We start from the raw sequence: 72,089 nt of genomic DNA, 5'->3' as shown, positions 1-72,089 counted from the left end.
GGGGGGAGACTCTGCCATCAATCACCCTGCAGAAGGCTGGCTGAGGGACCCTACCCGTGAACAAATCTGTGCACTGGGCCTCTAGTATATACATGTAATAGGAATCCCAGAAAGAGGAGAGAGGGGGCCCCAAGAAAAATGTTTGAAGGAATCATTGCAAATAGTTTTTCAGAATTTGATGTAAACTATAAAGAGATCTAAGAACACCAAAGTACTGCAAGAAGAAATGAAAATAAACAACATTAAGTCATGGCACATTGAAGTCAAACTGGTGAAAAAGATAAAATGCCTAAGGGCAGCAAAGAAAAAAACCACACCTGAGTCAAGAAACAAGATTAATAGTAACATCAAAGGTCACATGAAAAACTACCAAAACCAGAAGACAATGCAGTGACAACTCAAAGAGCTGAAGGAACGTTAAAGGAACATCAACATAGAATTCTAAACTAATAGAATATCTATTTCAAAACTGGATGAAATAAAATTACAAAATATCAATTTTGTTTGATGCAGCTAGAGCAGTGCTTGGAGGGAAATGGACAGCATTAAATGCTTATGTTAGAAAAGAATGAAGATCTTTAAAGCGATCATCTAAGCCAGTGGTTGGCAAACTCATTAATCAACAGAGCCAAATATCAACAGTACAACGATTGAAATTTCTTTTGAGAGCCAAAAACTGACTTCTGCGCATGGGCCACGAAGTTTCAATCGCACTGTACGTGCGTGCCTGCACGTGGTATTTTGTGGAAGAGCCACACTCAAGGGGCCAAAGAGCCGCATGTGGCTCTCGAGCCACAGTTTGCCAAACACTGATCTAAGCCTCCACTTTAAAAAATTGGAAAAGGGTGAGAACCAATTTGGAGGCAGAGGTAAATGCATGTTCCCGCTGCCTCCCACAACCACATGAAATGCACAACTAAGATAGAGAACAACCATCTTTCGGGACTAGGGAGGTAAAGAAGAAAGCACACCGAGACTGGTAGGAAGGGTGGAGGTGGGAGCAGGCTGGTCCGACACCCACATGTGGCATGTTTTCAATTGGCAGAGATATCTCAGCTCTGGGGGCCTCCTGTGAGAAGCAAAGTGTCCCAGCACCACACCAGACTCCCAACCCAGGGATCCAGAGCTGGGAAGGGAGGTCCTCAGAACTTCAGGATGTAAAAACCAGCAATGATTGTCGCTGAGGGAAATGGAGGCAGCTGGAGATCCAAGCTGTTCCTCTTAAAGGGCCAGCACAGAAACTGACAGGGTCCCGCCTCCTCTGAGCTCCAAGGAGAAGATGGTGGAATTGGAGGATCCAGGGACATATGGGGAAGACCTGGGTATTCCAGCATTAGGGCAGGAAGGTGGGGTGGCTTTCTCCCAGACAGGGCTGCTCCCAGGGTTCTTTGATTCTGTGCTGGGACCTCCCCCATCGCATAGCTGCCTTGAAGCCATATCTGAGGTTCCATCAGTGTGGCTTCCACAGTTTGCTCTGCCCTGCTGATTCCCTGAGAACCCACCCCATCCAAATTGCAGCCCCACCCAAGGTGTTTGCAGCAGCCTTTCCATGTGATTGGCTTGTCCTGGCTCAGGCTTCAGACGCCCCTAAAATCTCTCAAACAAGCAGCAGCTGGCATCAGCGTGCCCCAAACCTATCAATAAGAGACCCAAGATTGGCACTAGCACCAGCCTGCCTTGCTTCACAACTTGTCCTCGCCTGGGCACTTACATGCCCAATACAAGTAGCAGCCATCTGCAGATCCCCCTGTAGGTCCTGCTTGGTGGTGTTGTGGAGCGAATGCGAGTGAATGACCACTGGAGTTCAGACCAAATTAAAATTTAGGGAGCCTTTATTAGCCGGCCAGCTGGCCGGCCAGTCAGCCAGTGACTGCTCTGCCTTTCTCCACGCAGGGAGCCCAGAGAGCAGCCCCTACCCTTTGTGCAGGACCACTTTTAAGCACATTAACCACATCCTGTTTTTGCAGAGCAAGTAACCCAAGACAAAACATTTTTTCCTAAGCAATGTCAGGATCATGCCATTGACGACCATGTTATTCACAGGGTCATCCTGTTCTTCAGAAAGCTGACAGTGTTCTATGACAGAAGGCCTACGTGATGGGAAGGGGCCATGAGACCGTATCTCAAGGCCTGGCCTGGTGTCAGCGCTGACAACTCTATCTGGGGCATAGTCCACGGCCTCTCTGGAATGGTAGTAGTAAGCATGCTCAAAAATTCCCACTCTCCAACAGGTGGCCCCAGGCAGTGGCTGACTTTGCATCTTCCAGGAGGACCTAGAGCCAGTGCACCCAGTGGACAGTTTCAGACCACACCAGATTACAACTCCACACATTCAGGAAAAGGAGGAGAAGGAGAAAGAAGAGGGGGGAAAGGAGGAGGAAGACGAAGAGGAGGAGGAGGAGGAGGAGAAGGAGGTGGAGCAGGAGGATCAGGAAAAGGAAGAAAGAGGAAGAAGAAGAAAGAGGAGGAGGACGACGAGGAGAAGAAGAAGAAGGAAGAGGAGAAGGAGGAGGAGAAGGAGGAGGAGGAGGAGGAGGGGGAGAAGGAGGAGGAGGAAGAAGAGGAGGAGGAGGAGATATGACAGAGGATTAGCCAGTTTGGGTCAGTGGATAGAACATTGGCCTGGTGACCGTAGGGTTCCAGGTTTGAATCTGGTCAGGGGCACATGCCAGGATTTCGGGCTTGCAGAAGGTGGCTGATCAGTGATTCTCTGTCATCATTGATGTTTCTCCCTCTCTCTCTCTCTCTCTCTCTCTCCCCCCTCCCTCTTTCTCTCTCTCTCTCTTTCCCTTCCTCTCTGAAATCAATAAAAATATAAAAATAAATAAAAATAAAATATGTGAACAAAATAATGGCAATTATTACATATGTATAAACAATTAAATCTAAGAACCAAAATAAACAAATAAAGTATCTAATTAACTTATAAATAAAATAGAACCTGGTGCATGGAAACATGGAACAGAATGACCAAACTCAGAGGTAAGAGGTAGGGGAGAGTGGAAAGGGATGAAACAAAGAACTCATATGCATATGCATGACCTACGGACACAGACAGGAGGGTGGTGAAGGCAGGGGTGGGGCACGAATGGGGTGTAAGGTTGATATGGGGGTAAAAAGGGGGACATCAGTAATACTCTCAACAGCAAAATTTTTTTAAAGAAAGAAATTAGAAAAGAACGATCAAAATCACCTAAAATCAAGCAGAAGGAAGGGAAAATAAAAGTGAACAGAGATTAATGAAATCAACAGACAAAAATGATAAAAAACCAATGATGCCAACAGCTGAATCTTTGAAAAGATCAATAAAACTAACTCAATGCTAACAAGACTGACAAAGACACAAATGACCAATGTCAGAAATTTATTAGGAGATATGAACACGTTCTCCATGCATTCTTATGAGACCGGCATTCTTTGTGCAGTCAGTACAGAGAAAGAGTAAACTACAGACCGAAATCTCTTGTTAACATATTTACTAAAATCCTCATCAGAAGATGAGCCAATCATACCAGCAATATAATAAAATTATACTACACCATGACCAAGCAGGAATTATCCCAACAATTCAAAGCTGATTCGACATTTTTACATCAACCAATGTAATCCACCAGGTCAACTGGGTAGAGAAGAGAAGTCACATGGTCATTAAAATCGACACAGAAAAGTGTGTGACAAAGCATAGCACTCATTCATGATAACACGCTTAGGGCACGGGGGATAAAGGCCCTTCCTCACTCTGATCCTGGGACTCCTGTAGCTACTATCATACTTGATTGTGGGGAGTTAAATGATCCCCTCAGATGGGGACAAGGTCAGAAAGGTCCACTCTCACCACCTCTATTCACATGGTACTTGACGCTTTAACAAGAGCAAGAAGACGAGAAAAGTGCATGGAGACATTCCGATGTGAACCAACATACAAGGCGTCCCTCCTTGCAGGGCACATGTTCATCTGTGAAGAGAAACCAGAAGAATCTGCTTCAGCATCACGGGTGAGTGTACAGAAACGGGGCTATTTGAGACGTATCCTCATGGCAGTGGTGCTGCCCCTGTGGGGCTGGCAAAGCAGCAGATAAGGGGACGGACTGAGTTCTTGCGGGAAACCATCCCCAGAAACACAGCTTCTCCCAGAGGTGCAGCCTCCAGGAGGAACTGGGCAGCACACTGGTCCCCAGAGTTCACCCCAAATCCCCTGCTGACTGGAAGGGCCACGAGTGTTTGCTCATTGAGCTGAGCCCACGGAACAGGACATCTCCGGCCTCTTTAGGAAAGGAAGTAGGTTTGCACTGGGAGCCAGGAGCCCCCTGAAGCCTGGCTGCCCCCTTCCTCCCACAGAAGCGGGGAGAGGGGTGCCCCTAGAGGTCACACTTCAGAGTGGGTTCCCAGGTGCCCAGAAAGCACACTGGGAGTGAAGCTGGGGAAGCGCTCAGTGAACTTCTAACTGACATTGCACCCCACATGCGTGTTGAAGGGAAGGGGGGAAGGAAGTCCCTGTCTCCTCCTGGCACCTGGGAAAACGGACTTTTCTTCATTTAGGTTTAAATTTCTTCAGCCTCATGGAGCCCTGACCAGCTGGGTCGGGCAGGTCCCCCACAGCGAGGCCCAGCATCCGCCTGCAGGAGAGGGGGTCCGGGTGGTTCTTCTCTTTAAGTCTCTGGAGAGAGGTTCTGGCCAGCTCCCCATGCACCCCTGTATCCAGGCCCCTGGGGCTGCCCTTCTGGGGGCCTCTGGTTCCGCAAAACAGACAACCCCCAGGTCTTCTGTTCCCCCCGCAGGACCCTGGCTGCCTGCATGCAGGGCGGGGCCTCCCAAGTGTTAACTAGACATGGGGGGAGGGGGCCTACCCATGTGGCTCAGTGGATAGAGCCTCAGCCTGCGGAATGAGGAGTCTCGGGTTTGATTCCTGTCAAGGGCACGGACCTCCATTGCAAGCTCCATCCCTGCCTGCAAGAGGCACCTACTCACTGTGTCTCTATGGGCTCCCCCTCTCCCCTCCCTTCCACTTTCCCTAAAAATAAGAGGGAAATATCCTTGGGTGAGGATGAACACAACAAACTGAATAAAGGAATCTTATTTTTTAAATAGAAAGAAGGAAAGAAATGATAAGAGGTCACCCCAGAGCTCAGCGGGCTTTGCTCATTGGTTGAGCTTCGATCTATGAACCTAGAGGTCAGGGTTGGAGTCCAGGTCAGGGCACTTGCCTGGGCTGCTGCCTGGACCCCCAGTGGGGGGCGTGCAGGAGGCAATGGATCATTGATTCTCTCTCATCACTGATGTTTCTATCTCCCTCCCCTCCTTTCCTCTCTGAAATCAATAAAAATATATTTTAAAATAGGAATAAAAAATGGAAAGGAAGAGAGAAGGAAGGCTTCATGGTGTCTGACCTGCCCATGCCTCCCCCTCCCAGCGTGATCGCACTTTCCAAGTGGTGGTGGCCGCCTTCCCAGAGGAACAAGGGACCACAGTCCCAGATTGCAGAGTCCGTCTGTCCTCACCCGGGGCTGTGGGAGGATGGACACAGGTGGCCGCTCTCCTCTGAGAAGGGAGGTGCTCACCTGCCCCCAAGGACGACGTGGTGCCTCAACTCTCTCCCCAGCGTTTTGCTTCCAAGAGCCAACATATTCCTTTTTTATCTTTTTTCATCCTCACCCAAGGATATTGTTCCATTGCTTTTCAGAGAGAGAGAGGAAGGGAGGGAAAGGGAAGAGAGAAACATTGATGTGAGAGAAACACATCAATTGGGTGCCTCCTGCACATGCCCTCACCAGGGCCAGGGCCAGGGAGGAGCCTGCAACCCAGGAACGTGCCCTTGACCAGAATCAAACCTGAGACCCTTTGGTTCCCAAGGGTATACAGTATCCACTGAGCGAAACTGGCCAGCGCAAAGACTCAATTTTATTTATTTATTTATTTATTTATTTATTTATTTATTTATATTTAATAATTTTTTTGTTGAAAGTGTGACATATGTCCACTTTTTCCCACCATTGACTCCAGCCAGCCAGCCCCCACCACCTGCCAGGGCTCCATGTGTAAATGATGGAAACTCTCCCCTGTGAGAGGCTGGGAACAGGGCTTGTGCACACGCACAGCAGGGAAGTTGAGGGAAATGTGTGCTTTGGGGAGGAAGCTGTGTGCTTGTGAGAGTGGCAGCAGGTTAGAGACGGAGGCTGCGGCCACAGCGTCCAGCCCAGCCTCTCCTGCCTCCTCACAGGCACATGTTAGAGTTTGTGGATGATCTGATTGTGGAAAACACATGGAGAATCTTTCAGTCTCAAAATAAAAGCATCATTCAATGCAAATTCTTATTCCCAAACCCCAGAAAGCAACATGGCCCACGGCGGGTGAAGGGGAGCAGAGGAAGTCCCATCCACGCGCCTCTGGGGGAGCACCCCTGGGTCATCATCAAAACCCCGAGGAAGGAGGACTCTCAATCCTGGAAACTGCCCCCAAAGGAATGGGGTCAGGGTGACGGGTCTCAGAAAAGGAGGGAGGGAGGGCGGGTCAGGACGGGACCCCCTGTGGCCAGCATCCTTGAGTCCTTTCCCATCTGGGGTCACCCCTAGGATAACAAGGTCAGGCATGCTGCCCAGGGTCACAGCTGCACCTTATATGCAGACTCCATGCAAATGGGACTCTCCTCCTGCTCATAAAAGGGGGCCCTTGCCCGGCATGTTGGGGAGACACCCAGAACCCAAGCGCCTGAGACAGGACCCCAGCGGCTCCGCCATGGACTTGGTGCCAAGCTGCCTTTTCCTCCTGATCATTTCTCAAGGTCATTCTCAGGAGTGGGGAGCGCTGAGACCTGTGCCTGTGCCTGTGTGTGCTTCCATGTGACTCTAAGTCCCCCTGTGTCTCTGTGTTTGCAGGTGTCCAGTGTGAGGTGCAGCTGGAGGAGTCTGGGGGAGGCCTGGTGCAGCCTGGGGGGTCTCTGGGACTCTCCTGTGCAGCCTCTGGATTCACCTTCAGTAGCTACTACATGCACTGGGTCCGCCAGGCTCCAGGGAAGGGGCTGGAGTGGGTTGCATACCAGTACATTAGTAGTGATGGTAGAAGTTACATAAACTACGCCGACTCTGTGAAGGGCCGCTTCACCATCTCCAGAGACAACGCCAAGAACATGCTGTACCTGCAAATGAGCAGCCTAAGAACCGAGGACACAGCCCTGTATTACTGTGCAAGAGACACAGTGAGGGGAAGTCAGTGTGAGCCCAGACACTAACCTCCCTGAGTAGAAAGCAGGGCTGGGCTGCAGGAGGATCTGTGACCACCAGGGGTCGCGGAGGGTCTTTGAACACAAGGACCATCCCAGCAGCAGGTGCAGTTGGAGGTCTGGGCTGGTTCCTGTGTGGTTTCCTCCTCATGTCAGTTTCCCTCAGGGAACCTCTGGGTCCTGATTCTGCACTTACCTCTGACGTCTGAGGGAGAAAGTCTGTTATAAACAGAAACAACTTCCTCACATGGACAAACCGCATTGTCTTAGCAGGCAATCCTGTGCCAAGTACCAGGTAATGATCAAATCTTCTGACTCAGGTCACCTAGATCCAACGAGACGCTCTTCTGACTCCACAGGGCAGCTCAGCCCCACACAGCTCAGGGCCCAGCCAGCCAGCTGGACAGGAGCGTGGTGGACAGCGGGCACTGTGAATGTCGCATCCATTAGCGGCTAGGGTTCAAGGTCTAGAGAAGGGGCTGACTCATAAATGAATACACTAGATAAGAAATATAAATTTAGAAAGCCTGGGGGAGCCATGGGGAGACCTTACTCTATAGCGGAGAGGCTCCCTGAAACCCCGGACCCATCACCTTTTATTTACTTGTACACACATTTGCCCTTTAGGAGTGCACACAGGCATATCCATGGTAAAGTTTGGTAAACAGTAAAGGATTATCAGGTTAGGGGATTGCCTTCAGCCATTCGGCCCAAAGCAGGGCAATATTATGCTGATTTTCAGCCCTTACTATATATCACAGTCCATTAGCTTTCTAGTGGACTTCTTGTATAATTATGCTAAGTACTTGGTGGTCTTCGCCTCCAGCAGGGCACCCGTCATGTGACCCCCAAAACTAGAGAAGAAGGACCCCAGGTGTTCAAGATCATTGACTTGTCATCATACTCACAGCACTGAGAGTAGCTGACACCAGGCAGAGGCAGCTGACCCCCAGCAGCTCGGTCCAGATGTCCAGGACGACCACCAATACCCACACCAAGGGCCATGGGATGTGTATTATGCACGTAGCTGAGCTCTCTGGAAGCACAGGAGAGGCCCTTCAGGAAGGCAGAGCTGCTTTGATGGAGCCAGGAAAGGAGACTCCCTCAGGGATTTTATTTGTTGAGGGGATTGGGGAAGGGGGATTCTGCTTCCAGGGGTTGTGTGGCTTCAACCTCTTAGTGACCAATGAAGAGGAGACCAATATTTCGGGTCAGATTCCCGTGGGGGGGGGGCAGATGGAGAAGAGGCAGGAATGAGCTATACGTTGTCAGCAGTCAAATGTAAATAATATAATGTCTGGCTACCTATTTTCCTCAACAATGTTAATAAATGACCAAATATGAAGTAAAGGGTCAGTACTGTGTGCCACAACCATGTCTACAGAAAATGGGTGGAGAACTATTATACGTAAGACGATGTTGTGGATGAGGATGATCATGGTGGTGATGATGACGATGACCATGGACTGAGACAGGGGTCCTGATCCAATGGAATAAAGGTTCCTCATACAGACACACCGTCACCTTGGCTCCTGCAGTGAGGGGTGTCCAACTTTCCCTGTAGGTGTTGTGAGATTGCATAAATGGGACCCCAAAGAATGAGGCAGCTTGGGTGATTCAGGTGAGGCCATGTGAATAATGACCCCACAGGTGTCTGAGTGCTAATCCTATTGGCCTGGGAAGTGTCACCTTCTAGAACAGAGACACTGTGAGAATGTGCCTGTAGGAAACAGGGGTCCCCTTCCCACCAGTGTGCAGTGACAGGTTCCTTATTTCCCTTGATCCCTGCCTGCATGACCTTTAACGCTTCTACTTCAATCAACTCCTGCTCATCATTATTCAGGTATTTCCTACGATGATACGAGCTGTCTCTATGATGCCCTGCACTTCCTTCTGGGCCTTCACTGGAGAAGACTTTAAACCCACATGTCCAGTAGCTCTTTGTCCATGAACATCAAGCACAGTTCTGTCATGTGACTCAAATCAAGTCCAGCGTCCTCCCCTCACCCAGGACCATAGCCACGTCCAGATTTATGGGTATTTTCCCAGCAGCGCTCCCCTCTGCTACCAGAACCTGCTCCAGTCCCTGTGGCTGCTGTAGCCAATCCACATGGACAGTGGAAGCCCAGCATTTTCTAGGGAGTTCTTTGTAAAATCACCCAAAACAGGCCCCATCAAAGAAAATAGTGATGAATGGAACATTCATAAAATAAACACATTTTCCCCACCAAATATTCCATCAAGTACATTTAATGACAAGCTTAGCAAGAGAATATCTCTCAAATCCTGTGCCTGATGGGGAATGTGTGCATTGCACATTAAGGGTGTGGTATGTTGTGGGGAGAGCCCGGCACCCTCTGACCACAGTGAGCATCCTCAGGGACAGGGCAGAGGGAGGCTGGGATGAGGGATTCCTGACAGGGTTGAAGTGTCCTTTCCTGTGAGAAAATGGATGCTAGGAATTCAACAACTCCCCTCCCTCTGAACCCCAACATCACTGATAACACTAGACTGAGAAATCAGGTCACTTAACAGGCTGCCATATCATTTAAAATATAAGAGATTCTCAATGGTGCACATGCATAATCATTGCTTTTATTTCTAATCTTTTCTCCAGGTTAAATCATGATTATCTCTGCTGTGATTAGCTCTGCTGTGATTAGCTCTGCTGTGCAATATGCAATGGGCTTGCATAAGGGAAGAGATTCACAGTGAGTTATAACACAATAAAAAGGTTCCAACATCAAGAATCAAGGGTCACCCTTTGCCTTCTGCTTTGGTAGTAGTTACTCAGATCAAAGTGAATACCGACCTCAGATCCTCTACTTATAAGGGAAAGGCTGCCCCACATGCAAATTTCCATTCAAGCTCCAGGGTACATCCTCCCCTGGGCTGTGCAGACTCACAGCTCTCTCCTCACTCAGGGCTGAGGTCTCTGGAAGGCAGAGCTGTGGTCTAGAAGAAGATGAGACTGCTGGGTCTTCTCCTGTGCCTGCTGACAGCCCCACAAGGTGAGGGTCTCAGGGGTCAGGCAGGGGTCATGGGGTGGCTGTGACTGCAGGTGACTGACAGGACTTATGCTCCTTGTCCCCAGGTGTCCTGTCCCAGGTGCAGCTGCAGGAGTCGGGCCCAGGACTGGTGAAGCCCTCACAGACGCTCTCTCTCACCTGCACTGTGTCTGGATTCTCTCTGACAAGCTATCATGTACACTGGATCCGCCAGGCTCCAGGAAAGGGGCTGGAGTGGGTCGGGGTTATAGGGAGTAGTGGAGGTACAGCCTATAACCCAACACTAAAATCCCGCCTCAGCATCACCAGGGACACGTCCAAGAGCCAAGTTTACTTAACGCTGAACAGCCTGAGAACCGAGGACACCGCCATGTATTACTGTGCAAGAGACACAGTGAGGGGAAGTCAGTGTGAGCCCAGACACTAACCTCCCTGAGGAGACAGCAGGGCTGGGCTGCAGGGGGCGCTCAGGACACCAGGGGGCGCTCAGGACCCACCGCACAGAGAGCAGCCCCAGCAGCAGGGGCAGAGGAAGGTGGGAGGGAAGGGCCTTCCTGTTGGGCACAGGGATTTCCTCTCAAGCTCTCAGCTGCCTCCAGGGAGGGCTCCTGCTCTTTCTCTGAGGCTCTAATTTCCTGCTTTCTCACTGCAGACCCCAGAGGAGGAGGTGACACTGCTGCTGGCAGATGACATATGGGCGGTGATGGGGAGTCTCCTCACAACATGATACCGTACATAGAAAACCTGAAAGACTCGACCAAAAAACTACTGGATTTGAGAAACCAATTCGGTAATGTAGCAGGATAGGAAATTAACAGCCCAAAATCTATGGAACTTTTTACAACAATAACGAATTCTCAGAAAGGGGAACCAGACCAACAATCCCATTTACCATTGCATCAAAAACATTATGATACTTAAGAATAAACTTAGCCAAGCAGGTAAAAGACTTGTACTCAGAAAAACACTGGAGGTTGAATAAATAGATAGAGGAAGACATAAACAAGTGAAAAAGTATACTGTGATCATGGATTGGTAGGATTAACATCATTAAAACGTCCATATTACCCAAAGCACTCTACAGATTCAATGTAATCCCTATTAAAATAGCAACAGCATATTTCACAGATCTACAACAAATACTCCAAAAATTTATATGGAAACAAAAAAGATCCCACGTAGCCACAGCCATCTTTAGAAAGAAGAATAATGGTGGAGGGATCACAATACCAGATATCGAATTATACTCCAAAGCCATAGTAATCAAAACAGCCTGGCACTGGCACTAGAACAGGCATATACATCCATGGAAGAGAACAGAGAACCCAGAAATCTCCCCAAGCCATTACACTCAATTAATATTTGACAAAGGAGGCAAGAGCATACAATGGAGTCAAAACAGTCCTTCAATAAATACTGTTGGGAAAATTGGACAGATAAATGAGCAAGAAAATGAAACAATACACTAACATACACCATACACAGGAGTAAACTCAAAATGGTTAAAAGACTTCAATGTAAGTAGGGAAACCATAAAAATCCTAGAAGAAACCATAGGCAGCAATAACTCAGACATCTCTCATAGCAATGTGTTTGCAGATACATCTCCCAGGACAAAGGAAACTAAGGAGAAAATAAACAAATGGGGATACATCAGAATAAAAAGTGTCTGCACATTAAAGAAACCATCCACAAAATGGAAAGGGAGCCCACAGTATGGGAGAACATATTTGGCAAGGACACATGTGATAAAGGGCTAATATCCAAAATGTATAAGAAACCCATACAACTTAACCAAAGGAAGACAAACAATCCAATTTAAAAATGGGCAAAGGACCTAAATACATACTTCTCCAATGGGAACATACAGATGGCCAAGAGACATAGGAAAAATGCTCAGAGTCAGTGACCATCAGAGAGATGCAAATTAAAGGACAGTGAGGTATCAGCTCACACCTGTCAGAATGGCGACCATCAACAAATCAACAAATAACAAGTGCTGGTGAGGGTGTGGAGCAAAGGGAACCCTCCTACTCTGCTGGTGGGAAGGCAGGCAGGTGCAGCCACTATGAACACAGGATGGAGTTTCCTCAAAAAATTAAAGATGGAACTGCCATTTGACTTAGTGATCCCACTTTTAGGAATATATGCTAAGGAACCCCTAACACCAATCAGAAACAATGTATGCACCCCTGTGTTCATAGCAGCACAATTTGCAATCACTAAGATCTGGAAATAGCCCAAGTGCCCACTCGTAGCTGAGTGGATGAAAAGCTGTGGTACATTTATGCCACGGAATACTATGCAGCAGTAAAAGAGAAGGATCTCTCCCTTTGGGACTGCATGGAGGGACCTGGAGAGTATCATGCTAAGCGAAATAAGCCAGTTCCAGAAAGACAAGTATCACATGATCTCACCCATATGTGGAACCTAATGAACAAAATAAACTGATGAAGAGAATGGATCCAGAGACCTGGAAGCATGGAACAGACTGGGGAATCTCAGAGGGAAGTCGTGGTAGGGTGGGTGGGTGGGAAGAGGTCAACCACCAAACTCGAAAGCATAGAGGCTTAATCCAGGGACACAGACAAGAGGATGGTGAAGACCTGGGGCACCCAGGGGTGGGGTACAAGATGTCAATGGGGGAAATAAGGGAACATGAGTAATACCTTCAACAATAAAGGTACAATTTCAGGAAAAAAGAATTAGGACTTGGACCCTAAGGCTCCCACTGAACATGGTCCCTGTGTCACCATCTTCCCTCAGGTGTGGTCAAGACCTCAGCTATGAAATACTCTGCCTCATGAATATGCAAAAGAGAGGAGGCAGAGGAGGTTAAATATGGGTAAGTCTGTGCCCTGAGGGCATCACCCACAGCCACACCCTCCCCTACAGAAGTGCTCCCAGCACAGCCCTCACCATGCACTGGAGCTGGAGAACCCTCCTCCTGGTGGCCATGGCGACAGGTAAGGGGTTCCCATCCTGGTTAAGGAGGGTCCAGGGGGATTCCACTCACTCTTGTCTCCTCCCCACAGGTGTCCACTCCCAGGTGCAGCTGGTGCAGTCTGGGGCTGAGGTGAGGAAGCCTGGGGCCTCCGTGAAGGTCTCCTGCAAGGCTTCTGGATACACCTTCACCAGCTACTGGATGCACTGGGTGCGACAGGCCCCAGGACAGGGGCTTGAGTGGGTAGGCATGGTTTACCCTGGTGATGGAGACACAAACTACGGGCAGAAATTCCAAGGCAGAGTCTCCATAACCGGAGACAAGTCCACTAGCACAACCTACATGGAGCTCAGCAGCCTGAGATCCGAGGACACGGCCCTGTATTAATGTTGGAGACATAGTGAGGGGAAGTCAGTGTGAGCCCAGACACTAACCTCCCTGAGGAGGCAACAGGGCTGAGCTGCAGGGAGCATCCAGGACCAGCAGGTGGCGATCAGCACCAGCACAGGGCCCTGACCAGGAGCAGGTGGAGATTTGAGCAAAGATACCATTTCCTGCTCAGTCTTAAAATAGTTTTAATCTGAGGCTCAGCCACAGAGCTCACAGGAAGCCCTGTCCTAGGTCTAGTTTTAGGGATTGTGTTTGTGAACAAAAAGGGGGCTCTGTCCTAAATCTGACAGAACTCAGTGACCGACAGGACCCTCACAGGAGGCTCTGATCACACATTCCTACCTGGGCAGCCCTGGGGGTGGGCACAGCCAGGCCTATGACTTCTTTACTAAAAGGCTCCTCTTTGCCTGAAGCACCCCGTCCATGGTTCCTGTGCATCTGGGTTAACACACCTGTGACATCAGCATGACCACCCTCAGGAGAGCACCTCCTGTTCACTATCCTGTCACCCAGTCCCCGCCTTGCTCTCTCCCACCTCCTTGCTCTCTCCTCACCTTCCTTAACTTCAAATGCACAAACTCCGCTGCAAACGGTTATTCTCCGGAGCATTGGAGATCTTGCTCACTATAGCTGTCGACAGTTTGGCCCCAATAAAATCTTATAAACATTCCCTACATATTTGGACATTCCTTACATCAACATGTTGTATTTTCTTTATTTACAACATATGTTCACACATGTTTCTTCCCCGTGTGGAGGGGGAAGTGCACACAATTAAAAAAACCTGCTACCTGGATGGGATGAATTCAAATGAGTTCACAGGTACTGGAGATGAGACAAGTTTGCTGTTGGTTGTCATGGACATAAGTGTCCCATCTTTTTCCAGCCCAGCAGGTGTGACTGGGAGGTTGAGCATCGACCTTTGAACCAGGAGGTAATGGTTGGATCCCTTGGTCACGGCACATGTACGGGTTGCATTCTCGATCCCCAGGGGTTGGGATCAGGAGGCAGCTGATTAATGATTCTCATCATTGATGTTTCCATCGCTCCACTGGCCTCCTCTCTGGAGTCAAGGAAAGTGTATAAAGAAGGAGAAGGAAAGAAAGGAGGCTTCCCCAGCTGTGCCTTCTCCCCTGTGACACTCTGGCAGGTTCCCCTGCTGGTTGAATCGGCATAAAATCCACAACATAAATGAGCCACTTTGAAGTCATTGACATGAGAACCTCTAAGCCTGTGGAGAATATTTTCAAGAGTTTATTTGAGACAAACTTGATCACCGGAACAGGGAGTCCAGCTTCTTCTGTCCACGGGATCGGGGGTCACCAAGTCCAAGGATGAAATCGGGGATCAGAAGGTTTAAGCAAAAGCGTGGAGCATTTATTACAAGCAGATTCAGGCTCCCCGCAAGGGGAGGGGCCCCCTGATGGGCTGCCTCTGAAGCCCGTGGTCTTGGATGTATGTGTGCCACCAGCCTGCCCCGTGTCCCCCCGTGTGCCCACCTGATGGCCCTCCTTGTTCCTGCCCAGCAAGGGGCCTGCACGTCCCCTGTTCCCTTGTGTGCGCTCCCCTTCCTGTCTCAGGCCCTCCCTCGTTTCCCAGGCTCCTGCTGAGTCCAGAAACATTCTGCTGTGCCTGCCTGGTTGGTGCCTGTGGTTAGGCTGCTCAGAGGGCCGAGTCTGCCCTGCCTACCAGCCACCTGCCTTGGTTTCCCATGGACCCTGCCCTGTCTGCCTGCCCTTCAAGCTAACTCCCCTCAAAGCCACCCCTTCTGGACGTGTGTCTGGGGTCCTCCAGGAACAGGAAGCTCATCTTCCTAAAAAATAGGCTCTCCTTACAAACACCAGAGTCACTGCTCAGCCCGGGCCCCTCCTCCCGCCTCTGCTGGCCTGGGATGGGCGCTGCCCGCTCTGTTCTCTCTGTTGTTGGCAGATTTCTGGGGCGGTTGCTCTTCTCCCTTCTCATTCTCTGTTTGTTCAAAAGGAGTCACTGAGCAGAACGGGCAGAAGCCAAATTGTGGCGTAGGCAGCTCCACACTCTTGTTCCTCCACAAAAGCATCAAAAAACAAATGGAAACTCTCAGAACTGGCATCTGTCGGGCTCTCGAACACAGTCAGACCTGCAGCAACTGAGTGAACCCGAGTCAAGTACATGTTACTCAGAGAGGGAAGGAGCCAGGGTGTGGTCCAGGGGCTGAGTGTTGGCCCAGGAACCACCAGGTTAGGGGTTTGATTCCCAATCAGGGGACATGCCCTGGGTTGCAGGATCAATCCCCAATGGGAGACATGCAGGAGGCAGCAGATCAATGATTCTCTCTCATCATTGATGTTTCCATCTCTCTCTCCCCTCCTTTCCTCTCTGAAATCAATACAAATAGATTTTAAAATAAGAATAAAAAATGAAAAGGAAGAGAGAAGGAAGGCTTCGTGGTGTCTGACCTGCCCATGCCTCCCCTCCCAGCGTGATCGCACTTTCCAAGTGGTGGTGGCCGCCTTCCCAGAGGAACAAGTGACCACAGTCCCAGATTCCTGTGTCTGACTGTCCTCACCCGGGGCTGTGGGAGGATGGACACAGGTGGCCGCTCTCCTCTGAGAAGGGAGGTGCTCACCTGCCCCCCAAGGACGACGTGGTGCCTCAACTCTCTACCCAGGGTTTTACTTCCAAGAGCCAACATATTCTTATCTTTTTTCATCCTCACCCAAGGATATATTTCCATTGCTTTTCAGAGAGAGAGAGGAAGGGAGGGAGGGGAAGAGGGAAACTTTGATGTGAGAGAAACACATCAATTGGGTGCCTCCTGCATGTGCCCTCACCAGGGCAAGGGCCAGGGAGGGGCTTGCATCCCAGGTACATGCCCTTGACCAGAATTGATCCTGAGACACTTTGGTTCAAAGGCCAACACTATTTCCACTGACACAAACTGGCCAGGGCCATGACTCCATTTATTAAATTTATTTATTCATTTATTCGTATTTATTAATATTTTATTGTTGAAAGGATCACATATGTCCCCTTTACCCATTGATCCCCTCCAGCCCACCTCCACCACCTGCTAGGGCTCCATGTGTAAATGATGGAAACTCTCCCCTGTGAGAGGCTGGGAAACAGGGCTTGTGCACACGCACAGCAGGGAACTGAGGGAAATGTGTGCCTTGGGGAGGCAGCTGTGTGCTTGTGAGAGTGGCAGCAGGTTAGAGACGGAGGCTGCGGCCACAGCGTCCAGCCCAGCCTCTCCTGCCTCCTCACAGGCACATGTTAGAGTTTTGTGGACGATCTGATTGGGTAAAACAACAAGGAGAATCTTTCAGCTTCAAAATAAAAGCATCATCCAATGCAAATTCTTATTCCCAAACCCCAGAGCAACATGGCCCACGACCGGTGAAGGAGAGCGAGAGGAAGCCCCCTCTACGCACCTCTGGGGAGCACCCCTGGGTCCTCATCAAAACCCCGAGGAAGGAGGACTCTCAGTCCTGGAAGCTGCCCCCAAAGGAATGGGGTCAGGGTGATGGGTCTCAGGAAAGGAAGGAGGGAGAGTGGGTCAGGACGGGACCCCCTGTGGCCAGTATCCTTGAGTCCTTTCCCATCTGGGGTTGCCCCTAGGATGACAAGGTCAGGCATGCAGCCCAGGGTCACAGCTGCACCTTATATGCAGACTCCATGCAAATGGGGCTCTCTTCCTGCTCATAAAAGGGGGCCTTTGTCCGGCATGTTGGGGAGACAACCAGAACCCAAGTGCCTGAGACAGGACCCCAGCGGCTCCACCATGGACTTGGTGCCAAGCTGCGTTTTCCTCCTGATCATTTCTCAAGGTCATTCTCAGGAGTGGGGAGAGCTGAGCCCTGTGCCTGTGCCTGTGTGTGCTTCCATGTGATTCTAAGTCCCCCTGTGTCTCTGTGTTTGCAGGTGTCCAGTGTGAGGTGCAGCTGGTGGAGTCTGGGGGAGGCCTGGTGCAGCCTGGGGGGTCTCTGAGACTCTCCTGTAAAGCCTCTGGATTCACCTTCAGTAACTTCTACATGAGCTGGGTCCGCCAGGCTCCAGGAAAGGGGCTGGAGTGGGTCTCACAAATTAGTACTGGTGGTGGTAGCACATACTACCCGGACTCTGTGAAGGGCCGCTTCACCATCTCCAGGGACAACGCCAAGAGCACGCTGTTCCTGCAAATGAGCAGCCTGAGAACTGAGGACACGGCCCTGTATTACTGTGCGAGAGACACAGTGAGGGGAAGTCAGTGTGAGCCCAGACACTAACCTCCCTGAGGAGGCAGCAGGGCTGGGCTGCAGGGAGCATGGAGGACACCAGGGGGCGCTCAGGACCCACAGCACAGAGAACAGCCCCAGGAGCAGGGGCAGAGGGAGGAGGGGGGAGGGAGGGAAGGGCCTTCCTGTTGGGCTCAGGGATTTCCTCTCAAGCTCTCAGCTGCCTCCAGGGAGGGCTCTTCCTTCTCATGTTCTCACTGCAGACAACAGTGAAGAAGGGCATTGTGTTTGCAGGTGACATGAAGGCAAGGAGTGGACTCTCCTTCACCAAGTCTTTTATTTTCTGTTTCTCTTTCTCTACAAGGAGATCATCCTCAGTGCTCTCGGCGTCCTGGGTTTGGGAAACGTTCCCACCATGAGAGACCCCAGCGTAGCCCAGGTCCCTGTGTGCTGACCTCAGGCCCCTGTCCCCATGTTTCCTTCTCCCTGGCGCTCCTGTCCCCACCTTTCCCTCTCACAGGCTCACCTGACCCCATCTTTCCCTCTCACAGGTTCACTCTCCCCACCTTTCCCTCTCACAGGCTCCCCTGTCCCCACCTTTCCTTCTCTCAGGCCCACTTGTCCCCATGTTTCCCTCTCACACGCCCACCTGTCCCCACCTTTCTCTCTCACAGGCCCACCTGTCCACACGTTTCCCTCTCACAGGCCCACCTATCCCCACGTTTCCTTCTCACAGGTCCACCTGGGCCATCACGACCAGGATCATCCCCCAGGACCTCCCACCACAGCCCTCCTTCCTCCCTACCTGTTGGATGAAACACACAAGGGCTTTAATCTAACAGACAGGAGTGGGTAAAACTGGTCTGTATTTTGAATTTGTAGAGGTTAAGAAAGTAACAACATCTGCAATGAATAATACATGGAGTTAGACTCACACTGCAGATTAAACATACATGAACTTCAAGAAGTCTAAGGAAACTCTCCAAAATGGAACACAGAATAAATTTCCCACAAAACAGCCAAGTGTCAGGAATGTAAGAGACAATAAAGCAGTCAAATATCTGTAATAATAAAAGTGTAATATGCAAATCGACCAAACAACCAAACAGCAGAATGACCATCCAGACGACTTTCCAGATGACCTCGCTATGACACACACTGGCACCAGGCCAACCAATGCGGTGCAATGTGATTGGACGGGGGTCCCCACCATTGCCCCATGATTGCCCTGGAGATGGATGCCCAGGCCACTGCCAGCAACACTCCGGTGGCTGTGCGGGGCCAGCCAATGATCACCCCACAGAGGGAGGTCCAGGCAAGCTAAGCGATTGCACTCCACGCCTGTTTCCACAGGGGGAGGCGACCTGTGGTGGGGAAAGGAGGCAGAACAACATAGATGGCAAGCAGTGGCAGCAGCGGGGGTGGGTCCAGCTGCCGCAGCGGGAGGAAAGAAAACCCTGATGGGCCTTGATCGCCGGCCAGGCCTAGGGACTCTACCTGAGGGGTCCTGGATTATGAGAGGGCACAGGCTGGGCTGAGTGACACCACCTGTCCGGTGCACAAATTCCATGCACCGGGCCTCTAGTCTATATGTACAACTGCCTAAAGGACCGAATGACTGAACCAGCATTTGACCGGTTGCTATGATACGCACTGACCACCAGGGGGAAATCACTCAATGCAGGAGCTGCCCCCTGGTGGTCAATGTGCTCCCATAGCAGCAGCAAGCTCAGCTGAATAACAGACACTGGCCTTACAGCTGGCGAGTGCAGCTGCAGCAGCACAAGCCTCTACAGCAGCACGCTACCAAGCGACGGCCTGTGCAGCACGGCCAGAATCAGCTGGAGCACCGTGGCACCCAGCCCGGGCTCAGGCTCCTCCCTGGCCACCTGCCAGTTGGCGCACTACTACATCCCTCAGAGGATGTCAGACTGCTGGTGTCCAGCCTATTCCTGCAGGCCCCAAGGGGTCCCGAATTGCGAGATGGTGCAGGCCAGGCTGAGGGACCCCACCGGTGAACGAATCCGTGCACTGGATCCCTAGTATATACATGGAATTGGAATCCAATAAAGAGGAGAGGGGGGCACCAAGAAAAATATTTGAAGAAATCATTGCAAATAGTTTTTCAGAATTTGATGTAAACTATAAAGAGATCTAAGAACACCAAAGTACTCCAAGAAGAAATGAAAATAAACAACATTAAGTCATGGCCCATTGAAGTCAAACTAGTGAAAAAGATAAAATGCCCAAGGGCAGCAAAGAGAAAACCACACCTGAGTCAAGAAACAAGATTAATAATAACATCAAAGGCCACATGAAAAACTACCCAAACCAGAAGACAATGGAGGGAAGACTCAAAGAGCTGAAGGAACATTGAAGTAACATCAACGTAGAATTCTAAACAAAAAGAAAACCTATTTCCAAACTGGATGAAAATGAAATTACAAAATATCAATTTTGTGAGATGCAGCCAGAGCAGTGGTTGGAGGGAAATGGACAGCATTAAATGCTTATGTTAGAAAACAATAAAGATCTTTAAAGCGATCATCTAAGCCAGTGGTCGGCAAACTCATTAGTCAACAGAGCCAAATATCAACAGTACAATGATTGAAATTTCTTTTGAGAGCCAAAAACCAACTTCTGCGCATGGGCCACGAAGTTTCAATCGCACTGTACGTGCGTGCCTACACGTGGTATTTTGTGGAAGAGCCACACTGAAGGGGCCAAAGAGCCACATGTGGCTTGCGAGACGCAATTTGCCAACCACTAATCTAAGCCTCCACTTTAAAAAATTGGAAAAGGGTGAGAACCAATTTGGAGGCAAAGGTAAATGCATGTTCCCGCTGCCTCCCACAACCACATGAAATGCACAACTAAGATAGAGAACAACCATCTTTCGGGACTAGGGAAGTAAAGAAGTAAGCACACCGAGACTGGTAGGAAGGGTGGAGGTGGGAGCAGGCTGGTCCGACACCCACATGTGGCATGTTTTCAATTGGCAGGGATATCTCAGCTCTGGGGGCCTCCTGTGAGAAGCAAAGTGTCCCAGCACCACACCAGACTCCCAACCCAGGGATCCAGAGCTGGGAAGGGAAGTCCTCAGAACTTCAGGATGTAAAAACCAGCAATGATTGTCGCTGAGGGAAATGGAGGCAGCTGGAGATCCAAAGGGCCAGCACAGAAACGGACAGGGTCCCGCCTCCTCTGAGCTCCAAGGAGAAGATGGTGGAATTGGAGGATCCAGGGACATATGGGGAAGACCTGGGTATTCCAGCATTAGGGCAGGAAGGTGGGGTGGCTTTCTCCCAGACAGGGCTGCTCCCAGGGTTCTTTGATTCTGTGCTGAAACCTCCCCCATCACAAGGCTGCCTTGAAGCCATATCTGAGGTTCCCATCTTCCAGGAGGACCTAGAGCCCGTGCACCCAGTGGACAGTTTCAGACCACACCAGATTACAACTCCACACGTTCAGGAAAAGGAGGAGAAGGAGAAAGAAGAGGGGGGAAAGGAGGAGGAAGAGGAAGAGGAGGAGGAGGAGGAGGAGGAGAAGGAGGTGGAGCAGGAGGATCAGGAAAAGGAAGAAGGAGGAAGAAGAAAGAGGAGGAAGAGGACGAGGAGAAGAAGAAGAAGAAGGAGGAGGAGGAGGAGGAGGAGGAGGAGGAGGAGGAGGAGGAGGAGGAGGAGAAGGAGGAGGAGGAAGAGGAGGAGGAGGAGGAGACAGGACAGAGGATTAGCCAGTTTGGTTCAGTGGATAGAACATTGGCCTGGTGACAGTAGGGTTCCAGGTTTGAATCTGGTCAGGGGCACATGCCAGGATTTCGGGCTTGCAGAAGGTGGCTGATCAGTGATTCTCTGTCATCACTGATGTTTCTCCCTCTCTCTCTCTCTCTCTCTCTCTCCCCCCCTCCCTCTTTCTCTCTCTCTCTCTTTCCCTTCCTCTCTGAAATCAATAAAAATATAAAAATAAATAAAAATAAAATATGTGAACAAAACAATGGCAATTATTACATATGTATAAACAATTAAATCTAAGAACCAAAATAAACAAATAAAGTATCTAATTAACTTATAAATAAAATAGAACCTGGTGCATGGAAACATGAAACAGAATGACCAAACTCAGAGGTAAGAGGTAGGGGAGAGTGGAAAGGGATGAACCAAAGAACTCATATGCATATGCATGACCTACGGACACAGACAGGAGGGTGGTGAAGGCAGGGGTGGGGCACGAATGGGGTGTAAGGTTGATATGGGGGTAAAAAGGGGGACATCAGTAATACTCTCAACAGAAAAGATTTTTTAAAGAAAGAAATTAGAAAAGAAAGATCAAAAATCACCTAAAATCAAGCAGAAGGAAGGGAAAATAAAGGTGAACAGAGATTAATGAAATCAACAGACAAAAATGATAAAAAACAACCAATGATGCCAACAGCTGAATCTTTGAAAAGGTCAATAAAACTAACTCAATGCTAACAAGACTGACAAAGACACAATTGACCAATATCAGAAATTAATTAGGAGATATGAACACGTTCTCCATGCATTCTTATGAGACCGGCATTCTTTGTGCAGTCAGTACAGAGAAAGAGTAAACTACAGAGCGAAATGTCTTGTCAACATATTTACTAAAATCCTCATCAGAAGATGAGCCAATCCTACCAGCAATACAATAAAATCATACTACACCATGACCAAGCAGGAATTATCCCAACAACTCAAAGCTGATTCCACAATTTAAATCAACCAGTGTAATCCACCAGGTCAACTGGGTAGAGAAGAGAAGTCACATGGTCATTAAAATTGACACAGAAAAGTGTGTGACAAAGCACAGCACTCATTCATGATCACACGCTTAGGGCACTTGGGATAAAGGCCCGTCCTCACTCTGGTCCTGGGACTCCTGTAGCTACTATCATACTTGATTGCGGGGAGTTAAATGATCCCCTCAGATGGGGACAAGGTCAGAAAGGTCCACTCTGACCACCTCTGTTCACATGGTACTTGACGCTTTAACAAGAGCAAGAAGACAAGAAAACTGCATGGAGACATTCCAATGTGAACCAATATACAAGGCCTCCCTCCTTGCAGGGGACATGTTCATCTCTGAAGAGAAACCAGAAGAATCTGCTTCAGCATCATGGGTGAGTGTACAGAAAAGGGGCTATTTGAGACGTATCCTCATGGCAGTGGGGCTGCCCGTGTGGGGCTGGCAAAGCAGCAGATATGGGGACAGAACTGAGTTCTTGTGGGAAAACATCCCCAGAAACACAGCTTCTCCCAGAGGTGCAGCCTCCAGGAGGAACTGGGCAGCACACTGGTCCCCAGAGTTCACCCTAAATCCCCTGCTGACTGGAGGGGCCACGCGTGTTTGCTCACTGAGCTGAGCCCATGGAACATGACATCTCCCGCCTCTTTGGGACAGGAAGTAGGTTTGCACTGGGAGCCAGGAGCCCCCTGAAGGCTAGCTGCCCCCATTCTCCCACAGAAGCGGGGAGAGGGGTGTCCCCTAGAGGTCACACTTCAGAGTGGGTTCCCAGGTCCCCAGAAAGCACACTGGGAGTGAAGCTGGGGAGGCGCTCAGTGAACTTCTAACTGACATTGAACCCCACATGCGTGTTGAAGGGAAGGGGTGGCGGAAGTCCCTGTCTCTTCCTGGCACCTGGGAAAACGAACTTTTCCTCATTTGGGTTTGTATTTCCTCAGCCTCATGGAGCCCTGACCAGCTGGCTGGGGCGGGTCCCCCACAGAGAGGCCCAGCATTCGCCTACAGAAGAGGGGGTCTGGGTGGTTCTTCATCTTTAAGTCTCTGGAGAGAGGTTCCGGCCCAGCCCCCCATGCACCCCTGTATCCTGGCCCCTGGGGCTGCCCTTCTGGGGGCCTCTCCATCCTGGTTCCCCTCGTCCTGGCAACACAGACAACCCCCAGGTCTGCTGTTCCCTGAGCAGGACTCTGGCTGCCTGCATGCGGTGCGGGGCCTCCACAGTGTTAACTAGACATGGGCGTAGGGGCCCTACCGGTGTGCTCAGTGGATAGAGCCTCAGCCTGCGGACTGAGGGGTCTCGGGTTTGATTCCTGTCAAAGACACGGACCTCCATTGCAAGCTGGATCCCTTCCTTCAAGAGGCACCTACTCACTGTGTCTCTATGGGCTCCCCCTCTCCCCTCCCTTCCACTTTCTCTAAAAATAAGAAGGAAACATCCTTGAGTGACGATGAACACAATTAACTAAATAAAGGAATCTTTTTTTTTTTTTAAATAGAAATAAGGAAATAAATGGTATGATATCACCCCAGAGCCCAGCCGGTGTTGCTCAGTGGTTGAGCTTCAGCCTATGAACATAGAGGTCAGGGTTGGAGTCCTGGTCAGGGCACTTGCCTGGGCTGATGCCTGGACCCCCGGTGGGGGGCGTGCAGGAGGCAACTAATCGACAATTCTCTCTCATCACTGATGTTTCCATCTCCCTCCCCTCCTTTCCTCTCTGAAATCAATACAAATAGATTTTAAAATAAGAATAAAAAATGGAAAGGAAGAGAGAAGGAAGGCTTCGTGGTGTCTGACCTGCCCGTGCCTCCCCCTCCCCAGCGTGATCGCACTTTCCAAGTGGTGGTGGCCGCCTTCCCAGAGGAACAAGGGACCACAGTTCCAGATTCCTGTGTCTGTCTGTCTTCACCCGGGGCTGTGGGAGGATGGACAGAGGTGGCCGCTCTCCTCTGAGAAGGGAGGTGCTCACCTGCCCCCAAGGACGACGTGGTGCCTCAACTTTCTACCGAGGGTTTTATTTCCAAGAGCCAACATATTCCTTTTTTATCTTTTTTCATCCTCACCCAAGGATAATGTTCCATTGCTTTTCAGAGAGAGAGAGGAAGGGAGGGAAGGGAAGAGGGAAACATTGATGTGAGAGAAACACATCAACTGGTTGCCTCCTGCACATGCCTTACCAGGGCAAGGGCCAGGGAGGGGCCTGCAACCCAGGTATAGGCCCTTGACAGGAATCTAATCTGAGACCCTTTGGTTCAAAGGCAACACTCTATCTACTGAGTGAAAGCAGCCATGGCCAGTACTCCATTTTAAATTTTAATTAATGAATGAATTAATTAATTAAATTAATAATTTTTATTGTTGAAAGTATCACATATTTCCACTTTTTTTCAGCATCCTTGAGTCCTTTCCCATCAGGGGTCGTCCCTAAGATGACAAGGTCAAGCATGCAGACCAGGGTCACAGCTGCACCTTATTTGCACACTCTATGCAAATGGGGCTCTTCTCCTGGTCATAAAAGGGGGCCCTTGCCTGGCATGTTGGCTAGATGCCCAGAACCCACCTGCCTGAGACAGGACCCCAGCGGCTCCACCATGGACTTGGTGCCAAGCTGCGTTTTCCTCCTGATCATTTCTCAAGGTCATTCTCAGGAGTGGGGAGTGCTGAGACCTGTGCCTGTGCCTGTGTGTGCTTCCATGTGATTCTAAGTCCCCCTGTGTCTCTGTGTTTGCAGGTGTCCAGTGTGAGGTGCAGCTGGTGGAGTCTGGGGGAGGCCTGGTGCAGCCTGGGGGGTCTCTGAGACTCTCCTGTGCAGCCTCTGGATTCACGTTTGATGACTACCGCATGCACTGGGTCCCCCAGGCTCCAGGGAAGGGGCTGGAGTGGGTCTCATCTAATAGTTGGAGTGGTAGTGACATGTACTACGCCAACTCTGTGAAGGGCCGCTTCACCATCTCCAGAGACAACTCCAAGAACATGCTGTTCCTGCAAATGAGCAGCCTGAGAACCGAGGACATGGCCATGTATTACTGTGCAAGAGACACAGTGAGGGGAAGTCAGTGTGAAACCACACACAAACATCCCTGAGAACACAGCTGGGCTGGGAGCAGGGAATATCCAGTACACCAGGGGGCGCGCAGGACCAGCAAACCTAGGTCCCAGCTCAGAAGCTCTCCCTGGAGGGGTTGTGGGTGCTTCCTATTGGGGTCAAGGTTTTCTTCCCTCCTAGTGTCCCCAGGGCAGATCCTGCTTCCTTCTTTGTGTCTTTAATTAGATACTCTGCCGGAAAAGAGCAGGAAGTGACTGTTTCAGATCTGGTCCACTCCTCATCTGCTCCTTTCCTATCACCACGTCCCTGATGGTCGCTCTCTGGGTTGACAAGGAAAACATTGTAGGGATTCCCATCCCCTCACTCAGAGCAACGTCACCCTCCCTCCACACAGTGCTGAGCGGGGAACACGGAGTCCAGGGGCCAAACCTCACCTGAGGGTGATCAGCCCCTCGCTCTGCCCCAGGAGGAGCCCTTTGGGGGCAGTTAGCCGCTTGCCTCTCACTGACATGGCTGCACATGGAGGTGTAGGGTCCGACCCCTGTGGGCACTGCCTTTCTGTGATCCTGGAAGCTCCCACCTCTCCGTGTGCCCCAGATGGAGGCAGGAAGCCCCGCTGGGCCCTGTTCTCCGTGGGTCTCAGAACCTGGTCCCAGGGGACGGATCCCAACAACTGTCCCTCTTCCCCTGGAGAACCACCTGCATCCTGAGAACCTGCTGAAGGAGACATGGTCCCACCCACCTCTGCTGTGCCTCCAGCTCCGCAGACTCCACCCCATCCTTCCCTTCTGTCCTCTGCCGCCCACACTCTCACCCCATGGGGCCAGCACAGGACATCCCATGGGTATTTGTCTGCCCTCTCCATTCCACCCTGGTAGGTTTTGCCTTAAATGCAGCCCCACGTCACCCCCTCATGCCCATCTCCTGTGCCAGGCCCTCCTTGAGACGCCAGGGCCAGGGACACTCAGCCGCCCTTGTGAGCCCACGGGCAGTGCCCACGTGTGATGTCAGGCCGTGGGGGCCCCTCCTGTGTCAGGTGGAGACACAGCTTAGCACTGAGTTCAGAGCACCTCCAACAGCTCACACCTGAGCTGAGGGACCTCCAGGCGCCCGTGAGCTGCAGAGCATCCTGGTGGACAAGCCCGTGGCCACTGGGGTCAGAGGGCAGTCAGGGAAGGGCTGGTGCCTGGTCACCTATGATGTTACCAATGACATGCTGACCAGAGCCCAGGTGCACAGGGAGCTCTGTGAATCCTAAGAGTGCAGGGACAGCCCAGCCAGCATGGCTCAGTGGTTGAGCATCCACCTATGTACCAGGAGGTCATGGTTCAATTCCCAGTCAGGGCACATGCCCAGTTTACTAACAACATCTCCAGTGTGGGGTGTGCAGGAGGCAGCCAGACAATGATTCTCTCTCATCATTGATGTTTCTATGTTTCTCTCCCTCTCCCTTCCTCTGTAATATCAATTAAGAAATATTTAGAAGATGGCGGCATAGGTAAACACCTAAACTGCTGCCTCGCACAACAATTTCAAAACTACAACTAAAAGACAGAACGGACACCATCCAGAACCGCAGGAAAGCTGACTGAGTGAAAATTCTACAACTAGAAGGAAGGAGAAAAGCTCACAGAGAATTGGAGGTACGGCAAAGGGTCTTTGTGCGCGCAGAGAGGAAGGGCGGCGGAGTGCCTGGCTGGCTTTCTCTGGCGGAAGGGGGAAGGGAGCCCCCGACCGCATTGAACCCCAGTTCTGACTGCACTGAACACCTATTCCGGGCGAGCCCCTGGGGACCCACGCTCTTGTGGGGGGAGTCTGGACTCTCGGGCGGAGACTCGGGAGCCGGGGAAGGCGGAAGACTGAAAGTCCGCTCGCGCCAGTGCGCACAAAGGCTGCGGGAGGCTGCCACAGGCTTTCCCTAGCGGAAGGGAGTGAGAGGCTCCTGACGGCACAAAACCCCAGTTCTGACTGAAGTGAGCCCCAGTTCTGACTGCAGTGAACCCCGGTTCCAGGCGAACCCCCGGGGACCCACGCTCTTGTGGGGGGAGTCTGGACTCTCGGGCGGAGACTCGGGAGCCGGGGAAGGCGGAAGACTGAAAGTCTGCTCGCGCCAGTGCGCACAAAGGCTGCGGGAGGCTGCCACAGGCTTTCCCTAGCGGAAGGGAGTGAGAGGCTCCTGACGGCACAAAACCCCAGTTCTGACTGAAGTGAGCCCCAGTTCTGACTGCAGCGAACCCCAGTTCCAGGCGAGCCCCCGGGGACCCACGCTCTTGTGGGGGGAGTCTGGACTCTCGGGCGGAGACTCGGGAGCCGGGAAGGCAGAGGACTGAAGGCACACACGTGCTAGCAAGGGCAAGGCTGATGGGAAGCCAAGACTGAGACTCCACCCCATCCAAGCAGAGCACAGAGGCTATTGCAATTTGGCAAGTCTAATCCTATAAGGCTGTCTCCAGCACCGGACTTCTCCCAGCATAGACACAGCTGATCCTTACAGCCAACTGGCCTGGAGGTCAATTCTTCCCAGTGATACCAACAACAATAAAGACTTAATTACAACAAGGCTGTACACACAGTCCACAAAGGGGTGCACCAAGAGTGTCCACCCCAGGTTAACTGAGGAGGCAGACCCACTGGGCCAAATTGGAAACCTAGAACACAAATCTACCAACTCAGGGAAGCAGTGAAAATGTGGCGTCTAAGAATCAGATCACAAACGAAAGAAATGGAGGAAAACAAACGACTGGATATAGAATTCAAAACCACGGTTATAAGGCTTTTTAAGAATATCCTAGAAAAGGCCGATAAATATAACGAGACCCTCGAAGAGATGAAAAAGGACCAACTAGAAATTAAACATACACTGACTGAAATAAAAAATATTATACAGAGACCCAAAAACAGACAAGAGGAACACAAAAATCAAGTCAAAGAATTGAAATACAAAGAAGCAAAAAACACTCAACCGAAAAAGCAAAAAGCAAAAAAAAAAATCCAAAAAGTTGAAGATAATGTAAGAAGACTCTGGGACAACTTCAAGCGTACCAACATCAGAATTATGGGGGTGCCAGAAGAAGAGAGAGAGCAAAATACTGAAAACCTATTTGAAGAAATAATGACCGAAAACTTCCCCCACCTGGTGAAAGAAATAGACTTACAAGTCCAGGAAGCCCACAGAACCCCAAACAAAAGGAATCCAAAGAGGACTACACCAAGACACATCATAATTAAAATGCCAAGAGCAAAAGACAAAGAGAGAATATTAAAAGCAGCAAGAGAAAAACAGTTAGTTACCTACAGGGGAGCACCCATACGACTGTCAGCTGACTTTTCAACGGAAACTATGCAGGCCAGACGGGAGTGGCAAGAAATTTTCAATGTGATGAATAGCAAGAACCTACAACCAAGATTACTCTACCCAGCAAAGCTATCATTCAGAATTGAAGGGCAGATAAAGAGTTTCACAGACAAGAAAAAGCTAAAGGAGTTCATCACCACCAAACCAGTATTATATGAAATGCTGAAAGGTATTCTTAAAGAAGAGGAAGAAGAAAAAAGGAAAGATAAAAATTATGAACAACAAATACATATCTATCAACAAGTGAACCTAAAAATCAAGTGAATTAAAAACCTGAGGAACAGAATAATCTGGTGAATACAATAGAATCAGGGGCATAGAAAGGGAGTGGACTGATAATTCTCAGGGGGAAAGGGGTATGGGGGGGGTTCATAAAGAGACTGGACAAAAATCATACACCTATGGATGAGGACAGTGGGGGGTAGGTAAGGGCAGAAGGTGGGGTGGGAAATGGCTGGAGGGGAACTATGGGGGAAAAAAGGAGAAATAATTGTAATAATCTGAATAAAGATTTATTTAAAAAAAAAAAAAAGAAAAAAAGAAATATTTAAACAAATCCTATAAAGAGCTAATATGCAAATGGTTAGCATGCTCCATGCCATCACACAGTAATGGCTCAGACACTCAACACTGGGGAGGAGGAATGGGACCAGCCAGGCACAAATGAGCTCGCAAGAGAGGAATGGGGACCAGCCAGGCTGTGGCCCGGGAGAGGGACAAGCTGCCCACTCCATGGTCCCAGTCGCTAGCGGCTGAGGCTGCAGGCCAGGAGAGGGACAGCTGCCCGCCCTTCAGTTCCGGGTGCCAGCAGCTGCGCCTGCGCCTGCTGCCTGGGAGAGGGACAAGCCACATGCCCCATGTTACCATCGCCTGTGGCTGCGGCCTGGGGAAAGCCGCCAGTGCACCGTCTCCTGCAGCTACAGCCCACCAGGGCAAAGCCAGGCTGGGTCCTGGTGCCTGCGGCTGGCCAGAGGGAGGGAAGCTGAGGTCCCGGATGCCTGCGACCAGCCAGAGGAGGGAATACTGGGTCCCTGGTACAGGCCAAGGCAGAGGCAGTTAGGGGCGATCAGGCAGGCCAGCAAGTGAACAGTTAGGAGACAGGGATCCCCAATTCTGAGAGGCAGTTGGACATTCCCTGAGGGGTTCCAGATTGGAGAGGGAGAGGCCGGGCTGAGGGACCTCCCCACCTTGCACGAATTTCATGCACCCGGCCTCTAGTAAATACATAAATGAAAACGTTGCCGGTTTGATTCACACTATGGGCATATATGGAAGGCAACTGATCACTATGTCTCTCTCACATCAGTGTTTCTCTCTGTCCTTCTCTCTCTCCTTCCTTTTCCCTCTAAAAATCAATGAACATATCCGCAGGTGAGGATAAAGAAAACAGTATCTATATCTATACATATGTGTACATCCACAAAGACATTTACATCTTTATATCTATATCTGTCTCTACATCTCTATCTATATCTAGAGCTATATCTACATCTCTATCTATTTCTAGAGCAATATCTATATCTGTATCTATATCTATATCCATGGGAGCAGAGGCACATAGATATTATCCCTAAGGAGTCATTGATTGTGCCCACATCCTACTTCCTGACCACCTCCTGCAGCACAGCCCCTGCTGTGGAAGAAGAGGCCCCTGGGCACGGTGACCAGGACCCCAAGGAGGGCCTGGTTCTCTGGGGGCACAGTCAGCACCTCCTTCCAGGAGAAGCCCCAGAAACCGGGACCTCCCTCACCTCGTGCCCTATTTATGTGCAGACACCTCGCATATGCAAATGCCCACACAGCCACCAGACACACACACAGTTGGCGTCCACTTAAATGCAGGGCCTCCTCACCCCGGAGAATACTTTCTGGGGGACGAGCACCTCACCTGCAAGACATGACTCCCCTGTGGCTCTTCCTCTTCCTGCTGTCAGCTCCCACATGTGAGTGACTCAGGGCTTAGACCTGAGGAGATGGGGACCCTGCATCTGAGCCCAGGACTCACTGTGTTCTCTCTGTCCCAGGTGTTCTGTCCCAGGTGCAGCTGCAGGAGTCAGGCCCAGGACTGGTGAAGCCCTCACAGACCCTCTCCCTCACCTGCACTGTGTCTGGGGGCTCAGTCACCAGCAGTTACTACTGGAGCTGGATCCGCCAGCCCCAGGGGAAAGGGTTGCAGTGCATGGGATACTGGTCAGGGGGCACATGGTACAACCCAGCCTTCCAGGGCCGCATCTCCATCACGGCGGACACGGCCAGGAACCAGTTCTCCCTGCAGCTGAGCTCCGTGACCACCGAGGACACGGCCGTGTATTACTGTGCGAGAGACACAGTGAGGGGAAGTCAGTGTGAGCTCAGACACTAACCTCCCTGAGGAGACAGGAGGGCTTGCCTGCAGGGGGCGCCCCGGACACCAGGGGGCGCTCAGGGCCCACAGTACAGAGAGCAGCCCCAGGAGCAGGGGCAGAGGGAGGTGAGAGGAAAGGGCCTTCCTGTTGGGCTCAGGGATTTCCTCTCAAGCTCTCAGCTGCCTCCAGGGAAGGCTCTTCCTTCTCATGTTCTCACTGCACACAACAGTAAAGAAGGGCATTGTGTTTGCAGGTGACATGGCTGCAGGGAGTGGGGATTCTCCCTCACCAAGTCTATGTATTTTGTGTCTCTCTTTCTCTACAAGGAGACCATCCGCAGTGCCCTCCTCATCCTGGTTCCAGGGAGACCACAGGCCCTCCCTCTGCTGAAAGGCCTGAGCACACTGCAGACCTCACCCATCCTCTCTGGGTCCACATTGACCCGGGAAGAGCTGTGAGCTCAGTGCACCAAACACAGGGAGGCCCACAACCATCCACACGAGGGGCCCTGCTGTCCATCAGGAAGCAGTGCTAACTCCACAGCGGGGACAGGTGACCCTGAGGGCTGGGATGTGCATCATCCAACTCCTCATCCACCTTTCCTCCTGGAGCCAAAGTTTTCTAGCTTCACTGTGGGTGAGATGTGCATCGGGAGCATGTTGGAAGCTGAGGAGCATCCGTGGGACCCCCTGCGTCCATACTGTCCTCTTACTACTTGCCCAGGAAACACAGAGTCACACAGACACATAGTCAAACACTCAGAGTCATAGACACACACACACACAGTCACACACACAATCACACACACAGTCACACACTCGTTTCTGGAAAAGACATTATTCACACGTGAGCAGTGATACAAAAGCACTCATGTCGTTACACACTGTACTTTAGGAATTCTATATAATAAAACGGGGTTATATGTCATGCTCTTGGATGCCATATGAAATAAATATGAGGTCTGCAAGCAACTATTATTTCAACACTGACCACAACCTGTGAAGATCAACAGTTGTATTTCTCAGTCCACTGAGTAGGAGCTCAAATTAGGAATTTAATCCAAACTTTGCTAGATTGCTACAAAATTAAAAATATGACGGAAGTAATAGTGAAAACCTTCCACCAAATAAAAGCCAAGGACCAAATGGACTCAAGGGTGAAATCTATTACAGTTTCAAATAGGAATTGACAACTTTCTATCAACTCTTATTGAACTCTTCCAAGAATTAAGGAAAGAGACAACATTTCCAAACACATTTATTGAGGTCACCATTACACTCATTTCAAAGCCAAGTAAAAACATACAAAAATGACAGGTCAATATCCCTGATGAAATTACATGCAAAAACCCTCAAAAATATACTAGGAAACTAAATAGCACACTGACAGGGTCATTTACCACAATCAATGGGATACTGTCCTAGCATGCAAGGATGGTTCAAGGTATGTAAACCAGTAACTGTGCTACATCTCATCCACAGAATGAAGGATAAAGTGTACAGTCGTATAAATACATACAGAATAAAGCCTTTAAATTTGAGAATCGCTTCAGAATTAAAACTCTTAGCAGACTAAGTGTAGAAGTGATGGGCCTCAATACACTAAAGGCCACATTTGAAAAGCCAACAAGTGACATCATACTACACGGAGAAAAATTCAAAGCTTTTCTTCCTACATCAGGAAGAAGACACGCCCCCCACCCCGCACCCCCGCCGCCCGTGACTATTTCTATTTGTAAAAACAAGAGGTCCTTGTCAGAATAATTAAGCCAGAAATGGAAACGTCAAATGTCTAAATCAGAAAGAAATGAGTTAAAATATTTCTCTTATCTGTAAGCAGATGACAGGATCTTGTACATAGAAAACCCTAAAAACTGTATGAGAAGCTCATAGAACTAGAATCCAGGAAAGATGTAAGACACAAAACCAACACACAATGGCTTGTGCCCCTGCTCCCTCTCAACAGAGTGTCTTCATGGCTCCAGGAAACATGTGGGCTGTTTCAGAGGAAAGTGAGGGAAGGAAACGTGAACTGGCTACACAACAAGGAGATGACAACCTAATGAAACAAGAACCCGGGACGTGTGTGTCCTCGGTCTTGGTTAATCCCCCATCATGTTCCCAGGGAGCTCTCCCCCAATGTGGCACTGGGTCAGGTGCGGGTTCCAGTTGACCCCCATCATGTGGTCACAGGGTTACAAGGGTCACATGCAGACATGAGCTCTCCAATAACAAGACTTTCATCACCTAAACTTAATTATTCCTAAATCATTTCTGACATCTTCCCCTCAACACACCTGGTCATGATGGAGGTTCTTCTATGTCCCAAGGCATGGAACTGGGTCTACAACAGAGTCTAGAGAATGAACACCACAAAGGAGGCTGTGCAGCTGCTACACGTCCAGCACCAAACTGCCCTGATGGAGTAGGACCCGGGAGCTCTGTCTGTGTCTCTCTAGTTCCTGCTTCTGGTTCCCCGGGACCCTACAGATCCTCCTCTCTCCCCCAACACTTGGTCCACTGGATCTAGGCTCACACTCTGGTCTTAGTTTGTCGTCTGATCACTTTGTAAGGGAAACAGTGTCAGATGGGACTTCTGGTCTCCTGAACATGAGCCTCCTGCAACAAATGAAGACGTTAAGTGCTGAAGGAAAATTGAGTAGCATTCAAGGTTGAATTCTAAACGAACTGAAAATATATTTCAAAACTGAATGAAGCCATGCTGGTGTGGCACAGTGGTTGAGCTTCGACCTGTGATTCCATTCCTGGTCAGGGAAATTACCTGGATTGTGAGCTTGATTCCTAGTAGTGACCATAGAGGAGGCAGCCGATCAATGATTCTCTTTCATCATTGATGTTTCTATCTGTCTCTCCCTCTCCATTCCTCTATGAAATAAAAAATATATATTAAAATAAATATATGACAAGGTGTGGGTTTGCTTCCCAGTCTTGGGAGATATGGGAGGCAAATGATAAATATGTTCCCCACCAGCAATGGTTCTCTCTTTCTCACCATCTTTCTCTGTTCTATATTTCTATCTCACATCAATGTCTCTCTCTCTGTCTCACTCTCTCTCTATCTCTATATATCTCTATATCTCTCTCCTTTTCATTTCTCTAAAAATCAATGAAAATATCCTCAAGTAAGGACAAAGAAAAGAATCTCTAAATCTATAGTATATTTATATCTACATATACAACTATAGCTAAGCTATACATATAAAAATCAATATGTATATCTATATGTATATCTATATGTATATCTATATGTATATCTATATGTATATCTATATGTATATGTATATGTATATGTATATCTATATCTATATGTATATCTATATGTATATCTATATGTATATCTATATGTATATGTATATGTATATGTATATGTATATGTATATCTATATCTATATCTATATCTATATCTATATCTATATCTATCAATATCCATGGGAGCAGAGGAACATTGATGTTATCCCTAAAGAGTCAGTGATTGTGCCCACATCCTACTTCCTGACCATCTCCTGCAGCACAGCCCCTGCTGTGGAAGAAGAGGCCCCTGGGCACGATGACTAGGACCCCAAGGAGGGCCTGGTTCTCTGAGGGCACAGTCAGCACCTCCTTCTAGGAGGAGCCCCAGAGACCAGGACCGCCCTCACCTCTTGCCCTTTGTATGTGCAGACACCTCCCATATGCAAATGCCCACACGGCCACCAGACACACACACAGTTGGAATCCACTTAAATGCAGGGCCTCCTCACCCTGGAGAATACTTTCTGGGGGACGAGGACCTCACCTGCAAGACATGACTCCCCTGTGGCTCTTCCTCTTCCTGCTGTCAGCTCCCAGATGTGAGTGACTTAGGGCTTAGACATGAGGAGATGGGGACCCTTCATCTGAGCCCAGGAGTTACTGTGTTCTCTCTGTCCCAGGTGTCCTGTCCCAGGTGCAGCTGCAGGAGTCGGGCCCAGGACTAGTGAAGCCCTCGCAGACCCTCTCCCTCACTTGCACTGTCTCTGGATTCTCCATCACAACCAGTGGTTACTGCTGGGGCTGGATCCGCCAGCCCACAGGGAAGGGACTGGAGTGGATAGGGCTCATATGTTATGATGGAAACACTTATTACAGCCCCTCCCTCAAGAGCCGAACCTCCATCTCCAGAGACACGTCCAAGAACCAGTTCTCCCTGCAGCTGAGCTCCGTGACCACCGAGGACACGGCCATGTATTACTGTGCGAGACACAGTGAGGGGAAGTCAGTGTGAGCCCAGACACAAACCTCCCTGAGGAGACAGCAGGGCTGGGCCGCAACAGGAACCCCAGACACCAGGGGGCACTCAGGACCCACAGCACAGAGAGCAGCCCCAGGAGCAGGGGCAGAGGGAGGTGGGAGGGAAGGGCCTTCCTGTTGGGCTCAGGGATTTCCTCTCAAGCTCTCAGCTGCCTCCAGGGAAGGCTCTTCCTTCTCATGTTCTCACTGCAGACAACACTGAAGAAGGGCATTGTGTTTACAGGTGACGAATTCGCAATGAGGGGGAATCTCCTTCACCAAGTCTCATTCACAAATTCTAAAAGTGGCTTTTTTCACTCTTTCCAATGTTTCACTAATGAGTGTGAACTCCACAGCTGGGTCCCTGGGAGTGTGCAGAGCTCTGCCTCCCTCCCTCGGGGGGCACAGCTCCCTCAGTGTCTGACTCTTCGTGTGCCCTGCCCGTCCTGGTTCCAGGGAGATCACAGGCCCTCCCTCTGCTGAAAGGCCTGAGCACACTCAGGCCTGCAGACCTCACCCATCCTCTCTGGGTCCACATTGCTGTCAGCTCAGTGCACCAAACACAGGGAGCCCCACATCCATCTACACGAGGGGCCCTGCTGTCCATCAGGAAGCAGTGCTAACCCCACAGCGGGGACAGGTGACCCTGAGGGCTGGGATGTGCATCATCCAACTGCTCCTCCACCTTTCCTCCTGGAGCCAAGGTTTTCTAGCTTCACTGTGGGTGAGCTGTGCATCGGGAGCATGTTGGAAGCCGAGGAGCATCCATGGGACCCCCTGCGTCCATACTGTCCTCTTACTACTTGCCCAGGAAACAGAGTCACACACACACACAGTCACACAGACACATAGACACACAGACAGTCACACACTCAGAGTCACACACACACAAACACACACAGTCACACACTGGTTTCTGGAAAAGACATGCATTCACACATGAGCAGTGACACAAAACCATTCATGTCGTTACACGCTGTATTTAGGAATTCTATGTAATAAAACAGAGTTATATTTCATACTCTTGGATGTCATATGAAATAAATACGTGCTATGCAAGCAACTATTATTTCAACACAGACCACAACCCGTGAAGATCAACAGTTCTCTTTGTCAGTCCACTGAGTAGGAGCTAAAATTAGGAATTTAATCCAAACTTTGCCAGATTGCTACAAAATGTAAAAATGTAACTGAAGTATTAGTGAAAACCTTCCACCAAATAAAAGCCAAGGACCAAATGAACTCAAGGATTAATTCTACAGAATTTCAAATAGGAATTGATGACTTTCTATCAACTCTTCTTGAATTCTTCCAAGAATTAAGGAAAGAGGAAACACTTCCAAACAGATTTATTGAGGTGACCATTACATTCATATCAAAATCAAGTAAAAACATACAAAAATGACAGGTCAGTATCTCTGATGAAATTACATGTAAAACCCTCAAAAACATACTAGGAAACTAAACTTCACACTGAAAGGGTCATTGACCACGCCAGGCCTCAGGGAAGGGGCTGGAGTGGATAGGGTACATATGTAGTAGTGGGAGCACTTACTACAGCCCCTCCATCAAGAGCCGAACCTCCATCTCCAGAGACACGTCCAAGAACCAGTTCTCCCTGCAGCTGAGCTCCGTGACCACCGAGGACACGGCCGTGTATTACTGTACAGGAGACACAGTGAGGGAAAGTCAGTGTGAGCCCAGACACTAACCTCCCTGAGGAGACAGCAGGGCTGGGCCGCAGGGAGCATCCAGGTCACCAGGGGGCGGTCAGTACCGGGAATTGGCCAGAACCAGGAGCAGGTGGAGAGTTGAGAAAAGATACCATTACCTGCTCCATCTTAAATTAGTTTTGCACCAAGGCTCAGCCACAGAGCTCACAGGAAGCCCTGTCCTAGGTCTAGTGTTAGGGATTGTGTTTGTGAACAAAAAGGGGGCTCTGTCCTAAATCTGACAGAACTCAGTGACTGACAGGACCCTCACAGGAGGCTCTGATCACACATTCCTACCTGGGCAGTCCTGGGGGTGGGCACGCCCCAGGCCTATAATTCTTTACTAAAAGGCTCCTCTTTGCCTGAAGCACCCCCATCCATGGTTCCTGTGCATCTGGGTTAACACACCTGTGACATCAGCATGACCACCCTCAGGAGAGCACCTCTTGTTCACTATCCTGTCACCCAGTCCCTGCCTTGCTCTCTCCCACCTCCATGTCACTCCTCACCTTCCCTCCTCAACTTCAAATGCACAAACGCAGCTGCAAACGGTTATTCTCTGGAGCATTGGAGGTCTTCCTTCCCAACAGTTGTCATCCGTTTAACACCAATAAAATCTTATAAAACATTCTCTCCATGTTTGCACATTTCTTACTTCAACATGTTGTCCTTTTTCATTTACAACATACGTTCATAAACGTTTCTTTCCCTTGTGGAGAGGGGAGTGCACGCACATTAAAAACCTGCTACCTGGACGGGATGAATTCAAATGAGTTCACAGTTGCTGGAGATGAGACAAGTTTGCTGTTGGTTGTCATGGACGTAAGTGTCCCTTTTTTTTCCAGCCCAGCAGGTGTGACTGGGAGGTTGAGCTTCGACGTATGAATCAGGAGGTCATGGTTTGATTCCTTGGTCAGGGCACATGCACGGGTTGCAGTCTCCATCCCCAGGGAGTGTGAGGCAAGAGGGAGCAGATTAATGATTCTCATCATTGATGTTTCCATCACTCCACTGGCCTCCTCTCTGGAGTCAAGGAAAGTGTATAAAGAAGGAGAAGGAAAGAAAGGAGGCTTCCCCAGCTGTGCCTTCTCCCCTGTGACACTCTGGCAGGTTCCCCTGCTGGTTGAATCGGCATAAAATCCACAACATAAATGAGCCACTTTGAAGTCATTGACATTAGAACTTCTAAGCCCCTGGAGAATATTTTTAAGAGTTTATTTGAGACAAACATGATCACTGGAACAGCAAGTCCAGCTTCTTCTGTCCCCGGGATCTGGGGTGACCAAGTCCAAGAGCGAAATTGGGCACCAGAAGGTTTAAGCAAAAGCTTGGAGTGTTTATTACAAGCAGATTCAGGCTCCCCGCACGGGGAGGGGCCCCCTGATGGGCTGCCCCTGAAGCCTGTGGTCTCGGGTGTATATGTGCCACCAGCCTGCTCCGTGTCCCCTCGTGTGACCACCTGATGGCCCTCCTTGTTCCTGCCCAGCAAGGGGCCTGCACGTCCCCTGTTCCCTTGTGTGCGCTCCCCTTCCTGTCCCAGGCCCTCCCTCGTTTCCCAGGCTCCCGCTCTGAGTCCAGAAACATTCTGCTGTGTCTGCCTGGTTGGTGCCTGTGGTTAGGCTGCTGAGAGGGCCGAGTCTGCCCTGCCTACCAGCCACCTGCCTTGGTTTCCCATGGACCCTGCCCTGTCTGCCTGCCCGTCAAGCTAACTCCCCTCAAAGCCACCCCTTCTGGAGGAGTGTCTGGGGTCCTCCAGGAACAGGAAGCTCATCTTCCTAAAACACAGGCTCTCCTTACAAACACCAGAGTCACTGCTCAGCGCAGGGCCCTCCTCCCGCCTCTGCTGGCCTGGGATGGGTGCTGCCCCCTCTGTTCTCTCTGTTGTTGGCGGATTTTGGGGCGGTTGCTCTTCTCCCTTCTCATTCTCTGTTTGTTCAAAAGGAATCACTGAAGAGAAGGGGGAGAAGAAAAATGGTGGCGTAGGCAGCTCCAAACTCTTTTTCCTCCACAAAAGCATCAAAAAATCAAACTGAAACTCTCATAACTGGCATCTGTCAGGCTCTCGAACACAGTCAGACCAGCAGCAACTGAGCGAACCCCGAGTCAAGTACATGCTACTCAGAGAGGGAAGGAGCCAGGGTGTGGCTCAGGGGCTGAGTGTTGGCCCAGGAACCACCAGGTTATGGGTTTGATTCCGGGTCAGGTCACACGCCCTGGGTTACAGGATCAATCCCCAATAGGAGGCATGCAGGAAGCAGCAGATCAATGATTCTCTCTCATCATTGATGTTTCCATCTCTCTATCCCCTCCTTTCCTCTCTGAATTCAATAAAAATATTTTTTTAAAAATAAGAATAAAAAATGGCCCTAACTGATTTGGCTCAGTGGATGGAACGTCAGCCTTCGAACTGAAGGGTTCCAGGTTCAATTCCAGTTAAGGGCATGTCCGTTGGTTGCGGACACATCCCCTGTAGAGGGTGTGCAGGAAGCAGCTGATCGATGTTTCTCTCTCATCGATGGTTCTAGCTCTCTATCCCTCTCCCTTCCTCTCTGAAATTAATAAAAATATATTTTAAAATAAGAATAAAAAATGAAAAGGAAGGCTTCGTGGTGTCTGACCTGCGCACACCCTCACCCTCCCCAGCGTGATCACACTTTCCAAGTGGTGGTGGCCGCCTTCCCAGAGGAACAAGTGACCACAGTCCCAGATTCCTGTGTCCTTCTGTCCTCACCCGGGACTGTGGGAGGATGGACACAGGTGGCCGCTCTCCTCCAAGAAGGGAGGTGCTCACCTGCCCCCAAGGACGACGTGGTGCCTCAACTCTCTACCCACAGTTTTGCTTCCAAGAGCCAACATATTCCTTTCTTATCTTTTTTCATCCTCACCAAAAAATATTTTTCTATTGCTTTTCAGAGAGGGAGTGGAAGGGACCGAGGGGAAGAGAGAAACATGGATGTGAGAGAAACACATCAATTGGGTGCCTTCTGAACATGCCCTAACCAGGGCAAGGGCAAGGGAGGGGCCTGCAACCCAGGTTCGTGCCCTTGACCAGAAGTGAACCCGAGACCCTTTGGTTCAAAGGCCAACACTCTAACCACCAAGTCAAATCAGTCACTTAAATTTTAATTAATTACTTAATTATCTACACTAATAAAAGTGAAATATCAAATTGACCATCACTCTGCTACACCCACCAGCCAGTCAGGAGTGAGTATCCAAATTAACCCAACAAAGGTGGTGGCCACAGAGATGGAGTGAGCAGGAGGTTTGGGTTGCCTCCGGTGATGGAGGAAGCCAAGCTTCCCGTCTGCCCTGGCTGGCCCTGGCCTCCATTCAAGGCTACAAAGTTTCAATTATAGAAGATAAAGAAATCCCTGATACCTGCTTCCAGCCAGCCCTGGCCTCCACTCAAGGAGGTGCTGAAATAAAAACGAAAAAAGAAAAAAAGGAGGGGCTGGGAGCTTGGGTTGCCGGGGGGTGTGGCCAGCCTGCAAACAGCCATCAGCTCCTCACCCAGGCTGACCAGACACCGCAGTGGGGACCCCAACCCAAAAGGGGGTGTGGCCAGCCTGAAAACAGTTCTCAGCCCCTCAGCCAGGCTGACCACACCCACATGACCCAATCCCTCTAAATGAGGAGTTGAACATCCCTCGAGGAGTCCCAAATTGGAGAAAGTCCAGTTTTGGCTGAGTGACACCCCTCCCCCCAGCAGTGACGAATTTCGTGCACCTGGTCTCTAGTATTTAATAATATTTTATTGTTGAAAGTATCACAAATGTCCACTTTTTCCCCCATTGACCTCAGCCAGTCAGCCAGCCCCCACCACCCATCACAGCTCCATTTGTAAATGATGGGAATTCTCCCACTTTGAGAGGCTGGGAAACAGGGCTTTTGCACACACACAGCAGGGAAGTTGAGGGAAATGTGTGCTTTCGGGAGGCAGCTGTGTGCTTGTGAGAGTGGCAGCAGGTTAGAAACGGAGGCTGCGGCCACAGCGTCCAGCCCAGCCTCTCCTGCCTCCTCACATACATATGTTAGAGTTTTGTGGATGACCTGGTTGTGGAAAATAACAAGGAGAATCTTTCAGTCTCAAAATAAAAGCATCATTCAATGCAAATTCTTATTCCCAAACCCCAAAAAGTAACATGGCCCACTGCAGGTGAAGGAGAGCGAGAGGAAGCCCCATCCACGTGTATCTGGGGGAGCACCCCTGGGTCCTCATCAAAACCCCCAGGAAGGAGGACTCTCAATCCTGGAAGCTGCCCCCAAAGGAATGGGGTCAGGATGACGGGTCTTAGGAAAAGAGAAAGGGAGGCGGGTCAGGACAGGACCCCCTGTGGCCAGCATCCTTGAGTCCTTTCCCATCTGGGGTCGCCCCTAGGATGACAAGGTCAGGCATGCTGCCCAGTGTCACAGCTGCACCTTATTTGCAGACTCCATGCAAATGGGGCTCTCCTCCTGCTCATAAAAGGGGGCCCTTGCCCGGCATGTTGGGGAGACACCCAGAACCCAAGTGCCTGAGACAGGACCCCAGTGGCTCCACCATGGACTTGGTGCCAAGCTGCGTTTTCCTCCTGATCATTCTTCAAGGTCATTCTCAGGAGTGGGGAGCGCTGAGACCTGTGCCTGTGCCTGTGTGTGCTTCCATGTGATTCTAAGTCCCCCTGTGTCTCTGTGTTTGCAGGTGTCCAGTGTGAGGTGCAGTTGGTGGAGTCTGGGGGAGGGGTGGTGCAGCCTGGGGGGTCTCTGAGACTCTCCTGTGCAGCCTCTGGATTCACCTTTGATGACTATGGCATGCGCTGGGTCCGCCAGGCTCCAGGGAAGGGGCTGGAGTGGGTCGCATACATTAGTTGGAATGGTGGTAGCACATACTACGCCGCCTCTGTGAAGGGCCGCTTCACCATCTCCAGAGACAACGCCAAGAACTCGCTGTACCTGCAAATGAGCAGCCTGAGAACTGAGGACACGGCCGTGTATTACTGTGGAGACACAGTGAGGGGAAGTCAGTGTGAGCCCAGACATTAACTCCCTGGGGCATGCAGGAGGCAGCCAATCAGTTATTCTCTCTCATCATTGATGTTTCTATGTCTCTCTCCTCTCTCTTCCTCTCTGATATCAATTAAGAGATATTTAAACAAATCCTATATAATAAGGAGCTAATATGCAAATGGTCATCATGCCCTCAGGCCATCACAAGGTAATGGCTCAGACACTCAACACTGGGGAGGAGGAATGGGACCAGCGAGGCACAATGAGCTTGCGAGGGAGGAATGGGGACCATCCAGGTTGCGGCCTGGGAGAGGGACAAGCCACGTGCCCCATGGTCTCGGCACCTGCGGCTGTGGCTTAAGCAAAGCCTCCAGCACACGGTTGCCTGCCACCCAGGCAAAGCCAGCCTGGGTCCTGGTGCCTGGGGCCATCCAGAGGGAGGGTAGCTGAGGTCACGGGTGCCTGCGACCAGCCAGAGCAGGGAATACTGGGTCCCTGGTGCAGGGCAAGGCAGAGGCGGTTAGGGGGGATCAGGCCAGTAGATGAGCAGTTAGGGGCGATCAGGCAGGCAGGTAGAGGTGATTAGGGATGATCAGGAGGCAGGCAGGCGAGCCGTTAGGAGCCAGCAATCCCAGATTGCGAAAGGCAGTTGGAAATCCCCCGAGGAGTCCCGGATTGGAGAGGGTGCAGGCCGGGCTGAGGTACCCCTCTCTTGCAAGAATTTCATGCACCGGACCTCTAGTAAATATATAAATGAAAACGTTGACCGTTTGATTCACAGTATGGGCATGTATGGAAGGCAACTGATCAATATGTCTCTCTCACATCAATGTTTCTCTCTGTCCTCTCTCTCCTTTCCTTCCCTCTAAAAATCAATGAACATATCCTCAGGTGAGGATAAAGAAAACAATATCTATATCTATACATATGTGTACATCCACAAATACAACTACATCTACATCTTTATATCTATATCTGTCTCTACATCTATATCTATATCTAGAGCTATATCTACATCTTTATCTATTTCTAGAGCTATATCTATATCTGTATCTATATCTATCTATAGATATGTATCTATATCTATATCTATATCTATATCTATATCTATATCTATATCTATATCTATATCTAATCTCTGGAAGAAGAGGAACATTGATTTGATCCCTCAGGAGTCACTGATTGTGCCCACATCCTACTTCCTGCCCATCTCCTGCAGCACAGCCCCTGGTGTGGAAAAAGAGGACCCTAGACACGGTGAACAGGACCCCAAGGAGGGGCTGGTTCTCTGAGGGCACAGTCAGCACCTCCTTCCAGGAGAAGCCCCAGAGACCAGGACCGCCCTCACCTCTTGCCCTTTGTATGTGCAGACACCTCCCATATGCAAATGCCCACACGGCCACCAGACACACACACAGTTGGAATCCACTTAAATGCAGGGCCTCCACACCCGGGAGAATACTTTCTGGGGGACGAGGACCTCACCTGCAAGACATGACTCCCATGTGGTTCTTTCTCTTCCTGCTGTCAGCTCCCAGATGTGAGTGACTCAGGGCTCAGACGTGAGGAGATGGGGATCCTGCATCTGAGCCCAGGACTCACTGTGTTCTCTCTGTCCCAGGTGTGCTGTCCCAGTTGCAGCTGCAGGAGTCGGGCCCAGGACTGGTGAAGCCCTCACAGACCCTCTCCCTCACCTGCACTGTGTCTGGGGGCTCAGTCACCAGCAGTTACTACTGGAGCTGGATCCGCCAGCCCCCGGGGAAAGGGTTGCAGTGGATGGGGTGGTGGTCAGGGAGCACAAGGTACAACCCAGCCTTCCAGGGCCGCATCTCCATCACTGCTGACACGGCCAGGAACCAGTTCTCCCTGCAGCTGAGCTCCGTGACCACCGAGGACACGGCCATGTATTACTGTGCGAGACACAGTGAGGGGAAGTCAGTGTGAGCCCAGACACAAACCTCCCTGAGGAGGCAGCAGGGTTGGGCTGCAGGGAGCGTCCAGACACCAGGGGGTGCTCAGGGATCACAACACAGAGAGCAGCCCCAGGAACAGGGGCAGAGAGAGGCCAGAGGGAAGGGCCTTCCTGTTGGGCTCAGGGGTTTCCTCTCAAGCTCTCAGCTGCCTCCAGGGAGGGCTCTTCCTTCTCATGTTCTCACTGCAGACAACAGTGAAAAAGGGCATTGTGTTTGCAGGTGACATGGCGGCAATGAGGGGGACTCTCCTTCACCAAATCTCCTTCACAAATTCTAAAAGTGGCTTTTTTCACTCTTTCCAATGTTTCCCTGATGAGTGTGAACTCCTCAGCTGGGTCGCTGGGATTGGGCTGTGTGCACAGCTCTGCATCCCTCCCTCTGGGATACAGCTCCCTCAGTGTCTGACTCTCCATGTGCCCTCCCACTCCTGGTTCCAGGGAGATCACAGGCCCTCCCTCTGCTGAAGGCCTGAGCACACTCAGGGCTGCGGACCTCACCCATCCTCTTGTTAATGAAAAAAAAACAAACATTGAAACCTGTAAAGAATTTTTGTGAGTTTATTTGAGTCAAACTGTGGACATATGCCGGGAAGCAGAACCTCAATGAATTGAGATAATGCTCCGGAGAATGGAGGGTTACATCTGTATTTACACATTGCAATCAAAGGAAGGGATGTAGAGGGGTTACATGACATTCACTGGTGATAGATTAAGGAGGTGGGATAAAGCAAAGTGGGGAAACCTCTGGGATTGGGTAAAAAGTGAAATGATGGACATGTGCTTCGTTTACAGAGATGGATACAGGATACTTTAACGTAATTAACAGTTGACAATTAACTTGATAACAATCACAATGAGGGATTGTCCTGGTGCCCTGAGGGGTCTGGAGTAAAAAGGAAGTTACAAGTTACTCAGACGTGTCACAGACATGTTATCTTAGAGGCAAAAAGGCAAATGGCTCGTTAAAGATCTAATTTGATCTTTGTCAGGGAAAATATCAGCCTAGGACATGACTACCCACTATATCCTGTTTGTAATTAAATATTTAATTTTCAAACCATCTTTTGTGGTTATTTTAGGTCTCTGAGTTTGCAAGACTGCCACGCAGGCCTCCCCTGAGCTTGTCAGGTTAGCATGTGGCTCCTTTCGTCTACACTCTCTGGGTCCCCATTGACCCCGGAAGAGCTGTCAGCTCAGTACACCAAACACAGGGAGCCCCACATCCATCTACCTGAGGGCCCTACTGTCTATCAGGAGCAGTGCTAACCCCACAGCGGGGACAGGTGACCCTGAGGGCTGGGATGTGCATCATCCTGTCTCCCCTGGCCCCCTCCTGATTGACAGCTCTGGTGACTACAGAACCTTTCACCACTCAGGAATGGGATCCAGTGAAACCAGGAGCTGGTACTTTGAAAAGATAAAAACGATTGATGAACCATTAGCCAGACTCATCAGGAAACAGAGAGAGGGAACCCAAATAAATAGTCAGAAATGAAAGCGGAGAAGTAACAACCGACACCCCAGAAATAAAAAGGGTTCTAATAAAGAACTATGAACAACTGTATGCCAACAGGCTGGACAATGAGGATGAAATGGACAAATTCATAGAAAACACAGTACCCCAAAATGAAACAGGAAGAACCAGAAAACTTGAATAGACCAATAAAAACTGAGGAAATAGAAGCAGGAACCCCAAAACTCCCAGCAAACTAAAGTCTTGGTCTGCGTGCCTTCACAGGGGAGTTTTACCAAACATCCAAAGAAGAACTAACACCTATACTCCCCAAACTATTAAAAAAAAAATTCCAAGAGGAAGGGACATTTCCAAACTTTTTATGAGGCCAGCATTATCCTAATTCCAAAACCAGATGACACTCCTAAGAGAGATAATTACAGGCCAATGTCCCTGATGAACATAGATGCTAAAATCCTCAACAAAATATTAGCAAATTGGATCCAGCAGTATTTTTAAAAAGATCATACACCATCACCAACTGGGATTTATCCAGGGATGCAAGGCTGGTACAATATTCACAAATGAATAAACATGATACATCACCTAAACAAACTGAAAGAGAAAAATAACATGACCATATCTATAGATTCAGAAAAAGCATTCCACAAAACTCAACGCCAACTTTTGATAAATATTCTCAGCGAAGTGGGAGAAGAGGGCTCATATCTCAACATAATAAAGGACAGGTGTGACAAACCCATAGCCAGAATTATATTCAATGAACAAAAACAAAAAACATTTCCCCTAAGAAATGGAACAAAACGGAAATGTCAGTTTTCACCACTCTTATTCAACACTAGAGGCCAAGTGCCCGAAATCCGTGCACGGGTGGGGGGGTCCCCTCAGCCCAGCCCTCACCCTCTCCAATCCGGGACCCCTCGGGGGATGTAGGCTGCTGGTTTAGGATCGGTCCTAAACCGGCAGTCAGACATCCCTCTCACAATCCGGGACTGCTATCTCCCAACTGCTTGCCTGCCTTACTGATTACCCCTCACTGCTTCTGCCTGCCAGCCTGATCACCCACTAACTATTCCCCAGCCAGCCTGATCAATGCTAACTGCTCCCCTGCCAGCCCGATCACCCCCAACTGCCCTCTCCTACAGGCCTGGTTCCCCCCAACTGCCCTCCCCTGCTGGCCTGGTTGCCCCTAACTGCCCTCCCCTGCCGACCTGGTCACCCCTAACTGCCCTCCCTGTTCAGCCTGGTTGCCCCTAACTGCCCTCCCCTGCTGGTCTGGTAGGTTTTGCCTTAAATGCACCCCCACGTCATCTCCTCATGCCCATCTCCAGTGCCAGGCCCTACCTCAGACGCCAAGGACAGGGTCACTCAGCCGCCTTGCTGATACGGGCAGTACCCACGTGTGATGTCAGGCTGTGGGGGCCCCTCTTGTGTCAGGTGGAGACAAAGCTGAGCACTGAGTTCAGAGCACCTCCAACAGCTCACACCTGAGCTGAGGAATCACCAGGGGCCCGTGAGCTGCAGAGCATCGTGGTGGACAAACTCATGGCCACTGGGGTCAGAGGGCAGTAAGGGAAGGCCTAGTGCCTGGTCACCTATGATGTTACCAACGTCTCCCTGACCAGAGCCCAGGTGCACAGGGAGCTCTGTGAATCCTAAAAGTGCAGGGACAGCCCAAGCAGCATGGCTCAGTGGTTGAGCATCGACCTATGTACAAGGAGATCATGGTTCAATTCCCAGTCAGGGCACATGCCCAGTTTACTAACAACATCTCCAGTGTGGGGTGTGCAGGAGGCAGCCAGACAATGATTCTCTCTCACCATTGATGTTTCTATGTCTCTCTCCCTCTCCCTTCCTCTCTAATATCAATTAAGAGATATTTAAACAAATCCTATATAATAAAGAGCTAATATGCAAATGGTCATCATGCCCCACCTCATCACACAGTAATGGCTCAGACACTCAACACTGGGGAGAGAGCAATGGGACCAGTCAGGCACAAATGAGCTCGTGAGAGAGAAATGGAGACCAGCCAGGCTGTGGCCCGGGAGAGGGACAAGCTGCCCACTCCACGGTCCCAGGCGCCAGCGGCTGAGGCTGCAGCCCAGGAGAGGGACAGCTGCCCACCCTTCAGTTCCGGGTGCCAGCGGCTGCGCCTGAGCCTGCTGCCTGGGAGAGGGACAAGCCACATGACCCATGTTACTGTCACCTGTGGCGGCGACCTGGGGAAAGCCGCCAGTGCACGGTCTCCTGCAGCTACAGCCGACCAGGGCGAAGCCAGGCTGGGTTCTGGTGCCTGCGACCAGACAGAGGGAGGGAAGCTGAGGTCCCGGATGCCTGCAACCAGCCAGAGGAGGGAATACTGGGTCCCTGGTACAGGCCAAGGCAGAGGCAATTAGGGGCGATCAGGCAGGCAGGCAGAGGTTGTTAGAGGCAATCAGGCAGACAGAGATACTTAGGGGCGATCAGGCAGGCAGGCAAGTGAACAGTTAGGAGCCAGGGATCCCCAATTATGAGAGGAAGTTGGACATTTCCCGAGGGGTTCCAAATTGGAGAGGGAGAGGCCGGGCTGAGGGACCTCGCCACCTTGCATGAATTTTATGCACCCGGCCTCTAGTAAATACATAAATGTAAACGTTGCTGGTTTGATTCACACTCTGGGCATATATGGAAGGCAACTGATCACTATGTCTCTCTCACATCAATGTTTCTCTCTGTCCTTCTCTCTCTCCTTCCTTTTCCCTCTAAAAATCAATGAACATATCCGCAGGTGAGGATAAAGAAAACAGTATCTATATCTATAAATATGTGTACATCCACAAATACATCTACATCTTTATATCTATATATGTGTCTACATCTCTATTTATATCTAGAGCTATATCTACATCTCTATATATTTCTAGAGCTATATCTATATCTGTAGCTATAATCTATATACATGGGAGCAGAGGCACATTGATATTATCCCTAAGGAATCACTGATTGTGCCCACATACTACTTTCTGACCACCTCCTGCAGCATAGCCTCTGCTGTGGAAGAAGAGGCCCCTGGTGTGGAAGAAGAGGTCCTTGGGCACGGTGACCAGGACCCCAAGGAGGGCCTGGTTCTCTGAGGGCACAGTCAGCACCTCCTTCCAGGAGAAGCCCCAGAGACCAGGACCTCCCTCACCACTTGCCCTTTGTATGTGCAGACACCTCCCATATGCAAATGACCTCACGGCCACCAGACACACACACAGTTGGTGTCCACTTAAATGCAGGGCCTCCTCACCCTGGAGAACACTTTCTGGGGGACGAGGACCTCACCTGCAAGACATGACTCCCCTGTGGCTCTTCCTCTTCCTGCTGTCAGCTCCCAGATGTGAGTGACTCAGGGCTCAGACGTGAGGAGATGGGGACCCTGCATCTGAGCCCAGGACTCACTGTGTTCTCTCTGTCCCAGGTGTCCTGTCCCAGGTGCAGCTGCAGGAGTCCGGCCCAGGACTGTTGAAGCCCTCACAGACCCTCTCCCTCACCTGCACTGTGTCTGGGGGCTCAGTCACCAGCAGTTACTACCAGCACTGGATCCGCCAACCCCGGGGAAAGGGTTGCAGTGGATGGGGTACTGGACAGGGGGCACAAGCTACAACCCAGCCTTCCAGGGCCGCATCTCCATCACTGCTGACATGGCCAGGAACTAGTTTTCCCTGCAGCTGAGCTCCGTGACCACCGAGGACACGGCCGTGTCCGTGTATTACTGTGCGAGACAGTGAGGGGTAGTCAGTGTGAGCCCAGACACTAACCTCCCTGAGGAGACAACAGGGCTGGGCTGCAGTGAGGGCCCCGGACACCAGGGGGCGCTCAGGGCCCACAGCACAGAGAGCTGCCCCAGGAGCAGGGGCAGAGGGAGGTGGGAGGGAAGGGCCTTCCTGTTGGGCTCAGGGGTTTCCTCTCAAGCTCTCAGCTGCCTCCAGGGAAGGCTCTTCCTTCTCATGTTCTCACTGCAGACAACAGTGAAGAAGGGGCAATGTGTTTGCAGGTGACATGGCGGCAGGGAGTTGGGACTCTCCCTCACCAAGTCTTTGTATTTTCTGTCTCTCTTTTTCTACAAGGAAACCATCCGCAGTGCCCTCCTCATCCTGCTTCCAGGGAGATCACAGGCCCTTCCTCTGCTGAAAGGCCGGAGCACACTGCAGACCTCACCCATCCACTCTGGGTCCACATTGACCCGGGAAGAGCTGTGAGCTCAGTGCACCAAACACAGGGAGGCCCACATCCATCCACACGAGGGGCCCTGCTGTCCATCAGGAAGCAGTGCTAACTCCACAGCGGGGACAGGTGACCCTGAAGGCTGGGATGTGCATCATCCATCTCCTCCTCCACCTTTCCTCCTGGAGCCAAAGTTTTCTAGCTTCACTGTGGGTGAGATGTGCATCAGGAGCATGTTGGAAGCTGAGGAGCATCCATGGGACCCCCTGCGTCCATACTGTCCTCTTACTACTTGCCTAGGAAACACAGAGTCACACAGACACATAGTCAAACACTCAGAGTCATAGACACACACACACACACAGTCACACACACACACACGCACACAGTCACACACACAGTCACACACACAGTCACACACTCGTTTCTGGAAAAGACATTCATTCACACATGAGCAGTGATACAAAAGCATTCATGTCGTTACACACTGTACTTTAGGAATTCTATATAATAAAACGGGGTCATATGTCATGCTCTTGGATGCCATATGAAATAAATATGTAGTGTGCAAGCAACTATTATTTCAACACTGACCACAACCTGTGAAGATCAACAGTTGTATTTCTCAGTCCACTTAGTTGGAGCTCAAATTAGGAATTTAATCCAAACTTTGCTAGATTGCTACAAAATTAAAAATATGACGGAAGTAATAGTGAAAACCTTCCACCAAATAAAAGCCAAGGACCAAATGGACTCAAAGGTGAAATCTATTACAGTTTCAAATAGGAATTGATAACTTTCTATCAACTCTTATTGAACTCTTCCAAGAATTAAGGAAAGAGACAACATTTCCAAACACATTTATTGAGGTCACCATTACACTCATATCAAAGCCAAGTAAAAACATACAAAAATGACAGGTCAATATCCCTGATGAAATTACATGCAAAACCCTCAAAAATATACTAGGAAACTAAATAGCACACTGACAGGGTCATTTACCACAATCAATGGGATACGGTCCTAGCATGCAAGGATGGTTCAAGGTATGTAAACCAGTAACTGTGCTACATCTCATGCACATAATGAAGGATAAAGTGTACAGTCATATAAACAGATACAGAATAAAGCCTTTAAATTTGAGAATCGCTTCAGAATTAAAATTCTTAGCAGACTAAGTGTAGAAGTGATGGGCCTCAATACACTAAAGGCCACATTTGAAAAGCCAACAAGTGACATCATGCTACATGGAGAAAAATTCAAAGCTTTTCTTCCTACATCAGGAAGAAGACGCGCCCCCCCCCCCCCGCACCCCCGCCTCCCGTGAATATTTCTATTTGTAAAAACAAGAGGTCCTTGTCAGAATAATTAAGCCAGAAATGGAAACGTCAAATGTCTAAATCAGAAAGAAATGAGTTAAAATATTTCTCTTATCTGTAAGCAGATGACAGGATCTTGTACATAGAAAACCCTAAAAACTGTATGAGAAGCTTATAGAAATAGAATCCAGGAAAGATGTAAGATAGGAAACCAACACACAATGGCTTGTGTCCCTGCTCCCTCTCAACAGATTGTCTTCATGGCTCCAGGAAACATGTGGGCTATTTCAGAGGAAAAGTGAGGGAAGGAAACGTGAACTGGCTACACAACAAGGAGATGACAACCTAATGAAACAAGAACCTGGGACCTGTGTGTCCTCGGTCTTGGTTAACCCCCCATCATGTTCCCAGGGAGCTCTCCCCCAATGTGGCACTGGGTCAGGTGCGAATTCCAGTTGACCCCCATCATATTGTCACAAGGGTTACAAGGGTCACATGCAGACATGAGCTCTCCAATAACAAGACTCTCATCACCTAAACTTAATTATTCCTAAATCATTTCTGACATCTTCCCCTCAACACACCTGGTCATGACGGAGGTTCTTCTATGTCCCAAGGCATGGAACTGGGTCTACAACAGAGTCTAGAGAATGAACACCCCAAAGGAGGCCGTGCAGCTGCTACACGTCCAGCACCAGACTGCCCTGATGGAGTAGGACCCGGGAGCTCTGTCTGTGTCTCTCTAGTTCCTGCTTCTGGTTCCCCGGGACCCTACAGATCCTCCTCTCTCCCCCAACACTTGGTCCACTGGATCTAGGCTCACACTCTGGTCTTAGTTTGTCGTCTGATCACTTTGTAAGGGAAACAGTGTCAGATGGGACTTCTGGTCTCCTGAACATGAGCCTCCTGCAACAAATGAAGACGTTAAGTGCTGAAGGAAAATTGAGTAGCATTCAAGGTTGAATTCTAAATAAACTGAAAATATATTTCAAAACTGAATGAAGCCATGCTGGTCTGGCACAGTGGGTGAGCTTCGACCTGTGATTCCATTCCTGGTCAGGGAAATTACCTGGATTGTGAGCTTGATTCCCAGTAGTGACCATAGAGGAGGCAGCTGATCAATGATTCTCTTTCATCATTGATGTTTGTATCTGTCTCTCCCTCTCCATTCCTCTATGAAATAAAAAATATATATTAAAATAAATATATGACAAGGTGTGGGTTTGATTCCCAGTCTTGGGAGATATGGGAGGCAAATGATAAATATGTTCCCCACCAGCAATGTTTCTCTCTTTCTCACTTTCTCTGTTCAATATTTCTATCTCACATCAATGTCTCTCTCTCTGTCTCACTCTCTCTCTATCTCTATATATCTCTATATCTCTCTCCTTTTCATTTCTCTAAAAATCAATGAAAATATCCTCAAGTAAGGACAAAGAAAAGAATCTCTATATCTATAGTATATTTATATCTACATATACAACTATAGCTAAGCTATACATATAAAAATCAATATGTATATCTATATGCATATCTATATGTATATCTATATGTATATGTATATGTATATGTATATGTATATGTATATGTATATGTATATGTATATGTATATGTATATGTATATGTATATCTATATCTATATCTATATCTATATCTGTATCTATATCTATATCTATATCTATATCCATGGGAGCAGAGGCACATTGATGTTATCCCTAAAGAGTCAGTGATTGTGCCCACATCCTACTTCCTGACCACCTCCTGCAGCACAGCCCCTGGTGTGGAAGAAGAGGCCCCTGGGCACGATTACTAGGACCCCAAGGAGGGCCTGGTTCTCTGAGGGCACAGTCAGCACCTCCTTCTAGGAGGAGCCCCAGAGACTGGGATCTCCCCTCACCTCTTGCCCTTTGTATGTGCAGACACCTCCCATATGCAAATGCCCACAAGGCCACCAGACACACACAGTTGGCAGCCACTTAAATGCAGGGCCTCCTCACACTGGAGAACACTTTCTGGGGGACGAGGACCTTACCTGCAAGACATGACTCCCCTGTGGCTCTTCCTCTTCATGCTGTCAGCTCCCAGATGTGAGTGACTCAGGGCTTAGACGTGAGGAGATGGGGACCCTGCCTCTGAGCCCAGGACTCACTGTGTTCTCTCTGTCCCAGGTGTCCTGTCCCAGGTGCAGCTGCAGGAGTCGGGCCCAGGACTGGTGATGCCCTCGCAGACCCTCTCCCTCACCTGCACTGTCACTGGTTACTCCATCACCAGTGGTTACAGCTGGAGTTGGATCAGCCAGCCCCCAGGGAAGGGGCTGGAGTGGATGGGGTACATAGATAGTAGTGGGAGCACATACTACAGCCCCTCCGTCAAGAGCCGAACCTCCATCTCCAGAGACACGTCCAAGAACCAGTTCTCCCTGCAGCTGAGCTCCGTGACAACCGAGGACACGGCCGTGTATTACTGTGCCAGAGACACAGAGAGGGGAAGTCAGTGTGAGCCCAGACACTAACCTCCCTGAGGAAACAGCAGGGCTGGGCTGCAGGGAGCGTCCAGGACACCAGGGGGCGCTCAGGACCTGCAAACCCAGGCTCCCAGCTCAGAGGCTGTCCCTGGAGGGGCTGTGAGGGCTTCCTATTGGGTTCAGTGCTTCCTTCCCTCTTAGTTTCCCAGGGGCAGGTCCTGCTTCCTTCTTTGTGTCTCTAATTAGATTCTATGCAGAAAAAAGCAGGAAGCAGCTGTGTTTCAGATCTGGTCGACTCCTTATCTGCTCCTTTCCTGTCACCAGGTCCCTGATGGTCGCTCTCTGGGTTGACAAGGAAAACATTGTAGGGATTCCCGTCCCCTCACTGAGAGCAATGTCCCCCACCCTCCATGCAGTGCTGAGAGGGGAACACGGTGTCCAGAACCCAAACCTCACCTGAGGGTAATCAGCCCCTCGCTCTGCCCCAGGAGCAGCCCTTTGGGGGCAGTTAGCCGCTTGCCTCTCACTAACATGGCTGCACATGGAGGATTACAGTCTGACCCCTGCAGGCGCTGCCTCTCTGTGAGCCTGGAAGTGCCCACCTCTCCGTGTGCCCCAGATGGAGGCAGGAAGCCCTGCTGGGCCCTGTTCCCCATGGGTCTCAGAACCTGGTCCCAGGGGACGGGTCCCAACACCTGTCCCGCTTCCCCTGGAGAACCACCTGCATCCTGAGAACCTGCTGAAGGGAGACCTGGTCCCACCACCTCTGCTGTGCCTCCAGCTCCGCAGACTCCACCCCATCCTCACCCTCTGTCCTCTGCTGCCCACACTCTCACCCCATGGGGCCTGCACAGGACGTCCCGTGTGGCTGCGTGTGCCCTCTCCTTCCCGCCCTGGTAGGTCTGGCCATATATGCAACCCCAGGTCACCCCCTCATGCCCATCTCCTGTGCAAGGCCCGCCCTGAGATGCCAGGGGCAGGGTCACTCAGCCGCCCTGCTGAGCCCATGAGTGCCCATTTGTGATGTCAGGCCTTGGGGGCCCTTGTGAAAGCTGCCCATTGTCTTCACTAGCAGAGAGGTGTGGACAAGGAACAGGAAAGGCTGGTGACCCTTGAGCTAGGGCAAAGGTCAGGGCTGCGTCGCACCGTTTAGTCCAGACAATGGTAGCTGAAGCAACTTCCTCACCAGACAGTCACGTAAATCCTTACTGACAAGATAGTCTGCCTGTTACTGGAAATTGCCTGCCTAAGGGCTATAGGTGTGTCCCAAACGGAATAAAAGGATGGCGAGGCCAGAGCCCAAGCCGAGTCCTTCCTCATGAGCTGGGCTCCCGCCTGGTTAACCAATATTTTCCAAAATATTTCTTGTCTCATCCCTTTCATTTGCATGCGGCCCCTCTTCCAGAGCCGGAACCCTGAACCATGCAGGGACGTGGGAATTCACAGGGTCCCTCCTGTGTCAGGTGGAGACACAGGTGAGCACTGAGCTCAGAGCACCTCCAACAGCTCACACTTGGGCTGAGGGAACCTCTAGGGGCCCATGAGCTCAGAGCATCGTGGTGGATAAGCCCATGGCCACTGAGGTCAGAGGGCAGACAGGGAAGGATTAGGGCCTGGTCACCTGTGATGTTGCCAACATCCTGCTGACCAGAGCCCAGGTACACAGGGAGCTCTGTGAATCCTAAAAGTGCAGGGACAGCTGGGCCAGCATGGCTCAGTGGTTGAGTGTTGACCTATGAACCAGGAGGTCACCATTCGATTCCCAGTCAGGGCACATATCCAGAATGTGGGAAACATCCCCAGTATGGAGCATACAGGAGGCTGCCGATCTGTGATTTTCTCTTAACAGTGATGTTTCTATCTCTCTCTCCCTTCCTTTCTGAAATCAATAAAAAAATTTTTTTAATAAATAAATCTATCTATATATATAAACAGGTGATATGCAAATTAGTCAGGCATCACGACTGGCTCCAGGAGGCTGCATCATGACCGCTCAGGAGGAGCTGCGTGTGCAGCTGGGTGGGAGGGGACTGCGTGCCGCCCCCACCCCAGCGGACACACACACGCCAGGGCTGGAGGCATGCTCTGAGCCGGGATGCACAGCATGGCTCAGAGCACACCCCAGTGGTTGGCAGCAGCGGCTGGAGCAAAGCAGCCCGGGTCCCAGGTGCCAGAGGGGAACCGGTGCCGGCAACCAGGAGAAAGAAGGCGTATTCTTGCACGAATCTTCCTGCATCGGGCCTCTAGTGCATACTTAAAATCTTGCAGATTGGATTCGCAGTGGAGTCATATATGGGAGGCAACTGATCAATATTTCTCTCTCACATCAATATCTCTCTTTCCTTCTCTCTCTCACCTTTACTTTCCCTAAAAAAATGAATGAATATTTTCTCAGATGAGGATAAAGAAAACTATATCTATAGCTATACCTTTAAGTACATCTAAAAAATACATCTACATCTACACCTTTATGTCTATATCTATCTCTACATCTGTATCCATATAAGTCAATGAACATATTCATAGGTGAGGATAAAGAAAAGAAGCTCTACCTATGTCTATCTCCATATCTACATCTATATGTATATCTATATGTATATCTATATCTATATCTATATCTATATCTATATCTATACCTATATCTATATCTATATCTATATCTATATCTATATCTATTTCTATTTCTATATCTATATCCATGGGAGCAGAGGCACATTGATGTTATTCCTAAGGAGTCACTGATTGTGCCCACATCCTACTTCCTGACCACCTCCTGAAGCACAGCCCCTGCTGTGGAAGAAGAGGTCCCTGGGCACAGTGACCAGGACCCCAAGGAGGGCCTGGTTCTCTGTGGGCACAGTCAGCACCTCCTTCCAGGAGAAGCCCCAGAGATCAGGACCTCCCTCACCTCTTGCCCTTTGTATGTGCAGACACCTCCCATATGCAAATGCCTACATGGCCACCAGACACACACACAGTTGGCGTCCACTTAAATGCAGGGCCTCCTCACCCCGGAGAATACTTTCTGGGGGACGAGGACCTCACCTGCAAGACATGACTCCCCTGTGGCTCTTCCTGTTCCTGCTGTCAGCTCCCAGATGTGAGTGACTCAGGGCTTAGACGTGAGGAGATGGGGACCCTGCATCTGAGCCCAGGACTCACTGTGTTCTCTCTGTCCCAGGTGTCCTGTCCCAGGTGCAGCTGCAGGAGTCGGGCCCAGGACTGGTGAAGCCCTCGCAGACCCTCTCCCTCACCTGCTCTGTCTCTGGATTCTCCATCACAACTACTGGTTACAGCTGGGACTGGATCCGCCAGCCTCCAGGGAAGGGGCTGGAGTGGATGGGAAGCATACATTATGATGGAGACACTTACTACAGCCCCTCCCTCAAGAGCCGAACCACCATCTCCAGAGACACGTCCAAGAACCAGTTCTCCCTGCAGCTGAGCTCCGTGACCATGGAGGACACGGCTGTGTATTACTGTGCGAGAGACACAGTGAGGGGAAGTCAGTGTGAGCCCAGACACTAACCTCCCTGAGGAGACAGCAGGGCTGGGCTGCAGGGGGCGCCCAGACATAAGGGGGCGCTCAGGGTCCCTGAACACAAGGACCCTCCCAGCATCAGGTGCAGTTGGAGGTCTGGGCTGCTTCCTGTGTGGTTTCCTCCTCATGTCACAGTTTCCCTCAGGGAACCTCTGGGTCCTGACTCTTCGCTGACGTCTGAGTCTCTGAGTGAGAAAAGTCCATTGTGAAGAGAGACAACTTTCTCATGGGAACAGAAGGTAGAGAGTCTCTTTCACACACACGTGTGCCATAATGAGTTCTGACGTCAAATCTTCTGACCCACGTCACCTGAATCTAACGAGAGGCTCTAATGACTGAACAGTGCAGCTCACCTGCCTGCTGGACCATGGGCACCACATGTGTGTGACCCCAAAGCTACAGAAGAGGGACACACGAGGTGACAGTCCTTGTCTTGTGGTCATGCTCACAGCACCTAGAGTCGTGGACACCATGCAGACGCAGAGGCACAACAGCTGGTGCAGATGTTCTTGACGCACTCAGCCAAGGGGACGTGGGGTATTTATTGTGCTCATGATTGACATCCCGGAGAAGCACAGGAAAGATCCCTCAGCAGGTCAGCCCTGCTGGATGGAGACTGGAAAAGAGACGGGCGCCGGGCCTTTATGTTGGCGAGGTGGTGGGGAGAGGGAGGACTTCTGCTTCCAGGGACTTGTGTGGTTTCAGTCTCCCAATGACTTCTAAAGAGAACACTATGGCCCTCCTCCCTTGCGCCTGCGCACTGCTTTCCTTGTGGGCCCTGCAGTTCCAGGCCCAGGTGAGCAGCTGCAGGAACCACCACCTCCAAGGCCCTGCCACCAGAGGGGGAGCCCCCACCGCCTCGCCGCTGCCCTCCCCTCTGGGTCCTCACGTTGCCATGGGCCAGAGCAGGAGGAAGCACTTCAAGGGGCCTCAGTTCTCCCTCCAGCCACTGTCAGGCCGAGTTGGCAGCTGGGAGAAGGGGACTGAGCAAGAGGAGGCTGAGCTGCTGGGAGAGCTCCAGCCCCCCAGCACCCAGGTCCCTGAGTGGGGAGAGGGAACCACCTCAGAGGCCTAGGAAAGGCTGGGAAAGGCGAGGGCGGGTCTGACCCCAGGCAATGAGATGCAGGAGGCTGCTCCTCAGCGAAGGGGCAGGAGGAAACCTTCTTTTCGGACTGGAGAGAGGCCCCACTGCTGAGGGAGCAGCAGACTGCTCTGCAGGTCCCTGTCCGCCTGTGCTCTGCACAGAGGCCTGGGCCATGCTTTGGGGGAGAGCTTTCCAGGAAGAGAATGAGGCACAGGGAGAGCCGCTGGCTAGGGTGGGGCGGCTGTGTCTCCCCTCTGCCTCCCCCCTGAGAAGCGCTGCCCCCACCACTGGCCCCTCCCCAGGAAGGCCTCTGAGAAAACCCCTTTCCCAGCAGCACTGCCCTGGGCTCATGTTCCAGGAACCCCTCCTGGAAGCCGGTGGGTAGAAAGGTGAACTCCATACCCTGCGAGCCCTCCTGTGTCTCCATCCCCTGTCCCTGTGGAGGCGGAGCCCTGGGCGGGCGGCCCTCCAGGCCCTGCAGCTCCTGTGCACCCCTTCTTTCTCAGCCAGACTTTCCAAGCCCCTGGGCGCCCTGGAGCCACAGGCAGTGCCTGGATGCCCTTCTGCACACAATGGCTGCCAAAAGCAGTCCTCAGGGCGCGACCCCTACCCGCTGATGACTGTGCTGCGAGGGCATCCAGAGGGCAGCGTGGGGGGAAGGTGAACGTGGTCAGTATTTTGGGGACCACAGGCAGCGGCCTTGCCAAGGAGGATGGTGCACTTGAGACTCGCAGACCATCGGGTGCTTCCTGCCGGATGGGGCCACGTAGGGCCGCTCGCTGATGGTGGGGGGAGAGGCCCTGAAGCCCCATTTCATGTGTCCCTACAGCAAGGAGGCGGAGAGGGCCCCATGCAGACCCATCGGTTTCCTGCCCTGAGGGATTCCAGCCAGTCTTCAGGATGAAGATCCAGGAAGAAGGGAAAGGCAAGTGCAGTCCAGACCAGCTGTGCGATCTCCACACCGTGAAGGTGGACTTGAGGAGGGTTGTCGCTCATCAAGAAACTTGAGAAAAGACTGACTGCTTGGCCCGTTGAAAGAGAACAATTCTTGTCCCAAAGTGTCCAACCCCCAGGTCTCCCTGGCGTGTGTACATTTCCGAAAGCGCTGGTCAGTGTCTGTATTCTGTGTGTTAATTTGAAGTTCCCAGAACTTTGAGGCCCGTCAGAACTCGTCCTTCTTTGAGCTCTGGGATCGGAGGGCCTTTCTCGTGGTCTCTCAACCTCAGACACTGGACAGGGGAGGCTGGCAGCTCAGAGGAGCCTCAGTTGGAGCTCCAGGAGCAGTGCAGGAACTTGACTGGATTTTGCAAAAACAGGAGAACCAGAGGCATTGCTTGGATGCTCTTTTACGTCAGTATCATTCTACATTGGCTGACTCTCTAACACATTTGAAGACAAGCTTGATGAAAGATTTTTGGTCTGAAGTGTATCAATTATGTTTACCTTTTGTGAAGTGAACGAATTGAATTTGTATTCCACCATTTAGTAGAATGTACGAAAGAGCTAATGAGGTCTTTGTCACCCTCTATAGAACCAGATCAGATGGATTATTGCTTTGTAACCTCTCTCCTTGTTTAATTTGATATGTCATCAGAATTGGAGAAAAATATTTTGTAATAAATAACTTTTTCATAAAAAAAAAAAGAAAACAGTGATTGCTTTTGTGATTTCCCGTCTGTGGGGCAGATGGAGAAGAGGCAGCAATGAGCCATCTGTTGTTAGAAGTCAAATGAAAAAGAGAATGGACTATGGCCCCCAATTTTACATACAACCATACACAATGAGCAAAAATTGATGGGATAAAGGTCCTTATATCTCTACTTAAAACCACATCTAAAGAAACTGAGAAGAATAATTATAAGTTTGCAAATAATGGTGATGATGATGTTGACCATGATGGTGATGGTGGTGGTGGTGGTGATGGTGATGGTGGTGGTGGTGGTGATGGTGATGATAGAACTGGAAAGGAATCTGGGTCCAATGTCTTGGTGGGAATCTGTCCTTTCCCACCAATCTGTCATTTGCTTTTTCAAAGGCCTGTGTCAACTGACAGTTGGGCCATTGGGGTCTCAATCCCTGATGGTGTCTAAAGAGGAGGCGCCAGCTTTGGTTACTTATAAGAAGTCATTGTGTGTGGGCAACCACCATGTCCATAGAAAATGAGAAGAATGATTATAAGTAAGCACATTGTGGTGATGATGATGATGTTCACGGTGTTTGCAATGAAGATGATGGACTGAGACAGGAGCCCTGGTCTAATGGAATGAAGGCTCCTCATACAGACACACCGTCACCTTGGCTCCTCCAGTGAGGAATGTCCACTCTTCCAGTGAGTGTGGAGAGATTTCATAAATGGGACCCCAATAAATTATGCAACTTGGGTGTTTCATGGTGAGACCATGTGGTTACTCAACCCAAAGGTGTCCAAGTGAAAATACCTTGGACCTGGGAAGGGATCACCTTCTAGAACAGAGACCCTGTGAGAATGTGCATGTAGGAAACAGGGGTCCCCTTCCCAACAGTTTGCACTGACAGGTTTCTTATTTCTCTTGATCCCTGCCTGCATGATCTTTAATGTTTCTACTTCAATTAACTCCTGCTCATCATTATTCAGGTATTTCCTAAGGTGATGCGAGCTTTCTCCATGAATCCCTGCACTTCCTTCTGGGCCTTCACTGGAGGAGGCTTTAAACCCACATGTCCAGTAACTCTCTGTCCATGAACATCAGGCACATTTCTGTCATGTGACTCAAATCAAGTCCAGCTTTCTCCCCTCACCCAGTTCCACAATCACGTCCAGATTTATGGGTAGTTACCCAGCAGCAGGCCCCTCTGGTCCCAGAACCTGCTCCAGTTCCTGTGGCTGCTGTAGCCAATCCACATGGACAGTGGAGGCTCAGCATTTTCTGGGAAGGTCTTGTAAAAACACCCAAAACAGCACCCATCAAAGAAAATAGTGATGTTGAACCTTTAATAAAATAAATACATTTTCCCCACCAAATATTCCATCAAGTAAATTTAATGACAAGCTTAGCAAGAGAATAATTTTCCGAATCCTGTGCCTGATGGAGAATGTGTACATTGCACATTAAGGGTGTGGTATGTTGTGGGGAGAGCCCGGCACCCTCTGACCACAGTGAGCATCCTCAGGGACCGGGCAGAGGGAGGCTGGGATGAGGATTCCTGACAGGGTTGAAGTTCCCTTTCCTGTGAGAAAATGTTTGCTAGGAATTCAACAATTCCCCTCCCTCTGAACCCCAACATCACTGATAACACTAGACTGAGAAATCAGGTCACTTAACAGGCTGCCATATCATTTAAAATATAAGAGATTCTCAATGGTGCACATGCATAATCATTGCTTTTATTTCTAATCTTTTCTCCAGGTTAAATCATGATTATCTCTGCTGTGATTAGCTCTGCTGTGATTAGCTCTGCTGTGCAATATGCAATGGGCTTGCATAAGGGAAGAGATTCACAGTGAGTTATAACACAATAAAAAGGTTCCAACATCAAGAATCAAGGGTCACCCTTTGCCTTCTGCTTTGGTAGTAGTTACTCAGATCAAAGTGAATACCGACCTCAGATCCTTTACTTATAAGGGAAAGGCTGCCCCACATGCAAATTTCCATTCAAGCTCCAGGGTACATCCTCCCCTGGGCTGTGCAGACTCACAGCTCTCTCCTCACTCAGGGCTGAGGTCTCTGGAAGGCAGAGCTGTGGTCTAGAAGAAGATGAGACTGCTGGGTCTTCTCCTGTGCCTGCTGACAGCCCCACAAGGTGAGGGTCTCAGGGGTCAGGCAGGGGTCATGGGGTGGCTGTGACTGCAGGTGACTGACAGGACTTATGCTCCTTGTCCCCAGGTGTCCTGTCCCAGGTGCAGCTGCAGGAGTCGGGCCCAGGACTGGTGAAGCCCTCACAGACGCTCTCTCTCACCTGCACTGTGTCTGGATTCTCTCTGACAAGCTATCATGTACACTGGATCCGCCAGGCTCCAGGAAAGGGGCTGGAGTGGGTCGGGGTTATAGGGAGTAGTGGAGGTACAGCCTATAACCCAACACTAAAATCCCGCCTCAGCATCACCAGGGACACGTCCAAGAGCCAAGTTTACTTAACGCTGAACAGCCTGAGAACCGAGGACACCGCCATGTATTACTGTGCAAGAGACACAGTGAGGGGAAGTCAGTGTGAGCCCAGACACTAACCTCCCTGAGGAAACAGCAGGACTGGGCTGCAGGGGGCGCTCAGGACACCAGGGGGCGCTCAGGACCCACAGCACAGAGAGTAAGCAGCCCCAGGAGCAGGGGCAGAGGGAGGTGGGAGGGAAGGGCCTTCCTGTTGGGCACAGGGATTTCCTCTCAAGCTCTCAGCTGCCTCCAGGCAGGGCTCCTGCTCTTTCTCTGAGGCTCTGATTTCCTGCTTTCTCACTGCAGACCCCAGAGGAGGAGGTGACACTGCTGCTGGCAGATGACATATGGGCAGTGAGGGGGACTCTCCTCACAACATGATACTGTACATACAAAACCTGAAAGACTCAACCAAAAAACTACTGGATTTAAGAAACGAATTTGGTAATGTAGCAGGATAGGAAATTAACAGCCAAAAATCTATGGAACTTTTTACAACAATAACGAATTCTCAGAAAGGGGAACCAGACCAACAATCCCATTTACCATTGCATCAAAAACATTATGATACTTAAGAATAAACTTAGCCAAGCAGGTAAAAGACTTGTACTCAGAAAAACACTGGAGGTTGAATAAATAGATAGAGGAAGACATAAACAAGTGAAAAAGTATACTGTGATCATGGATTGGTAGGATTAACATCATTAAAACGTCCATATTACCCAAAGCACTCTACAGATTCAATGTAATCCCTATTAAAATAGCAACAGCATATTTCACAGATCTACAACAAATACTCCAAAAATTTATATGGAAACAAAAAAGATCCCACGTAGCCACAGCCATCTTGAGAAAGAAGAACAACGGTGGAGGAATCACAATACCAGATATCGAATTATACTCCAAAGCCATAGTAATCAAAACAGCCTGGCACTGGCACTAGAACAGGCATATACATCCATGGAAGAGAACAGAGAACCCAGAAATCTCCCCAAGCCATTACACTCAATTAATATTTGACAAAGGAGGCAAGAGCATACAATGGAGTCAAAACAGTCCTTCAATAAATACTGTTGGGAAAATTGGACAGATAAATGAGCAAGAAAATGAAACAATACACTAACATACACCATACACAGGAGTAAACTCAAAATGGTTAAAAGACTTCAATGTAAGTAGGGAAACCATAAAAATCCTAGAAGAAACCATAGGCAGCAATAACTCAGACATCTCTCATAGCAATGTGTTTGCAGATACATCTCCCAGGACAAAGGAAACTAAGGAGAAAATAAACAAATGGGGATACATCAGAATAAAAAGTGTCTGCACATTAAAGAAACCATCCACAAAATGGAAAGGGAGCCCACAGTATGGGAGAACATATTTGGCAAGGACACATGTGATAAAGGGCTAATATCCAAAATGTATAAGAAACCCATACAACTTAACCAAAGGAAGACCAACAATCCAATTTAAAAATGGGCAAAGGACCTAAATACATACTTCTCCAAAGGGAACATACAGATGGCCAAGAGACATAGGAAAAATGCTCAGAGTCAGTGACCATCAGAGAGATGCAAATTAAAGGACAATGAGGTATCAGCTCACACCTGTCAGAATGGCGACCATCAACAAATCAACAAATGACAAGTGCTGGTGAGGGTGTGGAGCAAAGGGAACCCTCCTACTCTGCTGGTGGGAAGGCAGGCAGGTGCAGCCACTATGAACACAGGATGGAGTTTCCTCAAAAAATTAAAGATGGAACTGCCATTTGACTTAGTGATCCCACTTTTAGGAATATATGCTAAGGAACCCCTAACACCAATCAGAAACAATGTATGCACCCCTGTGTTCATAGCAGCACAATTTGCAATCACTAAGATCTGGAAATAGCCCAAGTGCCCACTCGTAGCTGAGTGGATGAAAAGCTGTGGTACATTTATGCCACGGAATACTATGCAGCAGTAAAAGAGAAGGATCTCTCCCTTTGGGACTGCATGGAGGGACCTGGAGAGTATCATGCTAAGCGAAATAAGCCAGTTCCAGAAAGACAAGTATCACATGATCTCACCCATATGTGGAACCTAATGAACAAAATAAACTGATGAAGAGAATGGATCCAGAGACCTGGAAGCATGGAACAGACTGGGGAATCTCAGAGGGAAGTCGTGGTAGGGTGGGTGGGTGGGAAGAGGTCAACCACCAAACTCGAAAGCATAGAGGCTTAATCCAGGGACACAGACAAGAGGATGGTGAAGACCTGGGGCACCCAGGGGTGGGGTACAAGATGTCAATGGGGGAAATAAGGGAACATGAGTAATACCTTCAACAATAAAGGTACAATTTCAGGAAAAAAGAATTAGGACTTGGACCCTAAGGCTCCCACTGAACATGGTCCCTGTGTCACCATCTTCCCTCAGGTGTGGTCAAGACCTCAGCTATGAAATACTCTGCCTCATGAATATGCAAAAGAGAGGAGGCAGAGGAGGTTAAATATGGGTAAGTCTGTGCCCTGAGGGCATTACCCACAGCCACACCCTCCCCTACAGAAGTGCTCCCAGCACAGCCCTCACCATGCACTGGAGCTGGAGAACCCTCCTCCTGGTGGCCATGGCGACAGGTAAGGGGTTCCCATCCTGGTTAAGGAGGGTCCAGGGGGATTCCACTCACTCTTGTCTCCTCCCCACAGGTGTCCACTCCCAGGTGCAGCTGGTGCAGTCTGGGGCTGAGGTGAGGAAGCCTGGGGCCTCCGTGAAGGTCTCCTGCAAGGCTTCTGGATACACCTTCACCAGCTACTGGATGCACTGGGTGCGACAGGCCCCAGGACAGGGGCTTGAGTGGGTAGGCATGGTTTACCCTGGTGATGGAGACACAAACTACGGGCAGAAATTCCAAGGCAGAGTCTCCATAACCGGAGACAAGTCCACTAGCACAACCTACATGGAGCTCAGCAGCCTGAGATCCGAGGACACGGCCCTGTATTAATGTTGGAGACATAGTGAGGGGAAGTCAGTGTGAGCCCAGACACTAACCTCCCTGAGGAGGCAACAGGGCTGAGCTGCAGGGAGCATCCAGGACCAGCAGGTGGCGATCAGCACCAGCACAGGGCCCTGACCAGGAGCAGGTGGAGATTTGAGCAAAGATACCATTTCCTGCTCAGTCTTAAAATAGTTTTAATCTGAGGCTCAGCCACAGAGCTCACAGGAAGCCCTGTCCTAGGTCTAGTTTTAGGGATTGTGTTTGTGAACAAAAAGGGGGCTCTGTCCTAAATCTGACAGAACTCAGTGACCGACAGGACCCTCACAGGAGGCTCTGATCACACATTCCTACCTGGGCAGCCCTGGGGGTGGGCACAGCCAGGCCTATGACTTCTTTACTAAAAGGCTCCTCTTTGCCTGAAGCACCCCGTCCATGGTTCCTGTGCATCTGGGTTAACACACCTGTGACATCAGCATGACCACCCTCAGGAGAGCACCTCCTGTTCACTATCCTGTCACCCAGTCCCCGCCTTGCTCTCTCCCACCTCCTTGCTCTCTCCTCACCTTCCTTAACTTCAAATGCACAAACTCCGCTGCAAACGGTTATTCTCCGGAGCATTGGAGATCTTGCTCACTATAGCTGTCGACAGTTTGGCCCCAATAAAATCTTATAAACATTCCCTACATATTTGGACATTCCTTACATCAACATGTTGTATTTTCTTTATTTACAACATATGTTCACACATGTTTCTTCCCCGTGTGGAGGGGGAAGTGCACACAATTAAAAAAACCTGCTACCTGGATGGGATGAATTCAAATGAGTTCACAGGTACTGGAGATGAGACAAGTTTGCTGTTGGTTGTCATGGACATAAGTGTCCCATCTTTTTCCAGCCCAGCAGGTGTGACTGGGAGGTTGAGCATCGACCTTTGAACCAGGAGGTAATGGTTGGATCCCTTGGTCACGGCACATGTACGGGTTGCATTCTCGATCCCCAGGGGTTGGGATCAGGAGGCAGCTGATTAATGATTCTCATCATTGATGTTTCCATCGCTCCACTGGCCTCCTCTCTGGAGTCAAGGAAAGTGTATAAAGAAGGAGAAGGAAAGAAAGGAGGCTTCCCCAGCTGTGCCTTCTCCCCTGTGACACTCTGGCAGGTTCCCCTGCTGGTTGAATCGGCATAAAATCCACAACATAAATGAGCCACTTTGAAGTCATTGACATGAGAACCTCTAAGCCTGTGGAGAATATTTTCAAGAGTTTATTTGAGACAAACTTGATCACCGGAACAGGGAGTCCAGCTTCTTCTGTCCACGGGATCGGGGGTCACCAAGTCCAAGGATGAAATCGGGGATCAGAAGGTTTAAGCAAAAGCGTGGAGCATTTATTACAAGCAGATTCAGGCTCCCCGCACGGGGAGGGGCCCCCTGATGGGCTGCCTCTGAAGCCCGTGGTCTTGGATGTATGTGTGCCACCAGCCTGCCCCGTGTCCCCCCGTGTGCCCACCTGATGGCCCTCCTTGTTCCTGCCCAGCAAGGGGCCTGCACGTCCCCTGTTCCCTTGTGTGCGCTCCCCTTCCTGTCTCAGGCCCTCCCTCGTTTCCCAGGCTCCTGCTGAGTCCAGAAACATTCTGCTGTGCCTGCCTGGTTGGTGCCTGTGGTTAGGCTGCTCAGAGGGCCGAGTCTGCCCTGCCTACCAGCCACCTGCCTTGGTTTCCCATGGACCCTGCCCTGTCTGCCTGCCCGTCAAGCTAACTCCCCTCAAAGCCACCCCTTCTGGACGTGTGTCTGGGGTCCTCCAGGAACAGGAAGCTCATCTTCCTAAAAAATAGGCTCTCCTTACAAACACCAGAGTCACTGCTCAGCCCGGGCCCCTCCTCCCGCCTCTGCTGGCCTGGGATGGGCGCTGCCCGCTCTGTTCTCTCTGTTGTTGGCAGATTTCCGGGGCAGTTGCTCTTCTCCCTTCTCATTCTCTGTTTGTTCAAAAGGGGTCACCGAGCAGAAGGGGCAGAAGCAAAATGGTGTCGTAGGCAGCTCCACACTCTTGTTCCTCCACAAAAGCATCAAAAAACAAACCAAAACTCTCAGAACTGGCATCTGTCGGGCTCTCGAACACAGTCAGACCTGCAGCAACTGAGTGAACCCCGCGTCAAGTACATGCTACTCAGAGAGGGAAGGAGCCAGGGTGTGGTCCAGGGGCTGAGTGTTGGCCCAGGAACCACCAGGTTAGGGGTTTGATTCCCAATCAGGGGACATGCCCTGGGTTGCAGGATCAATCCCCAATGGGAGACATGCAGGAGGCAGCAGATCAATGATTCTCTCTCATCATTGATGTTTCCATCTCTCTCTCCCCTCCTTTCCTCTCTGAAATCAATACAAATAGATTTTAAAATAAGAATAAAAAATGAAAAGGAAGAGAGAAGGAAGGCTTCGTGGTGTCTGACCTGCCCATGCCTCCCCTCCCAGCGTGATCGCACTTTCCAAGTGGTGGTGGCCGCCTTCCCAGAGGAACAAGTGACCACAGTCCCAGATTCCTGTGTCTGACTGTCCTCACCCGGGGCTGTGGGAGGATGGACACAGGTGGCCGCTCTCCTCTGAGAAGGGAGGTGCTCACCTGCCCCCCAAGGACGACGTGGTGCCTCAACTCTCTACCCAGGGTTTTACTTCCAAGAGCCAACATATTCTTATCTTTTTTCATCCTCACCCAAGGATATATTTCCATTGCTTTTCAGAGAGAGAGAGGAAGGGAGGGAGGGGAAGAGGGAAACTTTGATGTGAGAGAAACACATCAATTGGGTGCCTCCTGCATGTGCCCTCACCAGGGCAAGGGCCAGGGAGGGGCTTGCATCCCAGGTACATGCCCTTGACCAGAATTGATCCTGAGACACTTTGGTTCAAAGGCCAACACTATTTCCACTGACACAAACTGGCCAGGGCCATGACTCCATTTATTAAATTTATTTATTCATTTATTCGTATTTATTAATATTTTATTGTTGAAAGGATCACATATGTCCCCTTTACCCATTGATCCCCTCCAGCCCACCTCCACCACCTGCTAGGGCTCCATGTGTAAATGATGGAAACTCTCCTCTGTGAGAGGCTGGGAAACAGGGCTTGTGCACACGCACAGCAGGGAACTGAGGGAAATGTGTGCCTTGGGGAGGCAGCTGTGTGCTTGTGAGAGTGGCAGCAGGTTAGAGACGGAGGCTGCGGCCACAGCGTCCAGCCCAGCCTCTCCTGCCTCCTCACAGGCACATGTTAGAGTTTTGTGGACGATCTGATTGGGTAAAACAACAAGGAGAATCTTTCAGCTTCAAAATAAAAGCATCATCCAATGCAAATTCTTATTCCCAAACCCCAGAGCAACATGGCCCACGACCGGTGAAGGAGAGCGAGAGGAAGCCCCCTCTACGCACCTCTGGGGAGCACCCCTGGGTCCTCATCAAAACCCCGAGGAAGGAGGACTCTCAGTCCTGGAAGCTGCCCCCAAAGGAATGGGGTCAGGGTGATGGGTCTCAGGAAAGGAAGGAGGGAGAGTGGGTCAGGACGGGACCCCCTGTGGCCAGTATCCTTGAGTCCTTTCCCATCTGGGGTTGCCCCTAGGATGACAAGGTCAGGCATGCAGCCCAGGGTCACAGCTGCACCTTATATGCAGACTCCATGCAAATGGGGCTCTCTTCCTGCTCATAAAAGGGGGCCTTTGTCCGGCATGTTGGGGAGACAACCAGAACCCAAGTGCCTGAGACAGGACCCCAGCGGCTCCACCATGGACTTGGTGCCAAGCTGCGTTTTCCTCCTGATCATTTCTCAAGGTCATTCTCAGGAGTGGGGAGCGCTGAGACCTGTGCCTGTGCGTGTGTGTGCTTCCATGTGATTCTAAGTCCCCCTGTGTCTCTGTGTTTGCAGTGTGAGGTGCAGCTGGTGGAGTCTGGGGGAGGCCTGGTGCAGCCTGGGGGGTCTCTGAGACTCTCCTGTAAAGCCTCTGGATTCACCTTCAGTAACTTCTACATGAGCTGGGTCCGCCAGGCTCCAGGAAAGGGGCTGGAGTGGGTCTCACAAATTAGTACTGGTGGTGGTAGCACATACTACCCGGACTCTGTGAAGGGCCGCTTCACCATCTCCAGGGACAACGCCAAGAGCACGCTGTTCCTGCAAATGAGCAGCCTGAGAACTGAGGACACGGCCCTGTATTACTGTGCAAGAGACACAGTGAGGGGAAGTCAGTGTGAGCCCAGACACTAACCTCCCTGAGGAGGCAGCAGGGCTGGGCTGCAGGGAGCATGGAGGACACCAGGGGGCGCTCAGGACCCACAGCACAGAGAACAGCCCCAGGAGCAGGGGCAGAGGGAGGAGGGGGGAGGGAGGGAAGGGCCTTCCTGTTGGGCTCAGGGATTTCCTCTCAAGCTCTCAGCTGCCTCCAGGGAGGGCTCTTCCTTCTCATGTTCTCACTGCAGACAACAGTGAAGAAGGGCATTGTGTTTGCAGGTGACATGAAGGCAAGGAGTGGACTCTCCTTCACCAAGTCTTTTATTTTCTGTTTCTCTTTCTCTACAAGGAGATCATCCTCAGTGCTCTCGGCGTCCTGGGTTTGGGAAACGTTCCCACCATGAGAGACCCCAGCGTAGCCCAGGTCCCTGTGTGCTGACCTCAGGCCCCTGTCCCCATGTTTCCTTCTCCCTGGCGCTCCTGTCCCCACCTTTCCCTCTCACAGGCTCACCTGACCCCATCTTTCCCTCTCACAGGTTCACTCTCCCCACCTTTCCCTCTCACAGGCTCCCCTGTCCCCACCTTTCCTTCTCTCAGGCCCACTTGTCCCCATGTTTCCCTCTCACACGCCCACCTGTCCCCACCTTTCTCTCTCACAGGCCCACCTGTCCACACGTTTCCCTCTCACAGGCCCACCTATCCCCACGTTTCCTTCTCACAGGTCCACCTGGGCCATCACGACCAGGATCATCCCCCAGGACCTCCCACCACAGCCCTCCTTCCTCCCTACCTGTTGGATGAAACACACAAGGGCTTTAATCTAACAGACAGGAGTGGGTAAAACTGGTCTGTATTTTGAATTTGTAGAGGTTAAGAAAGTAACAACATCTGCAATGAATAATACATGGAGTTAGACTCACACTGCAGATTAAACATACATGAACTTCAAGAAGTCTAAGGAAACTCTCCAAAATGGAACACAGAATAAATTTCCCACAAAACAGCCAAGTGTCAGGAATGTAAGAGACAATAAAGCAGTCAAATATCTGTAATAATAAAAGTGTAATATGCAAATCGACCAAACAACCAAACAGCAGAATGACCATCCAGACGACTTTCCAGATGACCTCGCTATGACACACACTGGCACCAGGCCAACCAATGCGGTGCAATGTGATTGGACGGGGGTCCCCACCATTGCCCCATGATTGCCCTGGAGATGGATGCCCAGGCCACTGCCAGCAACACTCCGGTGGCTGTGCGGGGCCAGCCAATGATCACCCCACAGAGGGAGGTCCAGGCAAGCTAAGCGATTGCACTCCACGCCTGTTTCCACAGGGGGAGGCGACCTGTGGTGGGGAAAGGAGGCAGAACAACATAGATGGCAAGCAGTGGCAGCAGCGGGGGTGGGTCCAGCTGCCGCAGCGGGAGGAAAGAAAACCCTGATGGGCCTTGATCGCCGGCCAGGCCTAGGGACTCTACCTGAGGGGTCCTGGATTATGAGAGGGCACAGGCTGGGCTGAGTGACACCACCTGTCCGGTGCACAAATTCCATGCACCGGGCCTCTAGTCTATATGTACAACTGCCTAAAGGACCGAATGACTGAACCAGCATTTGACCGGTTGCTATGATACGCACTGACCACCAGGGGGAAATCACTCAATGCAGGAGCTGCCCCCTGGTGGTCAATGTGCTCCCATAGCAGCAGCAAGCTCAGCTGAATAACAGACACTGGCCTTACAGCTGGCGAGTGCAGCTGCAGCAGCACAAGCCTCTACAGCAGCACGCTACCAAGCGACGGCCTGTGCAGCATGGCCAGAATCAGCTGGAGCACCGTGGCACCCAGCCCGGGCTCAGGCTCCTCCCTGGCCACCTGCCAGTTGGCGCACTACTACATCCCTCAGAGGATGTCAGACTGCTGGTGTCCAGCCTATTCCTGCAGGCCCCAAGGGGTCCCGAATTGCGAGATGGTGCAGGCCAGGCTGAGGGACCCCACCGGTGAACGAATCCGTGCACTGGATCCCTAGTATATACATGGAATTGGAATCCAATAAAGAGGAGAGGGGGGCACCAAGAAAAATATTTGAAGAAATCATTGCAAATAGTTTTTCAGAATTTGATGTAAACTATAAAGAGATCTAAGAACACCAAAGTACTCCAAGAAGAAATGAAAATAAACAACATTAAGTCATGGCCCATTGAAGTCAAACTAGTGAAAAAGATAAAATGCCCAAGGGCAGCAAAGAGAAAACCACACCTGAGTCAAGAAACAAGATTAATAATAACATCAAAGGCCACATGAAAAACTACCCAAACCAGAAGACAATGGAGGGAAGACTCAAAGAGCTGAAGGAACATTGAAGTAACATCAACGTAGAATTCTAAACAAAAAGAAAACCTATTTCCAAACTGGATGAAAATGAAATTACAAAATATCAATTTTGTGAGATGCAGCCAGAGCAGTGGTTGGAGGGAAATGGACAGCATTAAATGCTTATGTTA

This window comes from Plecotus auritus (assembly GCF_963455305.1).
Source record: "Plecotus auritus genome assembly, chromosome: 1".
Taxonomy (NCBI): domain Eukaryota; kingdom Metazoa; phylum Chordata; class Mammalia; order Chiroptera; family Vespertilionidae; genus Plecotus; species Plecotus auritus.
This window is presented reverse-complemented; position numbering follows the sequence as displayed.